Below are 72,089 nucleotides of genomic sequence, written 5' to 3'. Positions count from 1 at the left end.
CAGCGGTGCCATTGGACGAGATGCGTATCTCCCTGGGTTTCAGTTTCCTTATCTGTACAAGGGTGGTGGGCTGGAGGAAATCAGGAATCGTTGACTCAGTGCCTATAGGGGTCAGACGTAAGATCAGGGAGTGACGTGGGGGATGGGTCCAAGGGCGTGGTTGCCTCTCAGTCCCAGCTGCTCATGGTCTGGAAGGAATTGGGACAGTATTGCCAGATGTTTAAGAAGCCAGGAATCTGGAGTTTTATGAGACATGGTCCAAGCTGTAAAACAATGCAGGTCAAACAAAACAGGTCTGTGGACTGCATCTGGTTCTCAGACCTCGGTGATTCCAGAACTTCATGGGATTGTTAAGTTCAGGAATCCCTGGAGACCCTGCCTCTCTCACTGTTCCATGATGAGACCCAAGTTCTTGCCTGTATTCCTTACCTCTCTGCCTTCAAGACCCTCTCCAGTGCTACTTATTCAGAGACCTCTCTGTCCTTACCTCTCTGACTTCAAGACTCTCTCCAGTGCCACTGATTCAGAGACCTCATTCCTGTCCCCTGCCCTCTATAAGCCCAGGCAAAAATTCTTTCTTCTGTGCTCATACAGCACCACACATGCACTCACAGAGCTTAGGACAATTACCTATTAGCATGAATGTCTACAGATTGGAGCCTGTATCTTTGTCATCTCCAGCACAGTGCCTGGTACCTAATAGGTATAAAAGAATGTATGAACTATCCTGAAGGCTTAATTGGCCTTCTTGGTTTTAGTTTATTCTTAGTGGCAATAACTTTATTCTTTTCTAATTATATAATTCATGTTCATTGTAAAAACTTTCAAACAATCCAGAAAAAAGAACTCTGATAACTTTGTTTTCTGGACATGCTCAGTGTAAAAAACTTTATTAATACAGAAAAGTAAAGGAAAAATTAAGTCACTGAAACTTATCACCATGTGTTTCTGTCCTGTGTTTTTGTGTGTATGTATATATGTTTAAAATGATAAGACCGTATAATATGTAAAATTTCATATTGTATTTATTTTTATTTTTATTTTTGAGACAGAGTCTTGCTCTGTCACCCAGGCTGGAGTACACTGGTGCGATCTTGGCTCACTGCAACCTCTGCCTCCTGGGTCCAAGCAATGGTCCTGCCTCAGCCTCCGAAGTAGCTAGGATTACTGGCGCCTGCTACCACGCCCAGCTAATTTTTTGTATTTTTAGTAGAGATGGGGTTTCACCATGCTGCCCAGGCTGGTCTTGAACTCCTGACCTCAGGTGATCTGCCCGCCTTGGCCTCCCAAAGTGCTGGGTGCTGGTGGCTCACTCCCAAAGTGCATGAGCCACCACACCCAGCCTGTATTTATTTTTAACATTACATTTTAAGCATTTAAAAAAATTGTTTAAGGCCAGGTGTGGTGGCTCATGCCTGTAACCCCAGCACTTTGGGAGGCTGAGGCAGGTGGATTACTTGAGGTCAGGAGTTTGAGACCAGCCTGGCCAACATACTAAAACCACAGCTATACTGAAAATACAAAAATTAGACAGATGTGGTGGTGCACGCCTGTAATCCCAGTTACTCAGGAGGCTGAGGCAGGAGAATCACTTGGACCTGGGAGGCAGAGGTTGCTGTGAGCTGAGATCACTCCACTGCACTCCAGCCTGGGTGACAGAGTGAGACTCTGTCTCAAAAAAAAAAAAAAAAAAAAAAAAATTTATTTAATATTTTGTGAAAATTCATTTTATTGACTGGATAATAATCCATTATATAGGTATATTATAAGTTATCTAATCACTGAATTGGAAATCCCTCATACAGCCAAGCATATGGTAGGTATTCAATAACTATTTGCTGAATGAATTAATGAATGGTTGAATGGATGGACAGATATATTGATGGATGCTGTCTCCATCGTAAGTCAGTTGAACAGAGAAGGGCCATTCCCCTCCCTTTTTCTTTTTGCTAATATAAATAGCACTGCAATAAATTTCCTTGCACCTAGCCATTTGATTATCTCTCTGATTATTTCTTTAGAAAAACTTCCTAAAAGTAGGTTTAATGGGTCAAAGGGTATGGCTTGAGACTCTTGGTACAAATTGCCAAATTGCTATTGAGAAAGGTTATACCAATTAATACTCCCATGAACACTATATTGGGGTCTTCCTTTCTGAATATTTTGCAAATTAAGTGATTTTTTTAATTAAAAAAATTGTTTTGCTAACTTGGGATCTATTTATTTAAATTTGCATTTATTTGATTATTAGTGACTTTGAATCTTTTCCACAAGATTGGCCATTTGTATGACTCTTGAATATCTGCATTTCTGATGGTAGAAATTTTTTTACCTATTTGCAGGGAATAAGTTTGGGCTAAAGACATTTTCAGCAGAAGGCTATTTTGCCAGTATCCTTTAGATTACAACAGGTTTCACCCTTGTCCATGAAAACAGTCACCAGCGCCTCCCTGGTCAGGTGCTATGCTTGGTGCACACATCATCTTTCTTTTGACTACTCTACAAAGTAGATACTACTTTAATTTAATTTGGAGTCTCAGCTCTGTCTAACTCTAGCACACTCATCCCTACGCTACATTGTCTCTCAGTTCTGAAGCTCATCCTGAAATGCAGAAGGCTCATGATCAGTAAGACCATTCATCCATCCATCTCCCTACCCATGCATCCATCCATGCATGCATACATGCATCCATCCATTTATCTGTCCATCCATCTATCCATCCACTCTTCCATCCATGCACCCTCTCAGTCATCTACCCATCCACCCATTTACCTATTCAACCATCCATTCATCCATCCATCCCATCCATCCATCCATCCATTCATCCATCCACTCTTCCATCCATCTACCCATCCACCCATTTATCTATTCAACCATCCATCCATCCATTCATCTATCCACCTATCCTCCCACCCATCCACTTGTTTTCCTTTTCATTCATCCATCTACCCATCCACACATCTTTCCATCCATCCATCCATCCATCCATCTACCTACCTATCCATCCATCCACCCACCTATCCATTCATCCACCCCATCCACCTACCATCCATCCACCCACCTATCCATCCATCCACTCATCCACCTCTCCACCCCTCCAATCATTCACTCATTCATTCAGCAAACAACTACAGAGTACCTACCACATACTTGTACCTTGTCTTGTTTTATTGTGAGGCTAAGCCTAGAGCAGCTATGTGGTCTCTCTGCAGGGTGGTTCCTCCAGGGGCCAGTGGCATGTGGAGGGGAGAAAGTCTGGAGATGGGACTCAGAACGTGGGCTCAGGATTCCTGGACAACCACTGTTGGAACCTTTAGCAGGAATTGCAACATATTTGGCCAGGGTTAGGGGTACAGTTTGTGGCTGAAAAACAGAGTTTTTCTCTGAATAAGTCAAACTAGCCTGCCTGGGATCAAATCCATGAGGGCTAGACAATCTGGTCCCAGCAAATTAAAACAACATGGGCACCAGCCAGCTACATTTTTGAAAACAGTGTTTTTGTTGTTTTAATCAAGGACACCCTTCCCACCCTCCATAACAAACTCTGAATTGAAATGGGGGAGAATTTATAAGAAAATAAAACAGTTCTTAGGTTTTCCGGCACAAACTCATTTTCCTTCTCATCAGCTCCACAGTGTAAGTTCCTCTCTATGTCTTATTTTATTCTTCTGTCCGCAGGCTTATGAGGATTAATGAGCACATGCCAAGAGACCATCTTGAGTGGCACAAGAGAAATTCCATTTGTAGCTGCAGCCCACCTGTTGCATTTCCTCCACAGACGGAGGGTCCTTCTTAGGGTACTCCAGGGTCTAGGTCCCTGTGGCGACTGTGGACAGCCCAAGGGGCGGCTCAAGCCCCAGACTGGGTCTGTGTATCAACCATCTCTTTTGTTTTCTGTATTCTGATGCTTTGACATCTTGGGGCCTTGGTGACCATGGAAGGACTTCCCCTCCCAGAGCTGTCCAATTCCTGGAGAAAGTGAACAGGTCACCGGAGAGCGTGCCTTTCAAATGCAAGCCAACCCCTCCAGAGCCCCTACCCCAGCAGCCTATTTTATTAGACTTTCATACTCTTGGTCACTACCTACCTGCCATAGTCACCCCAGAGCCAGGAACCAGATAACTAAGGGACACCCCCTATACCCCCACTGAAATTATTCAAACGAGCCAATCCTAAACCCACTTACCCTGCCTTGCTTATTTCTTCCTGGGGAAACCACAATAAAGGCTATGGCCCGTGTTTCCCCACCTCCCCTGCCTCCTGCCCCACCCTAGTGCTGCCTCATGCAGCCCCGCATGGTGTGCCATGCTTCCTGTTTTAGGCATCTGTGGACATCATCAACTTCTTCCTTCATGACAGTTGTTTCCGTGTCTGTGTGTCTTACCAGCCTTGATTAAAACGCATGCTGGGTACCCTTAACGCAGTCTGCTCTTTCTGTCTGGGTCTGAGGCAGGTCACTGTGCTCTCCTAGCCACAGCCGTCTCTTCCGTGAAATGGGGACAGGGACATCCAGTGGTTGTGAAGATTGAGTAGGTAACAGAAGTGACTTCCCAACAAAAGAAGCCCCTCCCAAGTCCCTCCTCATCTGGCCTGCGTTGTTATTTTAAATGACATTTATTTGCATTTGAAACAACTTATTGGCCAGAGGCAGTGGCTCACACCTGTAATTCCAACACTTTGGGAGGCCAAGGCAAGCAGATCACAAGGTCAGGAGATCGAGACCATCCTGGCTAACACAGTGAAACCCCGTCTCTACTAAAAAGACAAAAAAATTAGCCGGGCTAATTTTGTGGTGGCGGGCACCTGTAGTCTCAGCTACTTGGGAGGCTGAAGCAGGAGAATGGCTTGAACCCAGGAGGTGGAGCTTGCAGTGAGCCAAGATCACGCCACTGCACTCCAGCCTGGGTGACAGTGCAAGACTCTGTCTCAAAAGAAAAACAAAAACAAAAAATGTATTTATTTATCTCTTTGCCCACCTATCTCCACTAGAAAGAAGGCTTTTGTTCATTGCTGGGCACTTAGGACCTAGAACAGTGTTTGGCACATAGTAGGTGCTCATTTAACAGTCAGTATGACATGCTCATGAATGCAGCTGGCATTTAGATGTGCATTTACTTTATTTTATTTTGAGACAGGATCTTGTCCTGTCCCCCAGGCTTGAGTGCAGTGGAACAATCATATCTCACTGCAGCCTCTACTTCCCAGACTCAAGTGATCCTCCCACCTCAGCCTCCCAAGTAACTAAGACTACATGGTTGCACCACCACACCTGGCTAAGTTTTGTTTTTTAAATTTTTTTAATTTTTACTTTTTTGAGACAGAATCTCACTCTGCCGCCCGGGCTGGAGTGCAGTAGCATGATCTCGGCTCACTGCAACCTCTGACTCCCGGATTCAAACGATTCTCCTGCCTCAGCCTCCCTAGTAGCTGGGACAACAGGTGCGTGCCACCATGCTGGCTAATTTTTGTATTTTTAGTAGAGACGGGGTTTCACCGTATTAGCCAGGATGGTCTTGATCTCATGACCCCGTGATCCACCTGCCTCAGCCTCCCCAAGTGCTGGGAATACGGGCATGAGCCACTGCACCTGGCCTGTTTTTTTAATTTTTAGTAGAGACGAGGTCTTGATATGCTGCCCAGGCTGGTCTCAAATTCCAGAGCTCAAGCAATCCTCCTACCTCACCCTCCCAAAGTGTTGCGATTACAAGCATGAACCACTGTGCCTGGCCCATTTATTTCTTTTTATCTTTAACACAGAATCTTGTTCTTTTGCCTAGGCTGGAGTGGTGCAATCATGGCTCACTGCAACCACTGCCTCTTGGGCTCAAGCTATCCTCCCACCTCAACCTCCTGAGTAGTTGGAACCATGCACAGGAGCCACCATGCATGGCTAATTTTAAAATTTTTTTGTAGAGACAGGGTCTTGCTATGTTGCCCAGGCTGGCCTTGAACTTCTGGACCCAAGCAATCCTCCTGCCTGGGCCTCTCAAAGTGCTGGGATTACAGGTGTGAGCCACTGGCCCCGGCCTAAATGTACATTTTTGTCGCTCTCTTTCCGCCTTAGTCTTTTGGGATCTCCTTGTGTTAACTGGTGTCCATTCGGGCCCTTTACAGATTAGAAGCCGTTCGGGCAGGTTCTCGTCACTTTTGCTGGCCTATAAAGTGTTCTATTTGTGGACAGGCCCTCAGAACACTTTGTAAACATTAACTTTGTAAATAGCATGCTTTGTGGATAGCAGCTGGGGCAGGATTTGCTGAAATAAGATGGTTCTGAATAAGGCCAAACCTGTTCTGGAAGGGAGTAGGAGGTTTAAGCACAGTCAGAGACCTCAGAGGCCACTGGGCCATTTGCCCAGGGATATCCAGCCAGCGGCTTAGGGTGGCAGGGATTCCTGGAAGACGGCCCCTCCCTGCACCCCAGGAGCGCCTCCCTTTGCCGGGCAGCCCCTGCCCTGGAGTGAGTATTGTTTTGCTCCTTTGGCAGAACTTCCTGGATCAAGTTAAGAAAGTTCTTCTGGCTGCCAGAAGGTTTCTTGTGTGGATTTATTGAGCCCCCACTGAGCAGAGGCGTTGAGGCTGTGAGTTGTAAGATACTAACACTCATTCATTCAGTGGATCCTTTTGAGCATCTCCTCTGATCCAGGTGCTGGAGACACAGGGGCAAGGAGACTGACGAGGGAACAGTGACTCTCACGGAGGAGGTGCTTGGCTCAGCACAGACAGCACAGGGTCTGCGGGAGCCAGAAAGGAGGGCTGAGTTCAGACAGGCTTCTTGGAGGAGTCATGCTTCTGTTTATACCCAGGGGTCTTTAAGTTGAAGTTTATAAAACCTCAACTCAAACAGGCTTAAGCCTTAAAGAGTATGCATTGGATCACAGAATGAGTAAAGCCAGGAGTAGGTGGCTTCAGGCACAACTGGATCAAGGGGCTTCAATGACAATTCCATCTCTTGGCTCTGTTTCTCTCAGTGGGTTGATCTCATTTCCTCCAACCACAGGTAGGATTCCCCCAACTTGGTTTAAAAGATAAGAACGGAAGCTCTCAGCTCACATTCTTCTCCTTCCTTTTTTTTTTTTCTTTTTTTTCTTCTTCTTCTTTTTTTTTTTTTTTGACTTGCTCTGTCTCTCAGGCTGGAGGATAGTGGCGTGATCTCGGCTCACTGCAACCTCCACCTCCCAGGTTCAAGTGATTCTCGTGCCTCAGTCTCCCAAGTAGCTGGGATTACAGGCATGTGCCACCATGCCTGCCTATTATTATTATTATTATTATTATTATTATTATTAGTAGTAGTAGTAGTAGTAGTAGTAGTAGTAGTAGAGATGAGGTTTCGCCATGGTGGCAAGTGGTCTCAAATTCTTGACCTCAAGTGATCCACTCGCCTCAGCCTCCCATAGTACTGAGATTACAGGCATGAGCCACCCCGCCCGGCCTTTCTCTTTCCATTTTTTTGCTTACTTAACACTTACTGAGTGATGAACAAGAAAATGTGCGACAGTTTATCCTACAGATAAACTTAGCTATGTGCCAAAGACACAAGTACAAGAATGTTCATTATAACATTGTTTATACTAACCAGCGACTGGAAACAGCTCAAATATCCACCAACAAGGGACTCGTTATATAAATAATGAACCGTGGTGTCCTCATACACCATAGGCTGGACAGCCCTTACAGAGAATGAGTTAGACCTACATCAATGATTTTCACCTGGGGATGACTTTACAGCCCCAGGGAACATTTGGCAATGTCCAGAGACATTTTTCATTGTCACAATTTAGCTGGGTGCTACTGGCATCTAGTGGGTAGAAACCAGGGATGCTCCTCAATATCTTACAGTGCACAGGACAGACCACAGCACAGACCTATCCAGACAAGGATGAGCACCAGATTGGTACCTAGAATACAGAAATCTCTAAGATATATTAATTTTTTAAGAAACACTGTAGAAAAATCATAAATATACTAGATGACCATTTGTGTAAAACAAGAAGTGTTTGGGGGAGGAAACGGGCGGATCACGAGGTCAGGAGATCAAGACCATCCTGGCTAACACGGTGAAACCCTGTCTCTACTAAAAAACACAAAAAAACTAGCCGGGTGAGGTGGCAGACACCTGTAGTCCCAGCTACTCGGGAGGCTGAGGCAGGAGAATGGCGTAAACCCGGAGGCGGAGCTTGCAGTGAGCTGAGATCCGGCCACTGCAGTCCAGCCTGGGCGACAGAGCGAGACTCCGTCTCAAAAAAAAAAAAAAAAAAAAAAAAAAAAAAAAAAAAAAAAACACAAAAAAACAAAAAACAAGAAGCGTATCTATATATGGGCGTATATATGTGTGGAACACTCTGGAAGAATAAATAAGAACATGGGAAGCTGTGTCTTGTGAAGGGCCTGGGGGAGAGGTGTGGGACAGGGATATATTTTTCCTATACAGATTTTTGTACTGTTTGGATATTTTTAAACCACATACTTTATGTGTATTCTTTAAAAAGTTAAAACAGCGGGGCACAGTGGCTCACGCCTATAATCCCAGCACTTTGGGAGTCCAAGGTGGGCAGATCACCTGAGGTCAGGAATTCGAGACCAGCCTGGCCCACATGGTGAAACCCCATCTCTACTAAAAATACAAAAATTAGCCGAGTGTGGTGGCACACGCCTGTAATTCCATCTACTTGGGAGGCTGAGGCAGGAGAATCACTTGAACCTGGGAGGCGGAGATTGCAGTGAGCGGAGATCGCACCACTGCACTCCAGCCTGGGTGACATAGTGAGACTCTGTCTCAGAAAAATAAAAATAAAAATAAATAAATAAACAAAAAGTTAAAATATAAAAAGCATAGATATTCGGCCAGATCTACCCACATTCATTGCTTGTCCGCTTCCTAACGCCCCACACAGTTGCAGTTGCAAAAGATCTTAGAGATCATCTAATCTTAAGAGTCATCAAAGAAGTTGTGGAAGTGCTGGATTAGACGCATTTAAATGGGTCTTTACGGGAGGACTTCTTAGAGCCTTTAATACAATAGTGTGCATGATGGATCTCGGAGGAATACAGTATGCAGAATTAGCAAGTGTCCCTGACTCCTGGATTAGTCTCCTAGGGCTGCTCTAACCAAGTACCACACACTGGAGGTGCACGAGCTCCAAACAACAGAAATTTATTGTTTCACAGTCCTGGAGGCTGGAAGTCAGAAGTCAAGGTGTTGATGGGACCATGCTCCTTCTGAAATCTGTAGAGAATCCTTCCTTGCCTCTTCCTGACTTCTGGTGGTGGCCAGCAATATTTGGTGTTCCTTGGATTGTAGCTGTATTGCTCCAATCTCTGTTTCTCTTTCTTTCTTTCTTTCTTTCTTTCTTTCTTTCTTTCTTTCTTTCTTTCTTTCTTTCTTTCTTTCTTTCTTTCTTTCTTTCTTTCTTTCTTTCTTTCTTTCTTTCTTTCTTTCTTTTTTACAGAGTCTTTCTCTGTCACCCAGGCTGGAGTGCAGTGGCACGATCATGGCTCACTGCAGCCTCAACCTCCCAGGCTCAGGCAGTCCCCCTGCTTCAGCCTCTCCAGTAGCTGGGACTACAGGCACCCGCCACCATGCCTGGCTCATTATTTTTATTTTTTGTAGATGTGGGGTCTCCCTGTGTTGCTCAGGCTGGTCTCAAACTACTGGGCTCAAGCGATCCTTTCTCCTCAGCCTCCTGAAGTGCTGGGATTACAGGTGTGAGCCACTGTGCCTGCCCCAAACCCTTTATTCATTGTCACATGCTGTTCTTTCTCTGTGTCTCCGTCTACATGTAGCTGTCTTCTTACAAGGACAATAATCCTGTTGGATTAGGGGCCCACTCTGCTTCAGTATGATCCATCTGAACTAACTACAATGATCTTATTTCTAAATGTCTCATTCTGAGGTACCGGCAGTACCTCAACATATCTCTTTTGACACAATTCAAAAGACACAATTCAACCTACAAATATAGTTTATTTCCCAGCGTATCCCAAAGGACTACTGTTCTCATTATGCTTCAGGAAATGTGATGCAATATAATTCATTCACTTTACAATTGATGTGTCTGAAGCCCAGAGAGGGAGAGCTGGTTAGAGACAGGGCTGAAACTAAAATTCAGGCCAATTATTGTCTGAATGAGAGAATCAGTGAACACTATCTCCCTTGATAGGAGTCGCTTTTTGTAGTTGAAGCTGTGACTGACTAGTGATTGAGATAGTATCCATCCATCCATCCATCCATCCATCCATCCATCCATCCATTGTATCTCCCAACATGCAAGCATCATTACCCGGCAAAACAGTTCCTGCTCCTGAGGACACAGGTCTCCTTTCCAAGTGTCCCCAAGTTTGTGAAGGAAGCCACCATAGACTAACTGAGACCAAAAGAGGGATTTTTCTGTTAATGTATCAGGCAAGGTCTCTATTGTGGCTTTCAGCGCAGCTGGATCCAGAAGCTCAGCCAATGCCTTCATCCCCCGTTCTCTTTCCTCTCAGCAATGCTTCCCTTTGAGCATCATTTTCAGACACCCTCCCTCTTCATGGTGCGAAGCATGGGTCTCAGCAGCTCCATGCTCATCAGCATTAGAAGGAGAGTCTGCTTTTTTCCCCAGGACAGCCAAGGTCCCCAGGATGGCTTCAATCGCTACCTACCAGAGCCTGTTCCAGTGGCCAGGTGTATTTGGTTTTCTCTTTAGCCAGGCCTGGAGCAGATGGGTGGGTTCAGCTGTCTCTGAACTACAATGACTGAGAAATGGAGAGCAGTGGTTCTCTCAAAAGGTGTTAGTCAAATAAAACTTGTCCACTGTGATGAGTTAGCTCTTCTCGCACTTCACTGACTCCCCATCAAGTATGCAGTTAAATACGGTAGCGATTGAGTGAGGACACTGCTCAGCTCTGGGCAACCCCAATCCCACTGTGGTGGGCCAACATAAACTATGGACGGTTTGGCCTCCTCTGTGTTCCTTCAGTACTTTCCTCACTCTACTGAATGTTTACATTTCTATCCACCACCTACAACCAAACTGTAAACTCTTTGAGGGACCCTGGCTTATTTTTCTTTGCATCCTCAGCACCTAGCAGAGCAGGTGCAGAGCAGTTACTACTTTGCCAGATACCATTTCTTGCATATTGGAAGATATGGTCGTGGAGTGGTGGGTGGATGGTTGGATGGGTGACTGGATGGATGGATGGACAGGGTGGATAAGTTCATGGATCCTGTCTTAACAAACATTCACTGAATTGGAAATCTCTCACAGGGCCAGGGATATGAAAGGTGCTCCATGACAGTTTGCTGAGTGAGTGGGTGAATGGTTGGTTGGATGGATGGATGGATGGATGGATGGATGAATGGATACAATGCATGGATGGGTAGGTAGATGGATGAAGGGATGATGAGTAGATGATGGATGGATGAATGGATGGAAGGATGGATGGGTGGGTGGATGGATGAATGGGTGGCTGGCTGACTGGATCAACAGATTGATGGATTGATGGATGGGTGCATGGATGAACGAGTGGTTGATTTGATGTATGGATGCATGGATGGAGGGACTAGTTAATGGATGCTGTCTTGATCATTGCTCAGTCACCACCTCTTTTCTCCTTTGTAGGTGTGAAGAACAGCTCTTATCAAGGCAAACATGGGTCATTGATGGCTCTTATCTCGCTACATGATTTCTGTGACACTGCCTGCTCACTTTCTTCCACAATTAACTCAGAGGAGTTAATGTTCATTTGCCTGGTGAATTCCCAGTCTGTTTCTGCTGTAAATCATCAAGGGTAGTCTAAAACCATCCTGTCAAGGACAAGGATCCAGGTGTCTGCTCGGAAACAGAAGGAAATGGTTAAGAAGTAGAAGCTGTGGGTCCCTGTCTCTTCCTGCAGACTGACTTTGTCCACATAGTGGTGATGATGGCTGGGCTAACCCTTGAGTCACATCCTTGTACAAACCAAGTGAAGAAACCAAGAGTCCTGCGTTCTCTGCTCTGCTGCTCCAGAGGCAGACACACCACGACTCCCCTAAATGTGTTGCCCATGGAGACTCAAGCTCTCAGCCTATCTCCACTTCAAATCAGAGTTGATCCTGCCAAGGAGAGAATTCCTCTGCTCCTCTATTAGCTCTGGCTCCCCTGCCCCCTTGCTGTCACCCTTATGCCTCCTGGGAAAGGGGTCAACACAGTAGTTAGTTTCAGAGGGACACCCTCTTGAGAAATCAGCACAGAGGGAGCCACCTACCCTGGCAGGCAGTGGAGTTCTTGGTAGGTGGGCTCACTGGACAGAAAGCGTTCACTGCCCAGTGCTGTAGATTCATCATCTCCCTTAGGTGTCAGTCCTTGCAAGGTTAAATAGTTTGAGAGATGCTGAGCAGAAATGCTCTTTCCTGCTGCCTCTGCCACAGTCTCAACAGGGTGCCATATAAGAGCAGCAGCAGTATGCATTCAGCTCCTCCTACGTGCCAGGCTATAAGACAACTATTAATATCCCCACTCTATGGAAGAGAAAACGAAGCTCAGAGAGGTCAACGGTCTTGCTCATTCTTCTGCAGCCAGTAAGTGGCAGAGCCAAGATTCCAACATGGGGCTCCATGCAAGTCTGCAGCTACCTCTGTGGGCTGGTGTGGCCAAGGCTTCATGAATGCTCACTGTTGGTCAGTTTTGGAGGGATTTTTCTTTTTTTTTTTTTTTTTTTTCAGATGGAGACTTGCTCTGTTACCCAGGCTGGAGTGCAGTGGCACAATCTCGGCTCACTGCAACCTCTGCCTCCCGGGTTCAAGCGATTCTCCTGCCTCAGCCTCCGGAGTAGCTGGGATTGCAGGCACCCACCACCACGCCCGGCTAATTTTGTGTGTGTGTGTGTGTGTAGAGACAGGGTTTCACCATGTTGGCCAAGCTGGTCTTGAACTCCTGACCTTGTGATCCACCCAGCTCAGCCTCCCAAAGTGCTGGGATTGCAGACATGAGCCACAATGCCCAGCCCAGTTTTGGAGTTTAATCAATGAAAACCTCACTTAGATTTTTATTTTTCCTATCAGCAGATCATGAACCATCATAGCCTAAGATGGGGGAAAATAGCCACTGGAAACAAAGATTGACGGAAAAAAAAAAAAAAACAAAACCTGGAAATAAGTCAGTGCTAGCACTTGTGTCCCCTTTTTGTCTTGGCTGCTGACATGCTAGGAGTTGAGTAAAAAGCACAGCTCCCTAGAGAGGTGATTTGAGGATGCCTGGAAGCTCCCATCACCTAACAGCTTCCCAGTTTACTGAGATTTTACCTGGAGACCTTCATTTCTTTGGACTTGAAATCCTTTTTTGATTTTCAAGAGACTTTAATTAAAATGACAATACCTCTGAGAGTGGTCATATTAAACTTGCTTCAGCTACAAGCTTAAGCAAAGGAGCAGAGGTGCTGCCTTAGGAAAGGTAAGCAGAAAGCAGGTATAGGGACCTTAATGAGAAAACCTACTTTGCCTCCACCGTAATTTCACCTATGGCCAGCAGGAAAGGGAGAAAACTATATCATTTATTGATTCATCACAAATTACTCTGACACTTAGTGGCTTAAGGCAACAATCAACACTACTTTATGAGGTCTCTGTGGGTGAAGAATCTGGAAAAGGCTTAGCTGGCTAGTCTCTCGTGAAGGTGCAGTTAAGACGTTGGCTGGGGCTGCAGTCTCATCTGAAGGCTCAATGGCGGCTGGAGGATCTGCTCCATGGTGACTCACTTATGTGGCTGTTGGCAAGGTGATCTGACCACTGGCAGGAGACCTCAGTTCCTCATCACACAGATCTACCTGCAGGGCTACTAGAGTGTCCTCACAACATGGTGGCTGGCCTCCCTCTCTTTCAGCAAATGAGCCAAAAGAGAGAGCAAAGAAGAGGCTGCAATGTCTTTCATAGCTTTACCTTAGAAGCCACAGTCTCCCATTTCTACAACATGCTACCCAGTACACTATTCAGTGTGGGAGGGTTCTATGCAAAGATGTGAACAACACCCATAGGAGACAGCAAGATGGCTGGGGCCATCTTGGACACTGACTTAAGGCTGACACAATTATTATCTTTATTTTACAAGTGATAAATAAAGGCATGGTGTGTTAGGCCATTCTTGCATTGCTATAAAGGAATACATGAGACAAGGTAGTTTATAAAGAAAAGAGGTTTAATTGATTCACAGTACTGCAGGCTGCAGGAAGCATGGTGTTGGCATCTGCTTGGCTTCTGGGAGGCCTCAGGGAGCTTTTACTCATGGTGGAAGGTGAAGCGGGAGCTGGCATGTCACAAGGGGGAAGTAGGAGCAAGTGGGGAGAGAGTGGGGGATGAGATGCCACACACTTAACCAGATCTTGTGAGAGCTCACTTGCTATTGTGAGGACAGCACCAAGCCATGAGGGATCCACCCCCCACCACCCAAACACCAGGTTCACCTCTAACACTGGGGATCACATGTTAACATGGGATTTGGCAAGGACATATGTTCAAACCATATCATATAGACAACTGTTATGTATCCATAATAGTCAAAAACAAAAAATTTAAGGTCAATGCTTCCATCTGGCCAGATGCAATGGCTCATGCCTGTAATCCCAATATTTTGGGAGGCCAAGGCAGGTGGATTGCTTGAGCCTGGGAGTTCAAGACCAGCCTGGGTAGCATGGTAGAAGCTTGTCTCTACCAAAAAATTATTTAAATTAGCCTGACGCGGTGGCACATGCCTGTAGTCCCAGCTACTCAGGGGGCTGAGGTGGGAGGATCACTTGAGCCTGGGAGGTCAAGGTTGCAGTAAACTGTGATTGCACCACTCCACTCTAGCCTGGGCCATGGGGCAAGACCTTGTCTCAAAAAAAAAAAAGAAAAAAGAAAAATTAAAATAATTAAATTAAACGAAGTGAATTAAAATAGAATCACATAGAGGCATGAAAAGGCTACCTGAATTTATATATCTTGCATTTTTTACAGAACCAAATCAGCAGCATTTTGTAAATGGTTATGAGATTTGACCAAGAGGGACAATATAATGTAGACAGTGATCACATCTGATTGCTCACTGCACTATTCCTTGAAGCACCTTGAACAGCGTCCAGCATTTAGTGGGTGTCCAGTAAACACGTGCTGAATGAAACATAGGAACAAATATATGCTCAAGAAGATAAAGGGGTCCTTGAAATTTAATCCATTTTATTTTCTGCTCTATCAGGTGTCTTTGGGGAACAGAGAGCAGGGAACAAGATTCTGCATCTACAGAGTTCTCATATCATGGACTTTCTGTGCACATGTTTGCTCTCATGGGATATTGTTACACAAGCCTTCTGTTTCTTTAAGACTGGAAGCTTCTGGTGTGTTGTTGAAGGGAAGGGGTGTGTGGAAGCTCCACGGGAAGGAGCACCCCCCTTCTCTGAGTGATAAAAGGGTCACTTTAATTGAAATAGAGTCATAACTTGTTGCCAGATTTAAGCATAAGGCCTCTCATATGTCAAAACCTTAGCGCAGAGAGATTATATATACGGGCAGCACATATATAAATGTATGGATAATTTATGCAATATTTCTCCTATTCACGCTCTCTACTTAAGCTATCCATTAAAGTCCATCACATTAATTTAATTGAAAAATTCTGGGGGAATTGTATTAGCTTTTTTCCCATTAAATTAACATTACAGCCTTTAAAGAGATGTCCTGGATGCCCATTGTTGCTAACAAAATTATTATGCAAATTGAAATCTGGCCTTTCTGGGTCTGGCCACCAGCTCCCCACCCTCCTCCTCCTTCTTTGACCCCTCTAATTTAATTCCCCCTGAGTTCCCAGGCCACGGAAGTGGAATGAGAACCCTCGGCCTAAGTCAGAGGCTGTGTAGGCTGCATGCGGGGCCTGGTCCACGCCCAGCACAGCAGCTTGGAGTTCTGCTCTCTGGTGCTCAAGGCCCTTTGGGAAAACACTCTTGTCTTATCTCAAGAAAGGAAAAAGCGTGGGTGGATTCCCTGCAGGCTAAGAGTGGCTAAGAGTGCGCTGGGACTAAAGAGCTTGATACAAAAATAAAATGGTCGTGTGCTGTGGCTCACGCCTGTCATCCCAGAGCTTTAGAAGGCTTAGGTGGGAGGATCGCTGCAGGTCAGGAGTTCGAGACTAGCCCGGGCGATGTAGCAAGACCCAGTCTCTACAAAACGTTTTAAAATAAACCAAGCATGGTGGGAGGATGACTTGAGCCCAGGAGTTCAGAAGGGCTGAGTTTGAAATGGGATTCTTGCCCTTAGTGATTTTGGAACGTCAAGCAAGTTTTCTAACCTCTGAAAAACCAGGAAACCATCCCTCCCTGGAGGCAAGACTGAAGGAGGCCAGGAAATCATGTACAGGCTGGATGCAGTGGCTCATGCCTGTCATCCCAGCACTTTGGGAGGCCGAAGTGGCTGGATCACTTGAGGTCAGGAGCTTGAAAGACCAGCCTGGCCAACATGACAAAACCCTGTCTCTACAAAAAATACAAAAATTAGCGGGGTGTGGTGGCTCACGCCTGTAATTCCAGCTACTTGGGAGGCCGAGGCACGAGAATTGCTTGAACCTGCGAGGTGAAGGTTGCAGTCAGCCGAGACTGCACCATTGCACTCCAACCTTGGTGACAGAGTGAGACTTCGTCTCAAAAAAAAAAAAAAAAATTATGTACAGTGCTTGCATCAGGCAGGCACTCATCAAGGATTGCTATTATCATGTATTTACTTCCTCATTCATTCATTTACCCATTCATTCAGGTAGTAATTTCAGAGCCCTGCCACTGGATTAGGTGCAGAGGAGATGGCAAGAGCCACAGGAACAAAGTCTCCCATCTCCTATAGCTGCTTTGGCAGGGTGGGGGTGGGGCAGGGAAGAAACAGGCAAACAAGTAAATCACGTGACTGTAGGTAGAGGTAGGTGTTCTTGTCATTATTAGCAGGTTAAGCATGTGTGTTAGGCCATTCTTCTACTGACGCAGAGTGGGCTCCTAATCCAATAAGACTAGTGTCCTTGTAAGAAGATGGCCGCGTCTAGACAGAGACACACAGAAAGAACACCATATGACAATGATGACACAGAGATTGGGCCAGACACGATGGCTCATGCCTGTCATCCCAGCACTTTGGGAAGCCAAGGCAAGTGGACCACTTGAGTCCAGGAGTTCTCAAGACCAGGCTGGGCAACATGGCAAAACCCCATCTCTATAAGAAAACCACAAAAATGAGCTGGGCATGGTGGTGTGCACCTGTAGTCTCAGCTACTTAAGAGGCTGAGGCAGCACGATCACCTGAGACTGGAAGTCGAAATTGCAGTGAACCGTGGTTGCAGCACTGCACTCCAACCTAGGCGTCAGACTGCTCCAAAACCAAACAAACAAACAAAAACAACAACAAAAGAAATACCTGAGACTGGGTAATTTCTGTTTGTTTGTTTGTTTTGTTTTGTTTCGTTTTTTTGAGACGGAGTCCCACTCTGTCGCCCAGGCTGGAGTGCAGTGGTGTGATCTCGACTCACTGCATCCTGAAAGGAGGTTTTATTGGCTTACCGTTCTGCAGGCTATATAGGAAGCATAGCAGCATTTGCTTCTGGGGAGGTCTTGGAAGGCTTCTAATCATGGGGGAAGGCAAAGGGGGAGCAAGCTTGTCAACAGCAAAAGCAGGAGCAAGAGAGAGAGTGAGGGGAAGGGGCCACATACTTTTAAACCATCAGGTCTCTCACTTCTCACCAAATGGATGGCCCAAGCCATTCATGAGAGATCCGTCCCCATGATCCCAACACCTCCCACCAGGCCCTACCTCCAGCATTGGGGATTACAATTCAACATGAGATTTGGGTGGGGACAAATATCCAAATTATATCAGCATGTATTTAAAAAGGGAGAAGTATAGCCCTATAAATGAAGCAACCACCTTGATTTCCCTGCTCTATTTCAGCCACCAGTAAATAGAATCAGCGTTTCCCTTGGGCTGTATCAGAGAGGCTTCTTGTAGGTCCTGGGCCCACTTGGAATGAACTTTCTCCACCCTGAGCTGCTGAATCTCCTTGGAGCCAAAGCTGAGAGGCAGGCGCTCCAGAGTCAGGAGACCTCCGTGAAATCTGCCTTATTTCCTCTTTTCCAGGAGTAAAGTGTCCCCCAAGCCCCTCATGGATCTTTCTGACTGATACTCCTCAAGTGTTCCTTGCTAATCTCTCTGGATGCGAGTCAAAACCTCACTACCCTTCAGGGGTTGCCAAGGGAGATTTCTTATCTTTCTTATCTCATTTTTCCCATCTCTTTAATTTCCAGGACTCTTTCTCTTTTCATGAATGTGCTCTGCTGCTTGCATAGGCACTAAGATGAAAATGAGGCTCTTGAAGAGAAAGTCAAGGCCTTCTTTGCCTTTGGGGGTTGAGAACACACCCTTGAAATAAGCAGCAGGGGTGGAGACCAAGCCTATCCCCCTCCAAATTAGTGCCAGGTTAGAGTGTGGAGAGATGGCTGGTCTTCTTGCCTCCTGTAGCAATCATCTATTGCCAGGTAACAAATAAGCCCAAACCATAGTGGCTTAAAACAATGTTCACTTGTTTGTTTGTCTGAGATGGATTCTTGCTCAGGCTGGAGTGCAGTGGTGCAATCTTGGTTCACTGCAACCTCCACCTCCCAGGTTCAAGCAATTCTCCTGCTTCAGCCTCCTGAGTAGCTGGGATTACAGGTACCCGCCACCACACCTGGCTGACTTTCATATTTTTATAGAAATGGGGTTTCACCATATCTGCCAGGCTGGTCTTGAACTCCTGACCTCAGGTGATCCTCCCGCCCCAGCCTCCCAAAGTGCTGGAATTACAGGCATGAGCCACCATACTGGGCTGGATTCATTTGTTATCCTTCATGGTTTCTGTAGAATAAAGATTCATAAGCAGCCTGACTGGACAATTCTAGCTCAGGATATCGCATGTGGCTACCGTTGGGGTCACCTAGAAGGCTTCTTCACACTCAAGTCTGGTGTGTGGATCAGGAAGACCTGTGGAACTGGTGGCCAGAACAGCTGGTTCCTTGGGCGTCTCTCTTTCTCCATCTCGAGGTCATTTCTCCATGTGATCTCTCCGTTGTGGTGGCTTCAGGGAACCAGATTTGTTTCTTTGTTTTTTTCTGCTTTTTGAGACAGAGCCTCACTCTATTGCCCAGGCTGGAGTGCAGTAGCACAATCTCAGCTCACTGCAACCTCTGCCTCCTGGGTTCACACGATTCTGTGCTTCAGCCTCTCGAGTAGCTGGGATCACAAGTGTGCTCCACCACGCCTGGCTAATTTTTGTATTTTTAGTAAAGACAGGGTTTTGCCATGTTGGCCAGGCTGGTGTTGAATTCCTGAGCTCAGGTGATCCATCTGCCTCAGCCTCCCACAGTGCCGGGATTAATTAAATGCCTGGCCTGGAACCACACTTTTTATGTGGTGATCACAGCACCCGAAGCATGTGTCCTGAGAGAATGAGAGAGGGCCAGGTAGGAGCCATAGTACCTTCTCTGAGCTATCTTTGGAAGGATAGATGTGCCTCTTCCGCTTCATTCTATTGGTTGAAACAGTCATAGAGGCCAACCCAGGTTGAAGGGAAGGGGAAATAGACTCCACCTCTCATGGGCAACAGAAAGTTCTGGAAGACCATGAGGGACTGAAAATATTGCAATGGGTTATGTCTACCCATTATACATTTCTGGTTATGATTACTTTGATGGTTGTAGACTGAAATGTGTAAACTAAAACAATAAATCTAGGATATAACATGGGAGGATATCCTTATGTCCTTAGGATGGCAAAGCATTTCTAAAACAGGACACGAAAATACTAACCATAGGCTGCACGCAGTGGCTCACGCCTATAATCCTAGCACTTTGGGAGGCTGAGGCAGGCAGATCACCTGAGGTCAGGAGTTTGAGGCCAGCCTGGCCAACATGGTGAAACACTATCTCTACTAAAAACACAAAAATTAGCTGGGCGTGGTGGTGCACGCCTGTAGTCTTGGCTACTCAGGAGCCTGAGGCACGAGAATCGCTTGAACCCAGGAAGCAGAGGTTGCAGTGAGCCAAGATTATGCCACTGCACTTCAACCTGGGAGACAGAGAGAGACTCTATCTCAAAAAAAAAAAAAAAATACTAACCATAAAGAAAACAGTTGGCTGAGTGCAGGGGCTCACGCCTGTAATCCCAGCAATCTGGGAGGCTGAGGTGGGCAGATTGCTTGAGGCCAGGAGTTTGAGATCAGTCTTGGCAACATGGAGAAACCCCATCTCCACAGAAAAAAAGACAAAAATGAGCGAAGTGTGGTGGCAGTGCACATGCCTGTGGTCCCGGCTACTTGGAAGACTGAGACAGGAGGATGGCTTGAGTCCAGGAGGCAGAGGTTGCAGTGAGCTGAGATCACACCACTGCACTCCAGCCTGGACGATGGAGCAAGAGCCTGTTGAAGGAAGGAAGGAAGGAAGGAAGGAAAGAAGGAAGGAAGGAAGGAAGGAAGGGAAAGAAGAGGAGGGGAGAGGGAGAAGAAAAGAAAGAGAGAAAGAGAAAGAGGGAGAAGAAAAGAAAGAGAGAAAGAGAAAGAGGAAAGAAGAAAGAAAGAAAGAAGAAAGAAAGGAAAGAAAGAAAGAGAAAGAAAGAAAGAAAGAAAGAAAGAAAGAAAAGGAGAGAGAGAAGAAAGAAAAGAAGGGCAAACAGTTGATCAACTGGACTTCATTAAAATTAAGAACTTCTGTTCATCAAAATATCCCATTAAGAGAACAAAAATGCAAACCATATAATGGGAGAAGATAGTTGAACTAAAGATATCAAGCAGAGGATTCATATTCAGAATATTTAAAAAGGATGCCTGCAAATTAATAAGAAAAAAATGCCATTAAAAAATAATTGGCAAAACACACAAGCTTTTTACAAAAGAGAAATCCAAACAGCCAATAAACCTGTCAAAAAGGAGTCAATATCATTAGTCAATTAAATGCAATTAAAACCACAGTGAGATTTTTATGTATGTAAATAAAAGTCAGCTAAGATTTCTGCACCTTACTATATATAAGTTTTACACTTACACACGTAAAAATGGCTAAGTTTACAGAAAAAAAAAAAGAAGAAAAGAAAACCTGTCAATACCAAGTGTTGTTAATGCTTAGAGAAGCTGAGACCCTTGTATACAGACGGTGGGAGTCCAAATTAGTACAACCACTTCAGAAAATTGTTTAGTAGCTTTTCCTAAAGCTGAACATAAGCATACATGCTCCAAGAATATGCCCAGTAGTGATGTGTAAATATGGGTACCAAAGATATGTTCAAGAATGTTCATAGTGGCATTATTGATAATAGCCCCAAACGAGAAACCACCCAAATATTATCATAGTGGAAAAGATAAGTAAAGTGTGGCATATTTGTTCAATGCTATAAATGCAGCACTACATGTGGTATATGCAATATAGCCTGAAGTTGGACCAACCCACACAGTCACAGGGATCGATCTCACTAACATGCCACTGAGGGGAAGAACAAGCTATATGATTTCATTTACATCAGATTAAAAACCAGTGAAAACAAATTTGGAGGCTGTAAGTCTAATCTGCGGTTAGCTTTGGCAGTGGTGATGGGGATGACTTGGAGGCGCACGAGGAACACTTTTGGGATTGGGTAACGCCGTATATCTTAATCTGGGTGGCACTTACAAAGGTGTGTTCCCTTCTTAAAAATTAATTGGATTATTTTATTGTATGCATATTACATATACCTCCATTTAAAAGTTTGTTTCTTCTTTGTTTGCTTGTTTTTGTTTTTGAGATGGAGTTTTGTTCTTGCCGCCCAGGCTGGAGTGCTATGTCAGGATCTTGGCTCACTGCAACCTCCGCTTCCCAGGTTCAAACGATTCTCCTGCTTCAGCCTCACCGAGTAACTGGGACTACAGGCACTCGCCACCATGCCCGGCTAATTTTTGTATTTTTAGTAGGGATGAGGTTTCACCACGTTGGTTAGTCTGGTCTCGAACTCCTGACCTCAGGTGATCCACCCACCTCAGCCTCCCAAAGTGCTGGGATTACAGACATGAGCCACCTCACTCGGCCTTAAAAGTCTGCTTCTAAAAGATCATTATGCCTGTGTTCTATACCAGTGGTCGGCAAAATATAGCCCCTGGGTCAAATCTGGCCAGCTACTTCTTTTGTAAATAAAATTGTATTGGAACACAGCCATCCTCATTCACTTACGCATTGTCTGGGGCTATTTTTGCACAATAACAACAGAGCTGAGTAGTTGTGGCGGAAACTGTATATATTACAGCCCACACACCATCATATATTTACTATCTGTTCTTTTACAGAAAACATCTGCTGACACCTGTTCTATAGTATATTATTTTGGTGTCTTATTCAAGCCTTTGGCACGTATTAGAGAAGAGTCAAGACTGTTTTTCAAGGAAAATCTTGACTCTATTGAAAAGCACTTCTTCAACTTAACCCCATGCCTAACTGGGATGCCTTCTATTAAGACACAACCCTCAACTGGGTCTCTTAAGACTGTTCCAGGAAGTCAGGTCCACCCTGCCTTTGAGTGATTGTCAAAGTAATATGATTTACTTTGAATTTTTACCCCTAATTCTGTTTTTAAAGATACTGATCATTTGAATTACAAAAGTCTTGTATATCTTTTGTAGCAATTCAAACAATAAAGAATTATCTAAAATAAAATTAATAGCTGCTCCACTAACTCTCCAGTGCAACTCCCTGAGTCATTTCACTGTTAAGAATTTGATATGTTTCCTTCCTGTTTTCTTCATTTACAAAAACATATAGAAACTCCCTTTCAGAGTTTGACTTTTATTTTCCTTCTTTCTTTTTTTTAATAAAAATTGTATAATATTTGCCTTTTTTTTTTGAGACTGAGTTTCACTCTTGTTGCCCAGGCTGGAGTGCAATGGCACCATCTCGGCTCACGGCAACCTCCGCCTCCCGGGTTCAAGCGATTCTCCTGCCTCAGCCTCCTAAGTACCTAGGACTACAGCCTCCTAAGTACCTAGGACTAAGCCCAGTTAATTTTTGTATTTTTAGTAGAGACAGGGTTTCTCCATGTTGGTCAGGCTGGTCTCGAACTCCTGACCTCAGGTGATCCGCCCGCCTGGACCTCCCAAAGTGTTGGGATTACAGGTGTGAACCACTGCACCCGCCAATATTTGCTTTTTAAATATTTAACAAGATGTTGCAGGACTATCTCCCAGCCACTATGTTCAGATGTATTGTATATAAATATATAGGCCTGGCGCAGTGGCTCACGCCTGTAATCCCAGCACTTTGGGAGGCTGAGGCGGGTGGATCACTTGAGGTCAGGAGTTCGAGACCAGCCTGGCCAACATAGCAAAACCCTGTCTCCACTAAAAATACAAAAATACTAAAAATTACTAAAATTTAAAAACTACAAAAATGGGTGTGTGTGTATACTTTTTTTTTTTTTTTTTTGAGACAGGGTCTTGCTCTGTTTCCCAGGCTAGAGCACAGTGGCACGATCACAGCTCACTGCAACCTCGACCTCCTGAACTTAAGCAATCCTCCTACCTCAGCCTCCCAAATAGCTGGGACCACAGGGGCACGCCAACACATCCAGCTAATTTTTTTTTATTTTTTGTAGAAGTGGAGTTTTTGCCATATTGCCCAGGTTGTTCTTGAATTCCTGGGCTCAAGAGATCTGCCCGCCTCAGCCTTCTTAGGTGGCGGATTGCAGGTGTGAGCCTCTGTGACAGCCTATTTTGTAATTTTTAATAGCTGCACTGTTTTTCTTAATATAAATATATCATGACTTGCTCAGCCATGTTTTTATTAATGTACATTCAGACTATTTCCACTTTTTTTTAAAACTATTACAAGCGACACTGCAATAAATTTCTTTATAGATGTATGTCTTTGTATACTGACATTTTCATTTCTGGTGGATATATTCTCAGAAATAGGAGTCCTGGGCCACAGCTTAAATTTTCAAAAATACCAACAGTTGATTTTCCACCACGTTATAATAATTTACAGACCTCCCCCAATGGTGTTGGAAGGAACTGGATTTCTTACACCCTCACGAGCTCTGGATGTTACACATATGTTCCATTTTTGCCAATCTGATGGGTAAAAAATAGTATCTCATTGTTCTCATTTGCATTTGCCTGACAAGTGAGGCTGAGCATCTTTTCATATGCTCGTTGGCCATTTGCATTTCTGCTTCTGTGAAAGCTGCAGCCTTGCCCCATGTTTTCCCTGGGCTATTGGTGTTTTTAATTTGTAGGACTGTCTTATAAATTAAGGATATCAGCTGGGGCGCAGTGGCTCATGCCAGAACTTTGGGCGACCAAGGCGAGTGGATCACTTGAAATCAGGAATTTGAGACCAGCCTGGCCAACATGGTGAAACCCCATCTCTACTAAAAACATAAAAATTAACCAGGTGTGGTGGTGCACACCTGTAATCCCAGCTACTTGGGAGGCTGAGACAGGAGAACTGCTTGAATCCAGGAGGCAGAGTTTGCAGTGAGCTGAGATCACGTCACTGCACTCTTGCCTGGGCGACAGAGTGACTCCGCCTCAAAAAAAAAAAAAAAAAAAAAAAAGAAAAGAAAAGAAAAAGAAAAAGGAGGATATCAATCCTTTATGAATTATATGGTTGCAAATCTTTTATTTGTTTATGCTATGTTTTGCCATGGTTCTGCTTTTAATCTAAAATAATTAAATTCCTGCCCCCAGGTTCTTGCTAAGAATATGACTAAGACTGTTTGCCTTATCAGAATCCCAGCTGTGAAAAATAATGTATATGAAGCTCTGTTTAAAGCAGTGGCTCTCAAATATTTTCTAATTTTAAGTAACAGAAACTTTTTTTTTCCAAACAGGTTTTTATGTAGAAAAAAAGAATTCAGCTGGGCATCGTGGCTCATGCCTGTAATGCCAGCACTATGAGAGGTCAAGGCAGGTGGATGACCTGAGGTCAGGATTTTGAGAATAGCCTGGACAACATGGTGAAATGCTGTCTCTACTAAAAATACAAAAATTAGCTGGGCGTGGTGGAACATGCTGCAGTCCCCGCTACTCAAGAGGCTGAGGCATGAAAATTGCTTAAACCCAGGAGGCAGAGGTTACAGTGAGCCAAGATCGTGCTACTGCACTCTAGCCTGGGAGACAGAGCCAGACTCCAGACTGTCTCAAAAAAAAAAAAAAAGAAAGAAAAAAAAAAATTTCGCCATAATTGAATTGAGGCTGAGGGCCCAGACCTCTGCCTGGCAAGGGCCTCTCCATCCCTCCCTAGCAGCCTCTGAGACTCTCTAAGAACCACTACCGTTCTGTGGAACTTAGTTTGAGAACCATTGACCTAAAGACTCTGCAGTCCTTCTATGTACTTAATCACAGATTTCCAGTGTGTTCCATAGAATATTAAGTGGACATTAACAAGTATTCTGTGAAGAAAAGACTGGGATTGTTCTATGGCATGTAGAACTGAGGCATGCCTTTCCTTTTTGGACTAGATACTCTTTGATTCTTTTGAGATGAAAATGTTAGTGTACCAGGAGGCAGGAACTGGATAAAGAGTAACAGATACCCTTGATTTCCTTTCACATGCAATACTAAAACAAATAGACAATGCCCGTGCTGCTTCTGGCCATTTATCTGCTGAAGGTACAACTCTTTGGTTTTCTGATTGGCCTGAGCAAGTGTCGATCATTTTGTGATCAGGATTATGGATGATCAAAGGGTCTTGCCTGATGTCTATAAAGAGCACCCTTTTTTATTTTCTTAGTGGCAAAAATTGTGAGCTCTTGGTAACATTCAATCACACCTTTCTTTTCCTTTATTTGCAATTTAAGAGGACAAGTTTCTGCCTAATCTTTTTTTTTTTTTTTTAATGGTCATAGCTGTAGAAAACAACAAACAAGAAGTATGTTGTTTTCTACAGCTATGACCATTAAAAAAACAAAACAACAACAACAAAAAAAACCAAAGGTGCTTTAAGCAGGAAATTTGCAGACATTACTTTGTTTCTCTCCCAGGTCTTTTTAGGACAAAGGAGAGAGAGTTCAGAATAACTTGCTTAAGAATAGCAGGCCGTTACTCCCATCTATTCTCACGAGAAGGAAAAATTCATTTCGTGGTAGGATCAGTGGATCTAGGTCCCATTTTGAGACTGCCCCAAGGTTCTTGCACAATAATAGTCAGAGAAACCTGGCAAATGCTGGGTTTCTTTATTGCAGGACTTCTCAGAGCCTTTAAAATGCTAGTGTTCTACTGTGCATTTCCAGGAGGAAGACATGAGTGGGTTTCCCCCCTTTCCTCAACCACAGAAGCCATTATGGGCAGAGCTTTTCCAAGATTGTTATTCCATAGTGTACCCTTCAGAAAAAGCTGGACTAGATGGTCTTAAATATTTTCTTAGATGAAATCAGACCCTTACAGAATTGCAGCTTTAAGCCCTTTGTTTTGGCCACTTGTAGATTTGCTCGTATTGAACCTCCCTTAACCTGTATTGAGGCACATTATAGATAATTCATTGTATAAACATGCTATCATTTTTATCATAAGGAGGTTGCAATAAAATTGCAACCAATAGAAAAACATTTCTTGTGTACCTTGTTACTCACACAAACTGTGTTTTCCCAAGTGATTAGTTGGCTTATACAGGTGCTTCTCGACTTATTAATACATCCTGGTAAACCCATTATAAGTTGAAAATGCATTTAATTCACCTAACCTGCCAAACATCATAGCTTAGCCTAGTGTATTAGTTTGTTTTCATGTGGCTGATAAAGACTTACCCAAGACTGGGTAATTTATAAAGAAAAGAGGTTTAATGGACTCACAGTTCCACGTGGCTGGGGAGGCCTCAAAATCATGGTGGAAGGCAAAAGGCACATCTTACATGGAGGCAGGCAAGACAGAGTGAGAACCAAGCGAAAGGGGGATCCCCTTATCAAACCATCAGATCTCGTGAGACTTATTCACTACCACGAGAACAGTATGGAGGAAACCGCCCCCATGATTCAATTATCTTCCACCGGGTCCCCCCGAACAACACATGGGAATGATGGGGGCTACAATTCAAGATGAGATTTGGGTGGGGACACAGCCCAACCATATCACCTAGCCTACTTTAAACAAGCTCAGAACACTTATATTAGCCTACAGTTGGACAAAATCATCTAATACAAAGCCTATTTTATAATAAAGTGTTGAAGATCTCATTCTGTACTAATAGCAAAAGCAGAATGGTTGTTTGGGTACCTGAAGTACAGTTTCTACTGAATGCATATTACTTTTGCACCATCATAAAGTTGAAAAATTTTAAGTTGAGCCATTGTAAACTGAGGATCATCTGTATGCAACCCTGTGAAGTTTAGTAACTGAGTTTATTTCCCTCTTTGCCCTTTCTTCTGGGCCACTGCCAATAATGATATACAACTTTGTGAGTATACATTTTGGGTAGTGATGTTTTATTTTATTTTACTTTACTTTATTTTATTTTATTTTGTTTTTGAGATGGAGTCTTGCTCTGTCACCCAGGCTGGAGTGCAGTGGCACGATCTTGGCTCACTGCAACCTCTGCCTCCTGGGTTCAACCAATTCTCCTGCCTCAAGTAGCTGGCACTACAGGTGCACGCCACCATGCCCAGCTAATTTTTGTATTTTTAGTAGAGACGGGGTTTCACCATGTTGGCCAGGATGGTCTCGATCTCTTGACCTCGTGATCCGCCCACCTCGGCCTCCCAGAGTGCTGGGATTACAGGAGCGTGCCACCGCACCTGGCCTGTTATCTTTTATTTTAACATATTTTCCTACCTTTATTTTCATTTCATCCCCATTCCTTTGATTTGCATTTTTGTTGTATGGAGGTATATATATAAGCTCCGTTCTAATTCTTTGTTGAAATGTAGTGGGGCATCATAATAAAATAAACACATACCTACATGCATATTCCAAATAGCATATATTAAATACATAGTTACGTGCAAGGTAGATGCTAGGTTCCTGAGGAAATAGAGATGAACAAGTTATAGTCCTTGTCCTTGAAGGATTTACAGTTTTGCCAATGAAACCCACATAAGTACACTGCCACAATCCACAGGCATAGATAACTACTACAATGTTGTGTGTTAAGTAGTAAGAAAGGTATGTTTAAAGTGCTCTGGATAAGCCAGAGAGAATGCATAGAAAGACCACATAGAGACAGGAGAAGATGCCTGAGGACCCCAAGCTATTTTAGCTCCCCACTCTTTAGGTCTCTTTGGCATCAATCTCTGGACAGCCTCTGGACAGGTGAGTGAGTAATTGCCTTAGTCTGTGTTCTGCTACTATAACAGAATATCATAGACTTGGTAATTTCTAGAGAAAAGAAATTTATAAAGAAAATAAATTTATTTCTTACAGTTCTAGAGGCTGGGCAGTCCAATATCAAGGTGCCAGTGTCTGGTAAGGGCTTCCTGCTGCATCATAACATGGTGGAGAGCATCACGTGGTGAAAGGGCAAGAATATGTGTGTCAGCTCAGGTCTCTCTTCCTCTGCTCGTGAAGCCACCAGTCCCATCATGGGGGCTGCATCCTGATGACTTTATCTAATCCTAATTACCTCCTAAAGGCCCCACGTCCAAATACCATCAACATACGAACTTGGAGATCTAAGTTTCCAGTACATGAAATCTGGGGGACACATTCAAACCATGCAGTAATCTTTCAGGTGATTCCAGCCCCAGCCTGAAGTGGAACAGAGAGAGGGTATCCCCCAAGCTCTGCACAAATTACAGATCTGTGAATAAAATAAATGTTTTAAGCTAAAAAATGAAAAGATGTTTAAAAGTGCTATGAGGACCCAGTGAAGGAGCAAATAAGTCTATGGGGCAGAGAGACAGGAAGAAGAGTGGAAAAGTTCCAGAGATTGTTAGGCTGTGGCCACATGTGAGGTTCAGGGCACTCGCTCACTTGAAAAGATATGCCAAATGTGCATAAGTGTCTGTGCATTTTTTTGAGAAAAAGGCCCGTCACTCTCAGCAGATTCTCAGAGATGTTCATAATCCACACAAGGGTCGGATCTATTGCCTTGAAAGGATCAGAAACAATTGCCAGGACGACAAAGAATGGAAAAAGAGGTGCAAAGTTATCAAGGCATTGGAGTCTGGTTTGGCAAAAACATAGTTTAGGCCTGCCTAGAGATTCACATTCACTCAATCATTCTTTTGTTCAACAAATAATTTACTGAACACCTACTGCGGATCAGGCATTGTGCCGGGCAACTAAAATACAATAGGGAACGTGATCATTTGTCCTTTTCTTTTTTTTTTTTTTTTTTGAGACGGAGTTTCACTCTTGTTGCCCAGGCTGGAGTGCAATGGCACGATCTCGGTTCACTGAAACCTCCACCTCCCAGGTTCAAGCGATTCTCCTGCCTCAGCCTCCCAAATAGCTGGGATTATAGGCATGTGCCACCATGCCTGGCCAATTTTGTATCTTTAGTAAAGACAGGGTTTCTCCATGCTAGTCAGGCTGGTCTCAAACTCCTGACCTCAGGTGATCCACCCGCCTCGGCCTCCCAAAGTGCTGGGATTACAGGCATGAGCCACCGCGCCCAGCCAATCATTTGTCATTTCAAGACCTCGCAGGCTCCAGACACTTCCCCAGAAGGTTTTCCTAATCCTCAAATCCCTTCCCACTGTCCTATAAAATGAGTCTGTCATTCCTCCTGTAAGTGTTTTGGGTTCCATTTTCTTCTCTCCTGGCAGCCTTTATATACAAGAGGTTTAATGGACTTACAGTTAGTTCCACATGGATGTGGAGGCCTCATAATCATGGTGGAAGGTAAGGAGGAGCAAGTCATGTCTTACATGGATGGAGGCAGGCAAAGGGAGAGAATGAGAAACAAAGCGAAAGGGATTTCACCTTATCAAACCATCAGATCTCATTCACACATCTTATTCACTACCACGAGAACAGTATGGGGGAGCCGCCTCCATGATTCAATTATCTCCCTTTGGGTCCCTCCTGCAATGTGCAGGAATTATGGGAGTACATTTCAAGATGGGATTTGGGTAGGGACACAGAGTCAAACCATATCACAGGGGAACTAAGAAACAGTCTCTTCAAGAAATAGATAACTGGACAAATTAGCTCCATGCCCATGGAGTCCTTCAAGACTCAAATTTCTGGGAGAAGATATCTGGCCGAGTCACAGTCATGGGCTTACCTCTTGGTCAGAGGAGGGCATATATATGTGTGTGTGTATATATATAAAGCAATCCTATATATATATATAAAATATATGGTATATATTGTATATAGGGTATATATGGTATATATATATTATATATTATATATGGTATATATATATTATATATATATAATAAAGGCTGCCAGGAGAGAAGAAAATGGAACCAAAACCTATGTATATATACACACACACACACATTTTTTTTTTTAGACAGAGTCTCGCTCTGTCGCTCAGGCTGGAGTGCAGTGGCACAATCTCGGCTCACTGCAAACTCCACCTCCCAGGTTCAAGCAATCCTCCTGCCTCAACCTTCTGAGTAGCTGGGATTACAGGCATGTGCCACCACACCCGGCTAATTTTTGTATTTTCAGTAGAGACCTGGTGTCATCATGTTGGCCAGGCTGGTCGCGAATTCCTGACCTCAAGTGATCCACCTACCTCGGCCTCCCAAAGTGCTGGGGCTACAGGCATGAGCCACCGTGCCTGGCCAAAAAAAAAAAAAAAAAAAAAAGATTTATAAAGCAGTCAACAAGATATAAGTCACTAAAACCCTCCCAGGAATTAATTTTATAACCTCATTTTGGTCTTTTCTCAATCAGCATGAAATTACCATGATTTCTTTCTTGAGAAAAAAAGAAATCCCCTCAAGGAATGAAAAGACATCTTTCTAAGTTGAAAACCTGAGAGTGGACATAGCTAAAATATAAAGCTGGAGAAAGGAGTTAGCCATGGGATGTGATGTGCTTTTACTTGCCTATAATTTCCATTTGGATCTTAGTGGTGTGCAAACAGCATCTCTCAGCACTCTAAATCTCAAAAAACCCAGGCACCTTTGAAGATATGAATTATCCAAAGAGCTAACTTGCTTTCCTTACCTCCTTTCTCCTTTCCCCTCCTTCTCCTTTCTCTCCCTTTCCGTTTCTCTTGCTTTCAAAATTATTCTCAAGGCATACAGAAAAGTTTAATCCTGCAGTTTTGAACTCAATTCTTTTTTTTTTTTTTGAGACAGAGTCTCACTCTGTGGCCCAGGATGGAGTGCAGTGGCACGATCTTGGCTCACTGCAACCTCCACCTCCTGGATTCAAGTGATTCTCCTGCCTCAGTCTCCCGAGTACACTACAGGTGCCCACCACCACACTCGGCACATTTGTATTTTTAGTAGAGACAGGGTTTCACCATTTTGGTCAGGCTGGTCTCGAACTCCTGACCTCAGGTGATCCGCCCAACTCGGTCTCCTAACGTGCTGGGATTACAGGCATGAGCGATCACACCTGGCCTCAATTCTTGTTTGTTTGTTTTTTGTTGTTGTTGTTTGTTTTATCACTGTCTCACAGCTCCATGTACTGTATCTCGGATTTTTCATCTCTGAAATGGGTATGATCATACAAGAAAACAACATTTGTGGAAATTTTAAGGATTTGGGGTGTTTTGTTTTGTAGAGGTTACACACACACACACACACACACACACACACACAATCTGATTAGCCTCTAGGCAGAGTGGGGACACAGAAACTTCCTCACAACAATCTAAGCAGAGAACATCTTCTTCCCTTACCTGCTGGTGCGTTTGTCAATGTATTTGGTTGAATTAATCTGCTTAATAATCTAGCCTGCAGCTACCTCAGACTCACTCTTGAAACACAAAACACAACCTTCGCTTTCAGGCAAGGTGCTTCCAACTCCTGGTAGTTATGAGTAGTGGGAAAAGAAGAAATGCATTTTGCTGCATGTTTTGTTCCCAGGACACAGGTTCAAGCTTGCCCTTCACCCCCAAGCAAGTTTTATTCTCTGGAAGTCTTCCTTGAACATTGGCAGGCTCAGAGAAGCTCTGTTCTCGATGAGCTATAAACTGGCATTTCTGGCCTGATGAGAAGTTTGTTATTGTCTATATGTTGTTCATAAAATGGATTTGTTGTGGAGAAAGTCTATCTGTGTGGGAGGGGAAGGCAGAGATGTCAGGGGAAAGAACGAATCCATGCAGCCTTGTGGTGAAATAGCAAAAAGAAACCCCAAGGCTCTGAGTTCAAAAGCCAACCCTACTTAAAAGATTTTGCGCTTTCGTAAATACTGCTTTCATAAGTATTTTGTAATGTGTCTCTGTTGTTTTTGCCTGCCAAGGGGCCAATCTCCTTGCTTCTGGAAGGAGCAACCCAGTTTTGCTTTGGAATCTGTCCTCCCACCATCGTATATCATCTTGGTAGAATCATTAACCAAAGTGTCTTGCCCTCCTCTGGCCAAGAGGTAAGCCCATGACTGTGACTAGGCCAGATATCTTCTCCTAGAAATTTGAGTCTTGAAGGACTCCATGGGCATGGAGCTAATTTGTCCAGTCATCTATTTCCTGAAGAGACTGTTTCTTAGTTACCCTGTGATATGGTTTGGCTCTCTGTCCCCACCCAAATCCCATCTTGCATTGTACTCCCATAATTCCCGCACATTGCAGGAGGGACTCAGAGGGAGATAATTGAATCATGGGGGCCGTTCTCCCATACTGTTCTCGTGGTAGTGAATAAGATGTGTGAATGAGATCTGATGGTTTGATAAGGTGAAATCCATTTTGCTTCGTTTCTCATTCTCTCTCTTTGCCTGCCTCCATCCATGTAAGACATGACTTGCTCTGCCTTGCCTTCCACCATGATTGTGAGGCCTCTACATCCACGTGGAACTCTAAGTCCATTAAACCTCTTTCTTTTGTAAACTGCCCAGTCTCGAGTATGTCTTTATCAGCAATGTGAAAACAGACTAAGACACCCTGGATCTCCAGAGTTTCCGTAGTCTCTGTCCCTTTTGAGGACTATTCTTTGGCTATTACTTCTTTTTGGTGAATTCCCCTAGGCCCTTCCAATGTGTTCCTATTTTACATCTTTCTTTCTTAAGTTATCAGGGTGAACTTCTTCTGATTCTGGCCATGATGAAGGAATTGGTAACAAAGTTGTTTTCCAGCTGTATACAACTGGAAAGCCAGACAAAAGATATAAAACAACTGTTTTCAGAGATTGGGCCACAGGTAGTGTAGAACTATGAGGCCTGAAAGAAAGGATGCAAATCAAGTGAGCCCTGTGATCACCCTGGCTTTCTGCCTGGCAGTGTTTTTTAGACTCAGCACAGGGAGGAGGATCCCATGCAGAGCACAGTGGCCTCTCTGAGTTGAAGAGAGAGATTATAATATGTGGATTATAATATGGTTGAAATTTGTGAGGTAAAGTCCCAGGGAAGATGGTGTTATATGGACACATAGTGCCAGAAATCTGCATAGAGGACCACTTGAGTCACTGGCTAAATACTAAGTTGCTCAGATATTGGGCAAAATGATACAAGGCTGTCAAGGAACTGCTATTGGAGAGGTATAAGCTGAATAATTCCAAGAGCTCTCATGGGACTGGGGGACATTCAAATCTCAGCAAGCCAGAATGGGAATAATTTGTTGAACATCCAAGGCATTCATTAGAGACCACTGTGAGGCTACACTTTTCTTGTAGGCCTAAACCAGTCTTAAATAAGAAGCTTTTCTAGAGCCACTGCAATAAAGTTTAAAAACAAGCCTTAAAAAAAAAAAAAAAAATCAAGCTGGTCAATGAGTAACTCAATTGCCTCCCAAAACAAACATCAAAGGAAAATAATGAAACCCAGGCATTCAGCAGCACAGCATCTACATTGTCTAGCATCCAATAAAAGGTTACTAGACATCTAGAGAAGCAGGAAAATGTGACCCATTACATGAAAAATATCAGTTAATATAAACAGACCCCAAATGACAAAGATGATGTAATTAACTGTCAAAGATTTTAAAACAGCGATTATAAATATGTTCATAGATCTAAAGAATATAAACATGGCAAAAAGTGGAAGATATAAAAAAAAATCAAATGTATCTTCTAGAGATAAAAAATACAATATCTAAAATAAAAATTTGCTGGGCGTGGTGGCATGCACCTTTAGTCCCAGCTACTTTGGAGGCTGAGGTGGGAGAATTGCTTGAGCCCAGGAGTTTGGGGCCAGTCTGGGCAACATAGCAAGATCCCATTTCTTAAAAAATAAAATAATAATTTACTAGATGAGTTTAACAGCATATTAAAGACTGTAGAAGAAAAAAAAATCAGCAAATCCAATGACATAATAATAGAAGTTATTCACATTAAAGAGCAAGGAGAAACAAGAGCCAAAAAAATAAATAATTAGAGTGTCAGGGACCTATGCAAAAATAACAGAAGATCTATCCTACGAATAATTGCAGTCCCAGGAGGAGAGGATGAAAATAAAACCCTGAAATAATAATGGCTAAAAATGTTCCAAATTTGATAAAAACTATGAAGTTACAGATCCAAGAAGCTCAACAAAGCCCAGGCAAGATAAACACAAAGAAAAGAACATAAAGGCCTATCTTAATCAAATTGTTTAAAACCAGCAATAAAGACAAAAATCTTAAAAGCAGCCAAGGTAAAAAGACATATTACATACAAAGAACGAAGATAAGAATTATCACTGATTTCTCCTTAGAAACAGTGCAACACAGAAGACAATGGAATAACACCCTTAATGCATTACATTTGAAAATAAAAATAAAACTGTCAACCAAAAGTCTTGCGTCCAGTGAAAATATATTTTTTAAATGAAGATGAAAGAATGTTTTACTGACAAACAAAAAGTGGTGGAATTTATTACCAGTAGACCTATACCATATGAAATATTAAAAAGAAGTTCTTTACCAGGTGTGGTGGCTCACGCCTATAATCCCAGCACTTTGGGAGGCTGAGGCAGGTGGATCACCTGAGGTTAGGAGTTTGAGACCAGTCTGACCAACATAGAGAAACCCCGCTTCCACTAAAAAAATACAAAATTAGCTGGGCGTGGTGGTGCAGGCCTGTAATCCCAGCTACTCGGGAGGCTGAGGCAGAAGAATCGCTTGAACCTGGGAGGCAGAGGTTGCAGTGAGCCGAGATCGCGCCATTGCACTCTAGCCTGGGCAACAAGAGCGAAACTCTATCTCAAAAAAAAAAAAAAAAAAAAAGTTCTTTTTTGGGCTGAACAAAAATAATACAAGGTGAAAACTCAGATCTATTTAAGAAATGAAGAATGCCAGAAATCATCAATAAGTGAGTAGATATAAAATGCTTCTGTATCTTTGAAATTTTTTCAAGTTTTGCCAAGTCAGACTTTCCAGGTGTTTTAGAATCCAGAATCAAGACACAGAAACAAGGAGCTATATAGTATTTCAGACACCAGCTCATCTCTGAAACAACTGTGACAAAACGCCAACATTTGTCAGTTACGGAGAGCAAATACATGGTTAATTGTCATGGTTACTTCTATAATCGGCTATACATTTAAAAGTTTAAAACTATACCAACTCTTATGGTACAGATTGACCACTCAAAGCCTTGAGATTTATGTGACTGTCCCAAGGCATGCACCAAACACATCATTGTTCTGCCTTCCCAGGGCTACATGGATCAGATGACAGCCCTGGACTTACTAGTGATTTCATACAAGTGATTAAGTTCCTCTGAGCCTCAGTTTCTTCTCATAAAATAGGGATAAGAGGTCTACCTCCTGCTCAGATTATCACATAAGACATCGAATGAGTCAGGATGCCTTTGTTTACAAGGGATCAACTCAAACTATCTTAAACATAAAGAAGATTTATTGTTTCACAGAACTTGCGAGTTTAGAGCTACGGATGGTTTCAGTCAAAGCTGGATCCAGGGATACAAATATTGTTGTCAGGACTCTCCCACTATCCCTTATCTCTGCTTTCTGGGGTTTTGGTGTCACTCTCAGGCAGCCTCTCCCTAGGTAGCAGCAGAGATGCTCCACGCTCATATCCCACCACATAGTGGCACCAAGAGAAAGTGAATTTCTTTTCCCTACAAGTTTTGGCAACTATTCACTCCGACGGACCCACTTTGGATCACATCCCCATTCCTGAACTGAGCTCTGAGTCTGTTTGGTCAGGTCTGGGAGATAGATATACACTGTCCTGGAATGAGGAGGTGGAAGAGAGATGGTTTCCCGAAGGCAACCAGGATGCTGACAGCAAAAGATAGTGTCATAGATACTGACAGGGAAAAACAACAGCTTTTCTATGCTTGCATAAAGCACTGGACAGTAAGAACCACAGAGTCCAGCCTCGTTCAAGAACAGCTTTGCACGTACTCGCTTCATCCTTACAACTGTGTAAGGGAAGTTTTCTAATTATCCCCATTGGACAGATGAGGAGACAGAGGCCCAGGGAGGGTAAATACCTTACCCCAGTCCACACAGCTAGGAAGGGGCAGAACAAGGATCCAGCTGCCTCAGTGAATGGTGGCTGGTTAATGAGGTCACACTCCTGGCCTGTGGCCGAGACTTATCTACAACCAGGGAGCCTCGACTCCTCCCTTAGTCTCAGGAGTCCTCAAGGCCCCATCCTGCTTCCTGATCATTACGAAGTCTGGAGAAAGGGAAACTCAGTGTCCATGCCAACAAGAAGCTGTGAATGTTTTCAGTCCAGACAAGGGGAAGGAGACGGCCAGGGGAGGACCTGGTAAACAGAAGCCCAGGACGGCTCTGCTAGTTTCTTATGGGTGCCCTAACACCCTTGGTCTGTAGCTGCAAAATTCCAATCCTTGCTTCCAAGTTCCCCTTGGCGTTCCTCTCTGTGTGTCTAATCTATCCCCCTACCTCTGCCACACTCTTTTTATTTTGAGACAGGGTCTCACTTGGTCACCCAGGCTGGAGTACAGTGGTGCCATCATAGCTCACTGCAGCCTCGAACTTCTGGGCTCAAGAGATCCTCCTGTCTCAGCCTCACAAGTAGCTGGGACCACAGGCACACACCACTCTCCCCCACAGCATTTTTTTTTTTTTCCGAGATGGAGTCATGCTCTGTTGCCCAAGCTGGAGTGCAGTGGCATGATCTCAGCTCACTGCAACCTCTGCTTCCCGGGTTCGAGTGATTCTTGTGTCTCAGCCTCCCAAGTAGCGGGGATTACAGGCATGCGCTACCATGCCCAGCTCATTTTTGTATTTTTAGTAGAGATGGGGTTAAGCCACACTGGGCAGGTTGGTCTTGAACTCCTGACCTCAAGTGATCTGCCCACGTGGGACTCCCAAGATGCTGGGATTAGAGGTGTGAGCCACTATGCCCAGCCCTTTTTTTTTTTTTTTTAACTTTTTGTAGAAACAGGGTCTCACTATGTTGCCCAAGCTGGATCTGCCTTGCTTTTATAAGGATACCTGTAATTGGATTTGAGATCCACCCAGGTAGTCTAGGATGATTTAATCTTGAGATCCTAAAATTAATTTACACCTGCAAAGATCCTTTCTTCATTAAGGTCACATTCACAGGTGCTGGAGCACATTAGACTGTGGACATAGCTTTTCTTTTTTTGGTGGAGGTGTGACTGGGGAGACACGATTAAATCCACTACAGTATAAAAGTAGGCCAGGTGTGACGGCTCACACCTGTAATCCCAAGACTTCAGGAGGCCGAGGTGGGTGGATTCCTTGAGGTCAGGAGTTCGAGACCAGCCTGGCCAAAATGGCGAAACCTCGACTCTACTAAAAATACAAAAATTAGCTGGGCGTGGTAGCGCACTTGTAATCCCAGCTACTCAGAAGGCTGAGGCAGGAGAATCACTTGAAGCTGGGAGGCAGAGGTTGCAGCGAGCCGAGATCACACTACTGTATTCCAGCCTGGGAGACACAGTAAGACTCTATCAAAAAAAAAAAAAAAAAAAAATACACACACACACACACACACACACACACATATATGTGTGTGTAAATAAAAGCGGCCAAACTTAGCTTTATTTCAGAGTGGTTGCTTGGCCTGGGAGTGGAGAGATCAGGAGAGCGCCACCAGCTTGGATCGGTCAGTGAGCTGCGGTGGTTTTTTTTTTCTTGACAGTGTCTCTTATTGTTTTGTGTTTCTCTTTTGTTTTGAGGTTTTCTGCCATCTTTTCTGGAAGGTGCATGATGCTGAGCTCTGTGGTTATTTTCGCCCAACAGCTGTGTTTCCGGTGAGCGGCTGTGGGATTCTTCTGACTCAGCAAAACTGGAGCTGTAACCGTCAAGAAGCCATTCAAGCAAAGCTAGAAATAAAGAAGCTGTTTCTTCCCCGTCCCCTCCTCCTCCTCTCACTTCCCTCCCCATGGGTACCTTTTGAAAGTCTCACAAAGCACTTTGAAAAAACTACTAGGACCAGTGTGCTGGAGGGCTGGCTGAAGGTGGCCCCTCCGCTGGGCTTTAAGCAAACAGATAAATTCTGGAAAGGACTCTGCCCTGCCAGCCTGGCTTCGGCCTTCGGAAGGCCCCTCCCAACATGCCCCCACCCGCCGATCACACGGACTGTGTCTTACAAGTTTCCCACAGGTCTGACGAGTGAAAGCAGAGGCTGTGGGGACTTTTGTGGTTTTCTAGGGTGTGGCCCCACTTTGCCTTCACCAGGCCTGAGTATCTATGCCGTGCAGCTTGCCTGCTTCTCAAAGGTCATGATTTCCACCCTGGGGCTGGGAGGCAGCTACAGATTCCTACCCGCTGGCACAGGATCTCGCTCTGTACTCCCTAGAGGTGGCTGGGAGCCTTGCGGAGGCAGAGAGCGAACAAAATGGAAAGGAATCTTCCTCCCGGAGAGCCATCTTCTGTGCATGCCGGTGCCTGCAAAAGACAGGCGAGGCGAGACAGCTGCACCTCGGGCCTCGTCGCTGTTGCTGAGAAAGAAAGGAACAAATAAATTTAGCTCCATCCTACGCATCCTTTGCAGCTGCTGATTGACCAAACAGAAAGAGGCCTCTATTTCAACCCTGGTTTCTCAGCTTTTTGTCTGATGGGGTCTGCTACCGCCCTTTACTAGGGACTTTTGAAGGAGGAAACGGGCCGTGGCCCTATTTAGCGCCCGGCCGGCTGGAGCCTGCACAAAAAGGAGTTCAAGTTCAGGGTGTGTGTTTCTTTTTGCCCATCCCAAAGCAAAATGGTGGCTCGGAAACGTGTCCAAGTGGGTTTCGGCTCCTGGAATTTCCCATGCATTTCTTTGGAAGCCAGAACATGAGGGGTGGAGGGATGTGTAACTGTGCCGAGGCCAGTCTATAGTTCCCGAAGCCATTAGTTTAATGGCACCATTTGTGGAAATAAAGAACTCGCTGACTGGGCTTGAAGTTAAAAGACTGGAACAAAGCACTGAGGAGGTTTCATGGGGCTCACTAGCCTGGAGGGGTCCCTGCGGGATGGGGGACAAGCTGTGGACTTTGAGTCGGATTGACTTGGGTTCCAGTCCTAGCTCTATCACCGAAAGGCACGTTGTCTCTGGACAAAGAGAGCCTTCCCTCAGGTGTAAGTGAAATGCTAGCTGAGACATGGAACCTCTCCTTATCTGTAAAACAGCAATGATGACAGGAGGTTGTCACAAGAATTAAATGACAAAGTGTACTGAACCTACATAGCCCAGCTCTTGCTGTGCCATGATGGTGTAGAGTGGCCCCTGTTTTACCTGCCCAGGCCCATTCTCCAAAGAAGCTGTACAGGTGAGGTGGCTCACCCCTGTAATCCCAGTACTTTGGGAGGCCGAGGAGGGAGGATCACTTGAGCCCAGGAGTTTGAGGCCAGCCTGGGCAACATAGAGAGACCCTATCTCTACAAAAAATAAAAAATAAAAAAAAGTTAGCTGGGTGTGGCGGTGCATGCCTGTGGTCCCAGCTACACAGGAGGCTAAGGTGGGAGGATCCCTTGAGCCCAAGAGGTCCAGGCTGCAGCCTGGGTGATAGAGCAATATGCTGTCTCTAAAAAAAAAAAAAAAAAGAAAAAGAAAAAAAAAAGAAAAAAAAAAATAGAAGGTGTTTCTTCCCCAGTCCTCTCCTTCTTTCACTTCCCTCCCTGTGAGTAGCATTTGGAAGTCTCACACAGCACTTTTTAAAAATCACTTTAAGTCCAGGTTCTGTAGCTCATGCCTGTAATCCCAGCACTTTGGGAGGCCGGGGTGGGCGGATCACTTGAGGTCAGGAGTTCAAAACCAGCCTGGCCAACATGGTGAAGCCCCCATCTCTACCAAAAATACAAAAATTAGCCAGGCATGGTGGCATATGCCTGTAATCCCAGCTACTCGGGAAGCTGAGGCAGGAGAATCGCTTGAACCCGGGAGGTGGAGGTTGCAGTGAGCCAAGATTGTACCACTGCACTCTAATTTGGGTGATAGAGTGAGACCCTGTCTCAAACAACAACAACAACAACAACACTTTCACCAGTATGAGGGAGGGCTGGCTGAAGGTGGCCTCTGCTGGGCTTTACACAAGCAGATGGATTCTGGAAATGACTCCACCAAGCCAGCCTGGCTTTGCCTTTGCAAGGCCCCTCCCGAGATGCCTCCACTCGCCACTCACACGGACTGGGACTCTGTCTTACAAGTTTCCCACAGGCCTGAGCAGTCGGTGGGAGGAATTTCTGTGGTTTTCTAGGTTGGCCACAGAATACTACTCTTCCTCCTCCCACTCTTTTTTCCGTAAGATTTGGGGCTCAACTTACTCTCAAACTCTGGAAGTGAGGAGGTGGCCCAGGCCTGATCATGGGATCTCATATGCCCCTGGCCATAGTGATTCATTTTTGGAAACATCCATGGGACTCAAGCTGGGACAATCGAGTGAATTTCAGGAATGTTGGATGAATCTCTTAGGAGGGCGGAAATCTTTCTGCTGGATTTCTAAAAGGTCAAGTTTTACACTCAGTGCTGCCATTGGCTGTCTTTGGATAAGGGAAGGAAGAGTTGTTCAGAGAATGAAGCTAACAGAGATGAAACCAAAAATGGAGAGATCATGTCCTGATGGCCATTTGAACCCCTTGACCTCACCACGCCTGAAGCCATCACCCCTTCAACTTGCTAGTTATGTGAGTCAATATGGTTCCTTTTTGGTTTGAGCTAATCTGAATTAGGTTTTTGTCTCTTGCAGCTAGAAAAGTCCTAAGTAATACCAGCTTCATAAACCTTTGGAATCTGAATTTACCTGTGGCCTCATCCAGAACTGTGGGGCAGGCCGCTAACTCTCAGTGCCACCTGCAGTAGTGGAGAGTCTGATGAGACTCTACCTTCTGGCATGCTGATTTCCCTTTGACCCCTCTTGTGGATAGGAAGGCAAAACAATGAGAGAAGGGGAAGAAAAAAAGGGGCGGCGGTGGGGGGGCAGGGGGGGAGGGAGCCGGTTTCTTAATAAAATAGATCGGGCTTGAATCTCTTCTTTGTCATTCATGAGCTCTGAGACCTTGGGCAAATGACTTACTTCCTGGGGCCCCCATTTTCCCACCTGTGGGACTTGAGTTGCAGCGAGTGTATATGGGTACTACATTCTAAAGTCAAGGTGAAGGAAAACATTTCCGTGAAAATCCCTTAACTCTGCCTCCTTCCACAAGGAATGGCACAGCCACAAGTGTCAGCAAATTGTCATAATACCAGAGGCGTATGAACCAGAGCAACTCCATCTTGAATAGGAGCTGGGTAAAATGGGCTGCATTCCCTGTGATTAAGACATTCTATGTCACAGGATGAGATAGGAGGTCAGCACAAGATGCAGGTCATAAAGACCTTGCTGATAAAACAAATTGCAGTAAAGATGCTGGCTAAAACCCACCAAAACTAAGATAGTGATGAGAGTGACCTCTGGTCGTCCTCATTGCTACACTCCCACCAGCGCCATGACAGTTTACAAATGCCGTGGCAACATCAGGAGATTCCCCTATATGGTCTAAAAAGGGGAGGCATGAATAATCCACCCCTTGTTTAGCATATCATCAAGAAATAACCATAAAAATGGGCAACCAGCAGGCCTCAGGGCTGCTCTGTCTATGGAGTAGCCATTGTTTTATTCCTTTACTTTCTTAATAAACTTGCTTTCATTTTACTCTATGGACTTGCCCTGAATTATTTCTTGTGCAAGATCCAAGAATCCTCTCTTGGGGTCTGGACTGGGACCCCTTTCCTGTAACAATCATACAATCATCATAATGCAGCCATTTACCCACCTCCCATCCTCCCCACCCCCCACCTCCAATCCTGCTCCTTAGTTGAGCACCAATAAATACACATTTTAAACTCTCAGCCAGGGCGATTTTGCCCCTCAGGGGATGTTTGGCAGTTCCTGGAAACATTTTTGGTTGTCATAACTAGGGGTAGGAATAAATGCGCCTGGCATCTAGTGGATAGAGGCCAGGGATGCCTCTAAACATCCTCCAACACACTAGACAGTCCCCACAACTAATAATTATCCAACCCAGAATGTCAGTAGTGCCAAGGCTGAGAAATCCTCAGCTAGAATCCCGCTCAGCACAGAGAACTGCTCATTCTAGGAAAGGCTGTCAGGATTGGAGACAATGAGAACAGATCCATATATTCCATCTCCATGCTTCCTGTGTGGCAAGTTCACACGGGGACACAACAGGTCTACCCCCTTTCAATGAGGATTTTTCTCCTTTCCTTTTGGCCAACTGCAGTTAGGTGAATCTGTGTAAGTTAAATGCATGCATTATGTAAGTTAAAGGCATGCATGGTATAAAAGTTAAATGCATGCACGCAATCCATGTGGCAACGCTGTTTCCACTTCACAGCATTACCCCGAGCATCAGAGGAGGTCTCAACAGAATGTGCATTGCACAGGGTGAACCCTTAAGCCTTTGCACTTATTACTTTTATTAATTTCACGTGGTGCCTGCCACATGCACAGTACATACTCAATCCAGCCTTGCTGAATGGGCTTCAATTGAGAGAGAGTTTTCTGGGCCTTGTGTGAGAGGAGGTAACAACACCAAGGAGATCTGGATGCACAGTTCTTTTTTTTATAGAGATGGAGTCTCAACTCTGCCACCCAGGCTGAAGTGCAGTGGCACGATCTCGGCTCACTGAAACCTCCGCTTCCTGGGTTCAAGTGATTCTCCTGCCTCAGCCTCCCAAGTAGCTGGGACTACAGGCATGAGTCACCACACCCAGTTAATTTTTTTTTTAATATAGTTTTGGTAGAGATGGAGTTTCACCACGTTTGCAAGGATGGTCTTGAACTCCTGACCTCAAGTGATCCGCTCACCTCAGCCTCCCAAAGTGCTGGGATTACAGGCATGAGCCACCGCACCTGGCTTCGATGCACAGTTCTTGTCTGAACTTCCAGGCATCCTCCTTCTGCCACCTGCTTTAATAGCTGCCACCTTTCTAATGTTTTCCACAGCCCTTGGCCCCAACTGCAGGGAGCGCAGGATCAATTGTGCTGGGAGACCACCCTCTGGGGCTCAGCCCCAGCTCCTGTGCTTGACTCTGATCCCATCACTTTACCTCTTTGGAGTCTCAGTTTCCCTGCCAGTAAAACAGAGTTCCTAATCCTGCAGCTCTGTACAAGATTACGGGGCTCCTGCTGACTGTAAGCCCCGTATCAAACTTAGAAACTGGCACCCCAGGGGTTCAGATGCAGCCTGCGGCCTGAATCCATTTGGCTCACATGTTTTTCCTTAAATATTTGAATTACATTTTCCAGTTTTTTAAAAATTGAGGTGAAATCGACATAATATAAAATTAAGCATTTTATTTATTACCTTTTGTTTTTGTCCCAGTAGAGACAGGCTCTTGCTGCTTCCCAGGCTGGTCTTGAACTGGCCTCAAGTGATCCTCCTGACTCAGTCTCCCAAAGTTCTGGGATTACAGGCATAAGCCACTGCACCTGGCAAAAATTAAGCATTGTTTGTTTGTTTTTGTCTTGTTTTTCTTTTCTTTTTTTTTTTTTTTTTTGAGACCAAGTCTCACTCTGTCACCCAGACTGGAGTGTAGTGACACGATCTCGGTTCACTGCAACCTCTGCCTCCTGGGTTCAAGAGATTTTCCTGCTTCGGCCTCCTGAGTAGCCAGGCATGTACCACCATGCCTGGCTAACTTTTGTATTTGTAGTAGAGATGGGATTTCACCATGTTGGCCGGGCTGGTCTCAAACTCCTGACCTCAAGTGATCCTCCTGCTTCAGCCTCCCAAAGTTCTGGGATAACAAGTGTGAGACACTGTGCCTGGCAAAAATTAAGCATTTTAGAGTGAACAGTTCAGTGGCATTTAGTATATCCATGATCTTACGTAACTATCGCCTCTATCTAGTTCCAAAACTCTTTCATTACTCCAGAAGGAAACCTGGTACACAGCACTCATTCACTCCCATACCCTCCTCCCTCCAACCCCTGGCAACCCTGTCGTCAGCTGTCCGTCTCTATGGATTTGCCTATTCCGGACATTGCATATAAATGGAATCATACAATGTATGACTTTTAGTGTCTGGCTTCATTCACTTGGCATAACGTTTTCAAGATTCAGTTACATTGCATCTTACATGATGACAGACATTTGGGTTGTTTCCACCTCCTGGTGATCATGAACAGTGCTGCTAGGAACATGCATGTAGATGTACTTGTCTTCATGTAGAGTACCTGCTTTCAATTCTTTTGGGCATATACCTAGGAGTGGAATTGCTGGGTTATATGATAACGCTATGTCTAACTTCTTGAGGAACCTCCAAACTTTTCCACAGTGAGTGGGTCACCTTACTTTCCCACCAGCAACGTACAAAGGTTCCAACTGCTCCACTTCCTCGTCAAAATTTCGTATTTTCCATTCTATTTTATTATAGCCATCCTAATCGGTGTGATGTGGTACCTCATTGTGGTTCAGTTAGATTTTACTATGTCAAATAAAAAGATTTCACATAAAAACCCAGTTTCACAGTTTCTCTTGGAAAAAGAAGTATCTGTCAACACTGGGACCACATTTGGGCGGAGGTATCCTCTGAAGCTACCTGGTAGCAGCCCTCCCGTTGAGCTGGGACATCCCCTTCCTGTCCTCCCCAAGCCCCACCCCTCTAATGTCTCCCTCATGGCTGAGTTGGCTACCACTTCTCATCATGTGCCGCTATTGTTTTTCTTAAAGAAGAAGCCAGTCCCAGTGTCTCCATCAAAAGGGAGGAAAAGAAATACAGACTTGGGGGACTCTGGGTTTCTTAAATATAGAAAGGTCCATCATTATTTGTGGAAGTGTTTAGTATGCGCCTGGGTCATTCGCTCATTTCCGCCACCTGGTCCCTGTGGGCGTCTGAGTGGGTGACACACACACAGCCAGCCCTGGCCCCACTCCTTCCCTAGCGGGGCCATGCGGACCATCCCTTCTCCTTCTCCCCAGGCGGATGCACTTGGTCCAGCCTGGGTTCTCCCGGAGGCTTTTTAACCATCCGCTCCTTCTGCTCGGCCCTGTCTGCTTAATTCTTGACTTGCGCAGCTCCAATTCCCCTCCAGGTCTGGGCTTAGGGCGGTTTTCTCCGCACTCTTCCTTGAAACTCAGCGTGGATCAAGGGGCCCTGCTGCGCATGCTCACAGGACGTGGACTCCACCCAGCCCGGGGTGCCACCGTCACTCATTAATCCGTTTCCTGATTCCTCCCCTCTTTGCAAAATTTGGACCCCGGGTGGGCGCCTTCGTAGAATCACACTTCTCAGTTTATGCCACACATTCACTATTTGTCTGTTCAAGGCCCCCCGTGTGCCTTCTTGTATTATTTTTCGCCTGCGTCTGCTGTTAGCATTTCTCACTGCCTCCCACAAGCAGTGACTCCAGTATCTTCAAAATAAATCCTTCCAACCCACTTTCCAATGCTTATGAAACATATATAGTCTTGCTCTGTGAGTGTATATTTTAAATTTATGTCCATGGTATTGTGTCATCAATCTCAGTCTAGTTCCCACTTTTTTCATTTCACACTGTATTTTTAAGATCTATCCATGATGATGTATGCAAATTCAGGGTATTGTGTATTATTTCATCATCTGCATGTATCAAATCTGGCTGACTCATTTCCTCCAGTCATAGACATGTAGGTCACCTTGGGCTCCTTGCTGGGACAAACGTGGTCACCACCAACATTGTCACACACGTCCTCTTATGATCCTGTTCAGGAGTTTCCCCAGGACACACACCCGGGAGAGGAGCTGCTGGGTCACACATTGTTGTGGGTTGAATAACAGGTTGACACAAGTCCCCTGCCAAAGATATGTTGATGTCTGAATTCCCAGCACCTCAGAATGTGACTTTGTTGGGAAACAAGGTCATTGCAGATATAATTAGTTAAGAGGAGATCATACTGGAGTAGGGTGGGCCCTTGATCCAATATGACTGGTGTCTTTCTAAGAAGAGGGAAGACCGTGTGCAGACAGAGGCACACAGGGAGAAAGGCCATGCCGTGATGAAGACAGAGAGTGGAGGGATTCAGCTACAAGCCAAGGAACACCAAGAATTTATGGCCAACATTGGAAGCTAGGAAGAGGCAAGGAAGGATTCTACCTAGGGACTTAGAGAGAGCATGGCCCTTCTGGTCTGTATCTTAGGTCTGCATCTCTCAATTTCTCTGAACATCTGAAACTTAGAACTTTCTCTCAGTGATAAATAATGGTAATGTGATTCATGTTCACATACAAACTATATTCACCCATTCATCTATCCATTCATCCATCCTTCTGTTCATCCATCCAGCCATCCTTCCATTATCATCCATCCATCTGTCATTCATCCTTCTGTGCATCCCTCCATCCATTCATCTGTCCATCTAGCCACCCATCCATCTGTTCATCCATCCATCCATTCATCCAATCAGGCATCCCTCTATCATATCCATCTGTCTATCATCCACCCACTTATCCACCCATCATCCATCCATCTATGCCTCTATCTATCCATCCATCTAATAATCTGTCAGTCCATCCATTCATCTGTTCATCTATCCATCCATCCACTAATTCTACAAGTTCTTACTGAGTACCTGCTCGGTGCTGGAGCAGAACAAGGTAAACAGGTCTTTGCCTTCATGAAACTCATCACTACGGTAGGGAAGACAGACATTAAACTTAGTTAGGAGTTATGAGTAAGAATTAGTTCTAGCCCATCACTGTGGCTCACTTTGAGGCCAGCCTCCATCAGTTTGCTAAGAAAGGGGCATACCAACACCCACTCCATAGAAGAGATGAACGATTACACAATAGAATAATGTATAGAATGCCTAGAATGCCTCGAGCCTCCCCCCAGAGGGAAAACAAAACAAAACAAAAACAAAAACAAAAGTAATTGCACAAACCCATCCATTTTTGCCATTATTCACGTTAGTAACTCAGGCAGCAAAAACAAAGGAAATGGCTCCACTTTGCATTTACCTGGTTCCAGTCTTTCTGGGAGACTAAAAGATGTAGAGGCTTCTCTCATTTATCCTAGAACATGGCTATGAAGTAGTAAAGGTGGATCATGACAGATGAGGCAGCAAAGAAGACAAGAGATCAGGTCACCTTCCAAGGTCATGCAGCAAGATAGAGAAAGAGGCGAGGGCAGAAGACGGGCTTCATGTCTCTTGGTCCACTGCAAAACACATGAGAGCCAGACCAGTGAGGAATCGCTTTTATCCATAATTGGAAATACCACCGAGAGCTAATTTCTCCCCAATAGATCCACAGGGCAGAGAAGAGCACTTGACCTAGAGTCTTGTTAGGAGGGTGGTCTGTCATGCAGACCGTGAAATAATCAACTAACCATCATATTTCCATTTCTCTTGGGCCGTTTCTGTCTGGAGAGAGAGTCCCATTCAAAGCTGGGAGAGCCGGTGTGCAACGCATCCACTCAGGGCTGTTAATAATTGGGTTTTACGGATGCCCAGATTCACAGGCTGTAGCTTAGTGCCTCTCCATCGATTTAACTATCATTTCAGGTCCATAGCTCACAGCTAGAAACCAGCCTACATAAAACCCCACATTAGGATGCTTCCCTTCTTGTTTAGGACACTGCTTTCCATTAGGAAAACCAAACTACTTAGCGGAGAGCTTGATGGATGAGGCTGACGTTATAATCTCACTGAACAATTACAGGGCTGTCCTATTAGCGGGAGACACCCCAGTACACACATAAGATTTGGTAGACGAGATCTGTTGAACGTTGAGGGGAGCCGGGAAGACAGAGTGCAGGTGGGCAAGCTGTGAATGAGCCAACTTTATCCTCAGAAGTCCCTAGAGGATTGTGTGTCAGAGACCTCTTCCTGATCTAATTTCGGAGTCCAAACAATGAAAATTAGTGACTGAACAAGTATTTACTGAGTGCTTACTACATCCGTCTAGATCCTGGGTTAGCCAGTGGAGAAATTTACCAGGGGTGTAAATGATAATCCCTGCCCTCATGGAACTTTCAATTTACTTAGGAAGGTAAATAAATAGCTACGGATGATAGATGATACGTAGAGGATAGATAGGTAGGCAGGCAGGTAAGTAGGTAGGTAGGTAGATTAGATGATTAGAGAGAGAGAGAGATAACCAATTGTCATAGCAGGTGGTGCTCATTTCCCACTAAATGATACCAAAATTAAACACGATAGGGCAGATTTAGCAAATAGGTGGCCCTTTTCCTTCCCTCCACCAATGCTGGATATCCCTAATTATTTATGGCATCCATTATGGGTCAAATTTTGTCTTCCCCACTGCCCCCACCCCACTGAAAGATAAGTTAAAATCCTAACCCGATACCAATGAATGTGGTTTCTCCATTGTAATCAAGTGAAGACGAGGTCATGAGGAGGACCTTAATCCAATGACTGGTGTCCTTATAAGGAGAGGGAGATGTTTTAAATTTTATTATTATTATTATTATATTACTGAGACAGAGTTTTGTGGCCTAGGTTGGAGTGCAGTGGTGCAATCCTGGCTCACTGCAACCTCTGCCCCATGGGTTCAAGCGATTCTCCTGCCTCAGCCTCCCAAGTAGCTGGGATTACAGGTGCTCGCCACCCCACTTGGCTAATTTTTTGTATTTTTAGTACAGACGGGGTTTCACCATGTTGGCCAGGCTGGTCTCGAACTCCTGATCTCAAGTGATCCACCTGCCTCCCCCTCCCAAAATGCTGGGATGACAGGCATGAGCCACCACGACCAGCTGGAGAGGGATATTTGAATACAGACACACACACACACACACACACAGATTTGAATACAGACACACACACAGAGGGTAAGGCTACATGAGGACACAGACACAGAGGGAAGACAGCTGTGTAAAGATGGAACCAGAGGCTGGAGTGATGCAGACACAAACCAAGGAACTTGAGATAAAACCTATTTTCTAGCCTTGGTCTAGGAGTTCAGAGGGCGGTCAAGTGAGGCTTCATGGTAAGATGGGCTGAGCTAGACACTGAAAGGTAGACTGGATTCCGACGGGGGAGCATGGGTGCCCAGTAAGGCAGTATTTTGAGACAGGTCAATTGTTACCCATTTCTGTCTTCTGTCCAGGGAACTCTTAGGTGATCTAGCAGCACCAATTCATGGACATTGGTGAGGTCACCTAAGGGCAGGTGTGTAGACATCTGCTTTGTAGACACGCAACAGAGCACACACATGGAGCGCACGCACACACACATGCATACACACAGAGTATATCTATTCTAGGCATGCTCATTAGCAACTAACTTTAATCATCCTTAGCGCTTGCATCTCAAATACCAAATACTTTGGTGTGTGCTGTCTATGAACACACACCAAAAATAGTTCTGGGTAGATGAATGCCTGAGCCAAGAGGCTGGCTGATTGCAATTTGAGTCGAGTGAAGTCACTGCCTCCCGGATCCCTTCAGTGCCGCCAAGGCAGGAATCTTAACACAGGATATCAATAACTAACTAACCTGAACCGCCCCCCAAGCAGCCACATGCAGCTGACCGCTCCGGGATGGGGGAGAACGGATGCTCTGTCTCCAGTCCTTGGACAGGATGTGTCTGCCTGAGAGTCAGACCCTGTGGCTGAAATCCGCCACTTAGCTCAGAGACATGGTCACACCACCTGGGATGAGGCAGTTCTTGCAGTTAGGTATTCTGTGGTTGCAAATGAAAGAGTGGTGTGAGTGTCAGTGAAAAGGAGAAGTTGACAGGCCCCTCTGCCATCTGCCTGTCTTTCCTTCCTCATTCCCAGGTACCTGATGCTGGCTGCTGACTTGATATATTCAGCATGATAAGGAGAAAAGGAAAAAAAAAAAAAAAGAATTACAGGAGTGTGCAACCCTCTCCCCGCCCACCATCCACAAGGAGAAGGACCCAGTGTCATTTTGTAGTGGGATAAATGCACTCCCACAAATATATCCATGTCTACCCACCCTTCTCCAGAATCTGTGAAAAAGAACTTATTTGGAAAAAGGGTCTTTGCAGATGTAATTAAGTTAAGGTTCTCAAAATGAGATCATCCTGGATTATCTGTGTGGGCCTTAACTCCAGCAACAAGTGTCTTTGGAAGAGACACAGACAAGAGAGGCCAGGGGAAGGCCACGTGGAGACAGAGGCTGGGATTGGAGCGACGCAGCCACGACCCAAGGAATGCTAAAAGCCACGAGAAGTTGGAGGATGCAAGGAACTGAATCTCCAGGAGAGCCTCTGGAGGGGGTGTGGCCCCGCCGCTAGCTTCATTCTGGACTTCTGGTCTCCAGAACTGTGGGGTAATCGATTTCTGTGGTTTTAAGCCCCCAAGGTTGTGATAATTTCTTACCCCTGGGAAATGAATACATTTTCCTTGTTGCATGGATGGAAAAGTGGGCTGAAGGAAAAAAACATATTGGAGAAACCAACAGAATTTGAAGAATACTAATAACAGTAACATCAATGGATTACATTTATTGAGTGCTTACCATGTGCCAAGTACCTGCCCAAGTTAGACAGTGACAAGACTAAATTTAAACTCAGCAAGATGTGCCCCGTAGCCCATGTGCTTAACCAGCCTCCCTGCACTCCCAGGAAAGAGTGGAAGTTATATTTGGAAGGGGAAAAAGGAAGGGGATGAGAGAAGTGAGATCTGAAGGAGAGTTTAAAGGAATTTAATAGAGATTTTGGAGCCAACTGCCATGGAGGTGAGATCTAAACATTCAAAAGTTTTGCTTTACTTTATATAAATTGGATTTTTTTTTTTTTTTTGGTATTCCCAGAGAAATGTAAAGATTTCAATTGCTCTCCAGATATATATACATATATATACACACACATATATATATACACACATATATATATATATATTTTTTTTGGAGATGGAGTCTTGCTCTCAGGCTAGAGTGCTGGAGTGCAGTGGCACCATCTTGGCTCACTGCAACCTCTGCTTCCCAGGTTCAAGCAATTCTCCTGCCTCAGCCTCCCTAGTAGCTTGGATTACAGGCGCACACCACCACGCCTGGCTAAATTTTATATTTTTAGTAGAGATGAGATTTCACCTTGTTGACCAGGCTAGTGCTTGAACCCCTGACCTCAAATGATCTGCCCACCTTGGCCTCCCAAAGTGCTGGGATTGCAGGCATGAGCCACCCCACCTGGCCAAAAATTATTTTATTTTATTTTACTTTTGACATAATGCAGTGCTGAGACTGGAGCATGTGGTACCTGAGTTTCATGCGGGTTCCTTTTTCACTCATTTGACATTCATCCACTGAGCTCTGGCTTATCTGCCAAAATCTGTGCTCAGGGCTGGGCACAATGGTAGATAAATGAGAACCAGACCCTGCCTTAGGGTGGGGGGTGGTCTCAGCTCATGAGGGCTGGAGTCACATACAAAGGGCCTGGAGTTTGGGCATCTTCCGTGGGCAGTGGGAACTGTTATGGAGGAGGACAAAGTTGGAGAGATGGAGTACAGGCTCCATATCCCCCCGACTGCTTTCCAAATCCCCTCTGGTCTTTGGTAGCCTGTTAGCTACGTGGATAAACCTATCCTTGCTAGACTGTTGAGTAATAATGAGTCACCCCGTTCCCATAACACAGTCAGATCAACTTTGTTTTTCTCTAGGCTATCTTGTGTATGTATGGGGGAGTCTGGGAATGGCGCATAGAGTGAGCTTAGTTGATTTTCCTCACATCTTATCACCTCGATGGCCCCTACAATATCCAATTGTAGGGTTAATCCTGGCTTTCAGAAAATACTTGCCTTGACCATATGGACAAAACTAGATTCAATTCAGTTTTGAGACTACAGGGGAGCCTCAATGGCATGGTCATGTGATTCGATAAACTCCTGGGGTGGCCAGTGCAGTGGCTCATGCCTGTAATCCTAGCACTTTGGGAGGTCTAGGGGGGCTGATCACTTGAGGCCAGGAGTTGGAGAGCAGCCTGGGCAACGTGGCAAAACCCTGTCTCTAGCAAAAATACAAAAATTAGTTGGGCATGGTGGCACATGCCTGTAGTCTCAGCTACTCGGGAGGCTGAGGCGAGAGGATGGCTTGAACCTGGGAGGCGGAGACAGCAGTGAGCAGAGATAGTCAGTGCACTCCAGTGGGAGGCGGAGATTGCAGTGAGCAGAGACGGAGTCACTGCACTCCAGTGAGAGGCGGAGACTGCAGTAAGCGGAGATCGAGTCACTGCACTCCAGTGGGAGGCGGAGATTGCAGTGAGCAGAGATCAAGTCACTGCACTCCAGTGGTGTGATTTCTGTCTCAAAAAAAAAGCTTCTAGAGAGAACACAGACAATGGTCAGAAATTATCCTTGGAAATCCTTAGAAAGACACTAAGTTGGGAGCTGGTCAATTTCAGTCTGGGGCGGCCTGGTTTTCTCCAGCACTGGAAAAGGTTGCCAATTGTCCAGCTGAGGACCAGCTGAAGTCAGCCGGCTTTTAGAGGTCGTAGGATATGAAAACAACAGATATTTAAATACCAGCCTCATGCTCGAGGCTGAGAGGCCCTTGGGAGCAGGGATTACTGGATGGATCCCAGATCTACGCCAGGAGAAGAAGGCGAGGCTTTGCTTGTCACTTGGATTTGTTAATTCTATCTTTTCTCTTACTATTATATTATTATTGCTATTATTATCATTCTGCTGAGTCCCTATCATTGAATTCGCATAACAGAATTGCATAACTTATAGGAACACACTATCAAGCAAATTTTTCCTGAAAGCACTTGCCTTTAAATATGATAGTTACTTCCTCCTGACTACGGAAGCTGGGTTTAGGAAAATCAGAGCAATTTCAGTCTCTAATCCTTTCTCAGAATAAACTTCGGCCAGCCTCACTGTCCACGTGGCTCTACTGAGGGATTGAAATCTCCCAGCCAAGTTGGGTCCTGTCCACAGTGATCTCGGAGCCAGTTTTCTGAATAAATCACAAAACTGTTCCACAGTTGCTGTGTTTACTCAAAAACTCATCTTATATTGCTATGCAAACGTAATAGTTGTGGATATACTTTATATTTGGCAGTACTTTTTATTGTGTGGTGTTTCACAAAGTGTGCTCTGGGGAACACTAGGGAGGTAGGATGTTCTGTGGAAAAATAGTGTCCTGGGCTGAAGAAGTTTGGAAACCACCTGTTCTTGGATAGACATTCACACATCAACTGACCCTAAAGTGGAGACATCTGGGTAACTTGGCTTAATGCAGCATTGGCCAAATTTGTTTGCCCATGAAATCCTCCTCCTTGGTGTACTTTGGGAGCTAGAAACATGGGGAGAAGGAAGCAAAAGGTGGCCAGGTCCTCTCCAGTTTCCTCAGGCTGTGCGTCAAACCTGAGTTAGGAGATGGGGACTAGGTGGCTGTTTTAAAGTGAACTGGCAGCCGGACACGGTGGCTCACGCCTGTAATCCCAGCACTTTGGGGGCCTGAGGTGGGCAGATCACTTGAGGCCAGGAGTTCAAGACCAGCCTAGCCAACATGGCAAAACCCTGGCTTTACTAAAAATACAAAAATTAGCCAGGCATGGTGGCACTCGCCTGTAGTCCCAGCCACTCAGGTGGCTGAGGCAGGAGAACCATTTGAACCCAGGAGACAGAGGCTGCAGTGAGCCGAGATCGTGCCACAGCACTCCAGCCTGGGTGACAGAGCCAGACTCTGTCTCTAAATAAATAAATAAATAAAGTGAACTGGCTTGGCCTTTTCAATATTGGGAAGTGGCCAGAAAGTTATAGGATCTGTTCACGATACCACAAAGGACTGGGAAAAGGAGATTGGCAAGAATGTGGTTGACAATTGTCTTGAGAGAAGAACCCTTTTATGTGTGTGCCCAGGGTATTGAAATATACAATAAGCCAGTTACAAAGAATACCAGGCACCTCTTCTATGTGAAGAGGGTTGAAGAGTGTCCCCTAAAATTCATATCCACTCAGAACCTCAGAATGTCATCTTACTAGGAAATAGGGTTTTTGCAGACGTAATTAGGCCAGGTTCAAGATGAGATCATCCTGAATGAGGACAGTCCTTAAATCCAGTGGCAAGTGTCCTTACCAGGGACAGAAAAGGACACACAAAAATGCATGAGGCAAGTCATTGAAGACAGAGCGAGATTGGAGGGATGCAGCCACCAACAAAAGAATTCTAGGAGCCGGCCGGGTGCGGTGGCTCATGCCTGTAATCCCAGCACTTTGGGAGGCCGAGACGGGCAGGTCACTTGAGGTTGGGATTTCGAGACCAGCCTGGCCAACATGGTGAGATCCTGTCTCGCCTAAAAATACAAAAATTAGCTGGGTGTAGTGGCACACGCCTGTAGTCCCAGCTACTCGAGAGGCTGAGGCAGGAGAATCAATTGAATCTGGGAGGCAGAAGTCGCAGTGAGCTGAGATTGCGCCACTGCACTCCAGCCTTGACGACAGAGCGAGACTCTGTCTCAAAAAAATAAATAAAATAAATAATAATAGAATTCTAGGAGCCACTAGAAGCTGGGAAAGGCAAGGAGGGAACCTCCCCTAGAGCCTTCAGAGGGAACCTGGCCCTGCCTGCACCTTGATTTTAGACTTCCAGCCTCCAGAAACATGGGAAAATAAATTTCTGTTGTTTTAACCCCCAAAGTTTGTGTGATTATTTACAACAGCCCTAGAAGACTAATACAACCCCTGTGCTAGTGTTGCCAATGGGTGAGATAGGATTCCCCACACAGACTAAAACTGTGAACTATGCATACTGCATCCCTATTGGTGAAGCTATAATGGATACATGTGAACGTGAGACGTGCTAATTTTTTGCATCGGGGTGGATAATTAGTAAGAGGCTTTGTGGCAGTCTCGAGGGCTCAGATGCAGCGTGGAACTAGTGAGAGATTGCAGAGCACAGGTGAGGTTTTAGGGACACTGGATTTGTCTTTGGGTGATGGAATACAGGAAGGGCAGGTGAAGCCATTAACTACTAGAGGGATATCAACTAGAAAAGATGTGAAGGCTGAGAGCGGTCTCTCAGGGAGCCTAGTCTTGGCACACCCGAGAAAGAGCGACTTGATAAAGAGATACTGCTGGAAGGAATCCAAGAAGGACAGAGCCCCTGGGCCAGGACTGCCACACGCACGCACGCTGCGGCTGCCCAGGCTGGATCTCAGGGGCTCAGGAATCCATTTTGCAATGAATCATCCCTGTCCCGGGGGCCACCTTCCATTGGAGGTGATTCTTAGTTACTTCTCGTACTGTCATTTAACTTTCCTGGAGTTCAAGTCCTGCACTGTATAAACTTTTATGAACTTTTTTTTTTTTTTAAAGGTGCGGTCTTGCTCTGTCGCCCAGGTGGAGTGCAGTGGTATGATCTCAGCTCACTGCAACCTCTAGCTCCTGGGTTCAAGGAATTCTCCTGCGTTGGCCTCCCGAGTAGCTGGGACTATACACCACCACACCTGGCTAATTTTTGCATTTTTAGTAGGGACAGGGTCTCACTATGTTGGCCAGACTAGTCTCGAATTCCTGGCCTCAGGTGATTGACCCACCTCGGCCTCCCAAAGTGCTGGGATTACAGATGTGAGCCACCGTGCCCGGCCTGAACTTTTATGAACTTTTGACTACTGGCTCCACCTCTCTTTGCCTCCCTTCTCCAGTCTATGAAATGGGGATAATAATATTTGCCTCTTCGAACCCTGAGAAGATGACATAACACCCAGAAAGTGCTTCACCCAGTTTCTGGCACACAGCAAATATTTACTTTGTTAGCTGCTAGTATATTGACCTCTAGTGGGTGTATGACCTGTGTTTTTACCTACCAGCTTTTGTGTGTCGAAGGGCTTGCTATGAGCCTGGCATGGTTCTAACACTTTACTCATGGTTTTATTTATTTATTTATTTAAAAAATATATATATTTTTGAGATGGGGTCTAGACCTATTAAGCCCAGACTGGAGTGAAGTGGCACGACCATAGCTCACTGCAGCCTCAAATTCCTGGGTTCAAGTGATCCTCTCACTTTAGCCTCCTGAGTAGCTGGGACCACAGGTGTGTGCCACCATGCCCAGTTAATTTTTTAAACTTTTTGTAGAGATGGGGTCTTGCTATGCTGCCCAGGCTGGTCTTGAATTCCTGGCCTCAAGCCATCCTCCCGCCTTGGCCTCCCAAAGTGCTGGGATCACAGGTGGCAGCCACTCTGCCAGGTCACTCATGATCTTAATTCCCATAACCACTATAGGAGGAAGGAATATTAAGTCTTATCATTTTACAAATGGAGAAACTGAGGTTCAGGAGGACAGGACACTTGCCCAGAGTTACACAGATGGCAAAGTCAGGATTTGAACTCAAGTCCGACCACTCCCTGAGCCCAGCCTTTTTATGATTGCATCTGATAGTTCACAAGATGATTTTTATGACCTACAAAGGTGAAATTTTCCTTCTAATAGTTGTGTATGTATTTTATTGTGTATTATAAAAATGTTGGCTTCCCAGTTACTGTAGTGATGTAGAATTTCCTTTTAAAATAAACTTATTTGGGCCAGGCACAGTGGCTCATGCCTGTAATCCCTGTACTTTGGGAGGCCAAGGCAGGTGGATCACTTGAGGTCAGGAGTTTGAGACCAGCCTGGCCAACATGGAGGAACCCCATCTCTACTGAAAATACAAAAATTAGTCAGGCGTGGTGGCAGACACTTGTAATCCCAGCTACTTGAGGCTGAGATAGGAGGATTGCTTGAACCCAGGAGGTGGAGTTTGTAGCGAGCCAAAATCATGCCACTACCCTCCAGCCTGGAAGACAGAGCAAGACTCCATCTCAAAAACTAAAACTAAACTAAAATAAAATAAATGTACTTAACAGCACTAATCACAATAGCCAAAAGATGGAAATGCTTGAATGTCCATCAGTGAATGGGTGCGTGGGTAGACAAGTTGTGTCTATCCATACAATGGAATATCATTCAGTCATGAAAAGGAATGAAGAAGCACGGATTCATGCTACAACACGGATGGACCTTAAAGACATTATGCTAAGTAAAATAATCCAGAAACACAAGGATACTGTAGGATTCCACTTACATGAAACATCCGGAATAGATAAATCATAGAAACAGAAAGCAGGCTGATGACAACCAGGGGTTGTCGGGAAGGAGGGAATGGGGTGTGACTGCTTAAAGGTTATGGAGTTTCATAATGACGTAATGAACATGTCTTAGAGTTAGATAAAGGTGATGGTCACCCAACACTATAAAGTACTAAACGCCACTGAATTCACTTTATTTTTACTTTGTTCTTCAGATGAACATCATGATCTAAGAATTCACTTTAAAATGGTTAATTTTATGGCACGTCAACTTCACCTCAATAATTTAAAAAATTAAGTTTGAAAAAGGAAGTGAATTTGTTTAAAGAAAAATATGAAGTAAATAATAGCACAGAGGGAGCGCAGGTATGGCAAAAGCCACGAAGGTGATACTTAGAAAATACGGCACCGTATTATCCACTCAGCGCGCAAGACAAATCTTTAAGGGCCAAGTCAGCGTCTTGCTCTCCTTTGTTGGTTTTTTTTTTCCCCCCTGCAGCCAGCTCAGTGCTTAAGAAAAACTTGTTGAGTTCAGCTCAGCCCGGCTCAGCCTGGCTTAGTTAATTGAGTTAAGGCGAGCTGAGTCGAACTGAATGCACCAGCTGGCTGGCCTGGAGGAGATCCAAGTTGAAGATGTTAAGAATCACACTAATTCAATAAACGGCTGCGAGGTAGTCTAAGTAATGAGACTGTGTGCTTTTCCTTACCCGACTTACCTGTGTTCAGTTGGCATCTTAGAAGCCATGTCCACTTGGTAATATGATAGTTTTCTCCCCGTAATCCCCTGTGTGCGTTTGCTGAAAATGCCAGGCAAGAGGGGGAAGTCAAAGAAAAATGCAGGCTCAGCTGGAAGCCCCGGGGAAGTGGAAGGAAGGACCTGAAGGAAGCAGAGGACTTTCTGTCTGTCTGTGCATAGGTGCTGGCAACAACCTACATCTTCCTTGTCCAGAGCTTTCCTGGTGCATCTAAGCGTAGCAACGTACTGTAGCACCTAGCTCATGCTCTTGACTCTGACTGCCTGGGTTTGAACCTGGCTGATGGACCTCAGACAAATTCATCCACCTTTTCTGCGCCTTCATTTTTTTGCAGCTATAAAATGAAAACAATACTGCTACCTATGGTATTGGGTTGTTGGGAAGATTCAATAAAACGATACAGTTCCAGGAATGCTGGAAGTGCTCAGAAATGTTAGCTATGAGGATTAGCACTGATCAGTGCAGCAGAAAGCTATGTTTGAAATGCATGGCAGGGCCTGGTACACAGACACCAGCTTTCCAGACACTCAGAGGACAGAACAGTGGTTTGTAAACATCCTCCTAAACGGAAGCACATGGCTTGCTCATGTAAGTTCTCCTGGAACAGTGATGTAAGTTCCCAGGACCAGGAGGGAGTAACAGGAATCGGGCTGTTTTTCTCCATTCTGGCAGGATCCTACCTACAGGGAGTCCCCAGAGGCTGCCTGCCCTGGGGGTAGAGAACCCGGAGACTAGAAAAAAACTGTGCAAAGGTATCCTCTTCCTTCTCTTCTATGGGAAGCTGCTCCACTTACATGTTAAGGTCTGCATCCTTGGCCAATAAATCAGAAGCCCACAAATCTCGACCCCATGTGCAAGGCTGCGAGTGCAAAGGGCAAGAGATGGGAATTGGGAGGTGTGGTTTCTCAGATGCTCTTGGCACTCATTTGACGCATTGTCAGTTTCCTGCCTCTTTCTGAGCTATTGTTCCTTCATTTAGGGTAAGTAGACATAGATTCCAGAAAAACTGCTGATTTGCAAGTTTAAAAAATCTAGGGTGTCCTTTGTTTAAATAAAAGTGTACAAGGAAACTGAATCTACAGAGAGACACAAGAATTGCTGGGTGGTTGAAATAGAGGAGAGGAATCCCATAGCCACAGGTCACCCAGCCACCTGCTCTCTTCCACTGATTTCCTCCCTCCCGCACATTTTGAAAATGACCGACAAGACTGAATCCCTGCAGCAGGGGCAGGGCTGGAGGCACAGGGCAGGGTAAAGCACGGAGGAGGGAGGTGGTCCCGGTGGTGGTCTCCAGCAGCACGAAGATGCAGAGGAGAGCTGCTGTACAGGTCTGCCTGCCCATTAGTGACAGTGTGACACGGGAGTTTAGGACATCGGGTCTTTTTGTCGATTCCTCCTTCTTCCGGTAAGAGCACCCCAGTTTTCTTTGGGGGAACCACTTACTCTTACTCTGTCCAGGTGGTCTGGCCGGGCTTCAGCAGTGACTGGAACCTGAGCACTTAGGTAAGTCCATCCCTGTTGCCAGAGTCGCTGGTTCAGCAATGGGCAGCTGAACCTATCAGAGTACACTAAACCTAACCCGAGGATTTTTACAGAGGCAACCAGGAAAAAGGCTGGATTGGACTCTGGAAAGACGTAAAACAGGTGAAGCAAGCCAATCTAAACATGAAACCAATACAGGGAAAAGCAAAACCAAAAAGCTAGAGAGAGGGAAATTCCTAAAGACTTAATTGAGGGCCTGGATCCAGCCATGCCTGAAGCTTATCCAGCCCTGGCTTCTCAAATAATACAACATACATTTTCCATCTGGCTTAAGTTCATCTAAGTCAGGATTTTGTCACCTTGCAACCAAAACCTCATGACCAATACACACGGGCAGTTTATTTAACCTCTTTCAGTTTCCATTTTCTCATTTACCAAGTGTCTCTAAAAATCTATATAAACCTTACCTTTAAGCAGATCTGTACAGCTACGCACATATATCACAGCAGCAATAAGATATTATCAATAGTGGAAAGTATTTTGCATATGTGTTAGTATTAAAGAAGGCAAAACAAGGATTGGTTAATATCAGTTCACTTTCTTTTCTAAATGAGAGTGGAGGGGGAGTAAAAGTTAAATAAATATCCATTACCAATGGGAATGGAGAAAACAGGAGGAGGCCACATGCTGACCAGAAAATGGGGAGGGGTCTGATGGAGGCTGAGGTTCCCACAGTTCCGCATATGGAGGCTGAGCCCGAGGGAAACCCCTCAGCCCCTATCAGCCCCCAGGTTCTCGAGGCCAGGGGAAACCAGAGGGACAATTGAGATAGATCTGTCTTAGAAGCAGAAGGTTCAGAGGCCCAGATCCTATAAATGTGAGTCATGCCCCAAACAAGCCATTGCAGCTCATGGCCAACTTGATGCATGCAGCCAGATCTTCTCTGGACAGACAAACTGGCCTTTTGTGGCCGAGAGAGCTGTTCCCAGGGATTGCTGTCTTGGAAGGCCATTGTGGTCTGCTCAGGAACCCTTGAAATCGAAAGCCCTGCGCTCTCCTTGTCACAGCCGTCGCACATAAATACCACCGGGGGGATTTCCCATGGAATTTTTTGCAACCACTCAAATGTTTCGTTTCCCATTGTTTGCCAGTCCCTCTCGGAGCCTCAACTGTCAAAGCAGCAGCAAACACAGGCTGCTTTTCCCCCAGGATCCCATGGCGCTCGCTCTTGCGTCCCCTCCATGTTGGGAAGCTGGCGTTGGCAGGATATCATCAGCTCAGGCCCGGGAATAAGGTCTGTTAGTCAACTAGTGAAGCAAGTCAGCGAAGGGAATACCCGGCCCTGCCCAGCCCATGCTTGCTGGGGAGGCATAGCTCTGTGCTGTCACCCTCGTTATTATCATCATGGTGACGAATAATTACACATATACAAAGAAATCCCTTCCACATATCTGAAGCAATTGACCAAAAATACACAATGCAGCATTAATGTTTCACTTTTAGAATATGAACTTGGCTGGGTGCAGTGGCTCACCTGGGTGCAGTTATCAAATGCCTGTAATCTCAGCACTTTGGGAGGCTGAAGTGGGTGGATCACTTGAGGCCAGGAGTTTGAGACCAGCCTGGCCAACATGGCGAAACCCCGTCCCTACTAAAAATACAAAAATTAGCCCGGGTGTGCTGGCACTCGCCCAGCTACTCGGGACGCTGAGACATGAGTGAGAATTGCTTGAACCCCAGAGGCAGAGGTTGCAGTGAGCTGAGATCACACCACTGCACTCCAGCCTGGGTGACAGAGTGAAACTCTGTCTCAAAACAGATATGTAAACTTGAATCACTTTTTTTATTGACCCCAGGTGCTTTAATGGAATTCTAAGTTGTAGTCCATACATCAGTGCTGAGAAAAGATGATCTATGTCAACTGATTGACTGATTAAAAAGCACTTGTTTTGAGGCTGGTACTGCGCTGTGCATTTTGGGGACCCAAATATGAAAAAGGCAAAGCTGCCTGTGCATAGGAGCCGATGGTCTAGAGAGAGGCAGAGATTACAAACCAACATGGGATGCCAGAGTGACTGGGAGTTTATTTGGGGGATGTTGATCTGAGGGATGAATAGGAGTCTCCAGGCAGGCACATGGGTGGCCCATCACCAGTTCACGCGATCTGAGTACATGTAGGATGAATGACCCCAGGCAAGGTTGGGTGCATGTGGCACAGCCTGACTCTGGGGGATGAGGAATAGTAAGATATCCTTTAAATATCCATTCACTAGGGCCTACCCACTGCACCACAGAGATTGCCCTAGTACGGAGTTTGACCATGTAGTCATTCATTCATTCATCCATTAAAGCCACAAATATTTACTGAGCACTTACGATGTGCCAAGGAAGGCTAGGTGCTGGGGAGGCAGAGGTGATCAAGATCAGTCTGGTATCTTTCCTTTTGGAGCTTCCATACTGGCGGAGCAGAGGACCATTAAACAAATATGCATGTCAAACAATAAAGAAATATATAGTACAGGCTGGGCACGGTGGTTCAAGTCTGTAATTCCAGTACTTTGGGAGGCCGAGGCGGGTGGATCAGTTGAAGTCAGGAGTTCGAGATCAGCCTGGCCAACACGGTGAAACCCTGTCTCTACTAAAAATACAAAAATTAGCCAGGCATGGTGGTGTGCACCTGTAATCCCAGCTACTTGAGAGGCCAAGGTAGGAGAATTGCTTGAACTCAGGAGGTGGAGGTTGCAGTGAGCCAAGATCATGCCACTGCACTCCAGCCTGGGCAATAGAGCAAGACTCCATCTCAAAAAAAAAAAAAAAAAAAAAAAAAAGTCACTATACAATACAATAAAAGACAACCTAATACACACAAAAGCATCTGCCTGCCCCTCAGTTTCTGAGCTCCCACTTGACACCAAGTGTTGTGGGGGTACAAATTTGGGTCAACATTTTGTGTAGCAGAACTCTGGGTGAAAACAGGATGCCACTCAGCAGTGACAGCCTCACTTTCCCGTTTACTTGGCTTTTTTTTTTTTTTTTTTTTTTTTCCTTCATCTCTGGACACCTTGGATCCTGCCGGCAAGCCTAGGGAGGCAGTTTAGGGGTTATTTTCTTTACTTCTCAGGGGAAGAATCCAAGGCTTGGAGAGGAGGAGGGATTGACCAGCCTGAGGTCACACAGCTAGAAAGGCCAAGATTGCTATGCCATTTTTTACAAAGAAAGAACAGTGGAGCAAGGTGGCCATTTTATTTTTTCAAAGCCACACTGCCTGCTGGTACAGAGTACATAGAAGTACAAAATTCCACCAGGAAGGGAAACAAAACAGTTTTGAGACAGCCATGTCTCAGAGGTGAAGATTGGGGGAGATTTTAATATACAGTGTGAATTCCAATTCACATCTCTTTCAACGGGACCTCTTTCCGAAGTCCCGGGAACCAACATTCATCAACGCGTCTGACATCCCAGAGATCACAACACTCCTGCCAAGGGCTGTTAAAACTCCCATTTCCCAGATGAAGAGGTTGAGTCCCTGCTGCACGCAATTAGACAGTAGTAGAACCAAAATTGGAACTCTGATCCACCTCGATTCTGGGACCTGTGGAGCTCCTGGTACCTAGAGCTGGCTCCCGGCAGGGGCCTTGGAGTCTGGGTAGCTGGATGCTGGGAGAGGCTACGGAGGTTAAGGGCCCAAGGGCTGAGGTTGTAGCGGCTGGCCCGGGAATACGGCCCTTGCACGCCCACTTTTTAACACGGTGCCATCCCTGACAGACACCCTTGTCCTTTTCCTGTGCTGCCCTTCGTAACACAATAAATAAAGCCTTAGAGTAACGTGACCTGAGCCAGGCAGTAAATGATAGCACTGTCAGTTGTACACGACTGTTGGAACAAACACAGACTGTAATCATCGTGCTGTACGGGGAGAAAGACATTTGGCAAATGAGATTCCATTTTCACATTGGTTTGTGCTGAGCATATAAATTTCCTGCGGGCCGGCCAGCGTTGGGGATGTGTAATTGATTGCCTGCATTATAATAAACAAGCTGTGACAGGTGATCATTCATCATATTCCGCTGAACGTTCCAGCACACCAGAAAACGGAGGAAGAGAGGGAACGCGCGAACGAGGGGAGAGGAGAGGAGGAACCTGGGGGAGGGGAGGGGGTCGGAAAGACCGAGTATTCCCGACAGACAGAAAAACCAGGGGAGGGGCGGGGAAGAGAATCCGCTGAGTGGCCTGGGGAAAGTGAAAGCAATTACTATAATTCTTTTGATTATCTAATTTGTTCTTTCTGGCCTTCGTTATATGACCCTCCCCCCCTCACCCCACTCCAACATAGAAGGTCCCCCACGGGGACTTGGGAAGGCACAGAGAATGCTCCCTCCACGATCGAGGGGAGGAAGGGGGGAGGCAGGTGGGGGAGGGGCCGCGTCCAGTTGTAACCGGAGTAGATACATTCGGGAAAACCTGGGGGGAGGAGGAGGAGGACGAGGAGGGGAGGTGTGTGTGCAGGACTTAGCTTTGCTCTTGCACTGAGATGCCTCCAGTCGGATGGATAGGAACCAGCCTCTTTAAATACATTTTTTAAAAGGGTGTCTGAAAAACAAGTGAAAAGTTCCTTTTATTGGAGAAAAAGGACAGCATCCAACTTGGCATCAGATGTGGTTCCACAAGCCTGTCATATGGTGCTCTCATTCCTCCCCCGCGCTCCCCCCGCCCCGCCCCAGCTCCCACCTCCCCACCCCCACCGCAGCCCCAGCCTCTCTGTCTCTCTCTGTGCCCTTGGCCCGGGGCTGGGGGTCGAACAGGAGCTGCTGGGAAGCACCCTCCTTTCCAGGAGCTCCCACCTAGACAGACACAAGGCGGAGGTACACTGGCATATGAAGGACAGAAAGACAAATGCAGAGCTCTCGAGCCAGCACACGCATTAAATAAGTACTTACATTATGCAAAAGCCAAGGGCCTCAACAAGGGGGTGAATGAAGAAGGGGGACAAGGAGGGCTGCATCTCAGACTAGTTTCCCAGTTCTCACCCTGCCAATTTCCAGCCCCCGCCTCCCTACCCCGCAAGCGTCCTCCCATTCCCTCCCTGGTACCAAGCGCTTAGCGCAGGTGGGAGCCTCGGACCCAGAAGCTGGGCGATGAGGGGGCGTGGCCTGCGCTAACATCGGGGGCGGGAACTGGGTGGAGCTTAGTTGGGGCGGGGCCCACGCGGGAGTGGGCGGGGCGAGCACAGAAGAAAGAGCCTTAGGGGCTACTTTGCTACTCGTCGCACGCTGCTTCCCAGAGTCTTCTGCTATTTCATCGCAGCCTTAACAACTGGAATCTGTCGCCTTCGAGATGCTCCTAAAGTCACTGCTTTGGGAGAATCTGTTCAAGGGATTTAAGGGACCTGCTTTCCAAAAGCAATGACATCAGCCCAGTAACGTGATTTGTGTTGTCCTTGAAGAATTGACAGCTCGCTTGGGTCTCCCAAGAACCCTAGGAGGTAGCCAGGGCAGGTGCTGTTGTCCCGTCTCACAACGACCTATGACGTGCATGTTGGGGCCTTGATTTTACAGGGGAAGGAACTGAGGTACAAAGAAACGAAGTTACTCTCTCGGGATCTGGCAATGAAAAAGTCAAAATTTGAAGCCAGGGGTCTTCTGATCTGTCCTTCAACATCCCTATGAGAACATATACTTTCTCCCTCCAACACTCCCCTCCCATCCATAAGTGCATACAGGTGCTGAATAGGAGGGGCAGAGTTGAGTCTATATTGAGTAATTGTGCATCCAGATCCTCACTAAGCCCTCTTGGTTTTGCCTGACACACGTGGCTTACTTTGTGCCCCCTGGTCCAGGCCACCTGCCTCTCCCTCCTGGACCACTGTGCCCGCCTCATCACTGGCCTTCCTCTTAATGCCGTTCCCACTCCCGTCCACTCCCCACCAGCAAACATGATGACCAGTGATGGTCACCATCCATATCCTGCATCAACTGTCTCTCTAGTGCCTTTTTTTTTTTTTTTTTTTAAGACGTGGTCTCCCTCTGTTGCCCAGGCTGGAGTGCAGTGGTGTGATCATAGCTCACTGCAGCCTTGAATTCCTGGACACAAGCAATCCTCCTGCCTCAGCTTCTTGAGTAGCTGGTACCACAGGTGCTTGCCCCCATGCCCAGCTACTTTTTATTTTTATTTTTATTTTTGTAGACATCAAATCTCATCATGTTGCCCAGGGTAGTCTTGAACTCCGGTGATCCACCCACCTTGGCCTCCCAGAGTGCTGGGATTACAGGGGTGAGCCACCGTGCCTGGCGAGGTCCAGAAGTTTTCCATCACCCCAAACAGAATCTCAGTACCCATTAGCAGTCACTTCCCATTCTGCTGTCCCACTGGCCTCTGGCAGCTGCCAATCTTCTCTCTGTCTCTATGGATTGCCCATTCTGGATATTTCATGTAAGTGGAATCCCACAATGTGTGACCTTTATGTCTGCTTCTCCCACCCAGCATCACGTGTTCAAGGCTCATCCATGCTGTAGCTCGTGCCAGTGCTTCCTTTCTTCTTATTGCCTGGAGGCACCACATTTTGTTGGTCCATTCACTAGCTAGTGGTCATTTGGCTTGTTTCCACCTTTTGGCTATCATGAATAATAGTGCTCTATGAACATTTGTGGATACGTTTTCATTGAGTGTAAAAATGAATGTGTGTATGTATTTCACTGAATGTATGTATGTATGTATTTATTTATCTATTTTTTGGAGGCAGAATCTCTCTCTGTTCCCCAGGCTGGAATTCAGTGGCACAATCTCAGCTCACTGCAAACTCCATCTCCTGAGTTCAAGCGTTTCTCCTGCCTCAGCCTCCTGAGTAGCCGGGATTACAGGAGTGCGCCATCACGCCTGGCTAATTTTTGTATTTTCTGAGAGATGGGGTTTTGCCATGTTGGCCAGGCTGGTCTCGAACTCCTGACCTCGATCAGGACCTCAACTCCTGATTCCCCTGCCTTGGCCTCTCAAAGTGCTGGGACTACAGGTGTGAGCCACTGCGCCTGGCCTGAACCTTTGTTTTCAATTGCTTGGGGTACATACTTAGGAGTGGAACTGCTAGGTCCTGCAGTAACTCTGTGTTTAGCTTGTCAAGGAACTGCCACACTGTTTTCTACAGTGACTGTCCCATTTTACATTCTCACCAGCAGTGCACCAGGGCTCCAATTTTCCACATACTTGCCAACCAACACTTGTTATTTTCCTTTAAAAAAAAAATGTTTGCACCAGACATGCATGATTATAGACTCATGCCTATAATCCCAGCACTCTGGGCCGAGGGGGGTGGATCGCCTGAGGTCAGGAGTTTGAGACCAGCCTGACCAATATGGTGAAACCCTGTGTTTACTAAACTACAAAAATTAGCCAGGTGTGGTGGTGTGCGCCTGTAGTCCCAGCTACTTGGGAGGCTGAGGCAGGAGAATTTGCTTGATCCTGGGAGATGGAGGTTGCAGTGAGCCGAAATCGTGCCACTGCACTCCAGCCTGGGTGACAGAGCAAAAACTCTGTCTCAAAAACAAAAAAAACCTGCTTCAGCCATAAGCAGTTTGGAAATGGATGGCATTCTAGTTGCAGAATTAATACTCACTAATGTCTCCCTCTGGAACCAGGGTGAATCTGGCACCGGATTCTGAGTCTTGCCTGGGAATGGTGTTGATTCTGCCTTGCAGTGCTGCTGAAGCTCCAGGAACCTTGAAATATATTTGCTTGGTGTAAACATGACCTCAGCGTGACAGGATGATCCTTGTGTTTGCCAAGCCATTAATTTTTATGTAATAACGACGACCACAACAAACTGCGTTTCACCCACATTTTGAGTCGTTCTTAAGGTCAGGTCTGTGGGATTGTGAGACAAAAACCTTATAAACTAGAATGTAGCGGTGAGTTCTCTGTGTTTACAGCCCTGCTCCTACACATGGCTCCAAAGAGCTGAAAATAGAGGATTAAAAATTCATGTAGCTACTTTCTTCCAAGGAACTCCAAATGCTTCTGACAATCTTTATCCTGCAAAGTCATGAGCGGTCAGATGCCCATCCCAAAGACAGGGAAACAGAGGCCCAGAGACATGACGGGACTTTGCCAGGCTCCCCTTCCCCTGCTAAGGGAGCAACAGGCTCAGACGAAGAGCCCCTCCCACCTATCTTTCTAGCCCATGCACTCTCCATTAGCCTGATTAAGACAATTGATTTATTCATTCTTAGTGGTTGAGAAGAAAAAAAAAAAAAAAAAAAAGAAAGAAAGGAACCAACATGCCATTTGTGTGATATAAATATCTCTGGAAAAAGCTAAAAAACATTGTGTCATACATATTTTCTTAATACCACAGTCAATCACACGTGTCTGTCCGAGTGCCATAGTCCATCAACCCAGGAGTGGGGGATGGGGGGGTTTGGGGGTGGGGATAATGGAGGGAACAGACAAAGCAGAGACTCAGCTCCAGAATCCTCAGCCACTGCGCGGCAAATGTTGCCATCGACTAAAGCTATGCTGGCTGTTTCTTTTCCATTACCTATTGCCTTTGAAGAACCTTCTAGAAGTCTTAGAAACTTGATGTTGGGCAGGAAAATGATAGGCAGAGATGCAAAGGTGCTGGGACACCCACTCAACCAGCCGGTTTCCAAAGAAAAAGACGGAGGTTGTCACTTTCTCACTTTGTGTGCCCCATGGACTGACAGAAGGATTTAGATCACGGCATGGTTCCTCTTCCTCCAACCCTACACCCCCATCATCAAAGAGCCTTTAATCCTGATGATTCACCTGTTAGGAATTTAGCTCAAGGAAATAATTAAAGACATATAAAAAGATTTAGTTACAGGATGTTCGTCACGACATGCAGATTATGGTGAAAGATTAGAAGCAACCTCCATGTCCAGCCAACCAAAGGTGATGGCTGTGTAAGTTGTGGAGTTCATCCTTTAAAATTCTGCTCAGATCTCCAAAGAAAAAAGACTGGAAGGAAATTAATCAAGAGGGCCACAGAGTTTGTTTTGAGTCTGGAAATATGAGTAATTTTTTTTTTTTTTTCCTAGAGTAAGTCCTTGTTTGGGACGTTCTATTCAAAACCAAATTAAATTTGGCTCCAATTGGAAACTTTATGACATCAGGAAGATTGAGATATCATAAATGGAACAGGAAGGGGCACTTCATGAGGGAACTACACGTAAAGGTCTGAAGGGAAGTCAGAGCAGAGAGGAAACAGCCTCACTGGAGTGGAGGATTTCCACTGCTGTGTGCTGGGATGCATGTCAGGGAGATTTGTGCGCTGTGCACAGACTGTGTATTTTTTGAAAGCCAAGGAAAGGAAGGCACATTAGATGTGACAGGCAATTGGGAGCCACTATAGATTCTTGAACAAGAAAAGACAAATCCAGTTCCAAGGGAAAGCAAGAAGAGACAGTCCAAGAAGAGAAAGAGCAGGGAACAAATCTGGTGGTGTCATAATTCTTTTATGGAAGGATCTGATTTTATTGGTTTTGGGGGTAAATGTTTCTGGAGAATCCTAGAACTCTAAATCTGCAAGAAATCTTGAGGTTGCCCTCATTTTAGGGATAAAACAACCACAGTCCAAAGAGTTACATAATTCCAGTCATAAGGCAAGACGGCAGCCAAGTTGGTACTGATCACCATCAGTCCTTATTCCTACCCGAGACCAGCTTGTCTCTCTGTTGCCTTCCATCCCAATTCTAAGACTTTTAAAATTTTTCCAGAGACAGGGTCTTGCTTTGTCACCCAGGCTGGAGTACAGTGGCACAATCATAGCTCACTGCATCCTTGAACTCCTGGGTTCGTGGCATCCTCCCACCTCAGCCTCCCAAGTAGCTGGGACTACAGGAACACATGACCATGCCTGGCTAATTTATTTTATTTTATTTTTATAATTTTGTAGAGACAAAGTCTCACTCTGTTGCCCAGGCTGGTCTGAAACTCCCTGCCTCAAGCAGTCCTTCCGCCTCAACCTCCCAAAGCACTGGGATTACTGTCCTGAGCCACTGCACCTGGCCCCAATTCTAAGATGTTAACCACATGTAAGCCTTCCAGGAGAACCTCAGACCCTGGTCCACTTCCTGGAGGCCCACCTAAAACTCCATTTTTCCATTCATTTATTTATTCATGTAACACTGAACCCCGAACATTCAAAGTCAGACGTGCTAAGAGTTAGGGTGGAGTGGAAGGGAGATAATGATGGCACACAGTAGGTGTTCAATAAATATTTGTGGAAAGAAAGAGTCAAGGAGGGAAGAAGAGTCCCTGCCCTCAAATAGCTCAAGATGTAATCTGAGAACAGACACAGGTATTTATACAGGATGCAAGCCATGCTTTCTGAGGAATATGAGCCCAGGTTCTGCAGGCCCAGGTAAGACACTTCACAGAACCAAACAAAAAAAGTTGACTTTCAACTTTTTTTATTCATTTATTATTATTATTATTATTAGAGACAGAGTCTTGCTCTGTTACCCAGGCTGGAGTACAGTGCCATGATCTTGGCTCACTGCAACCTCTGCCTCCTGGGTTCAAACGATCCTCCCACCTCAGCCTCCATGTAGCTGGGATTACCGGTGTGCACCATCACGCCCGGCTAATTTTTGTATTTTTAGTAGTGGCAGGGGTTTCACCATGTTGGTCAGGCTGGTCTCGAACTCCTGACCTCAAGTGATCTGCCTGCTTCAGCCTCCCAAAGTGCTGGGATTACAGGCATGAGCCACCATGTCTGGCCCCAACTTCTTTTATAAAAAATTGTTTAATTCAACTAACGTTTATTGGGCCCCTACCATGGGCCAGATTGGGGATTAAAATTTCTGCTTTCTCCCCATGGGTTATGCATTAAATCCAAAATGGGTAGGGTGATCCCGAGAGAAAAGACAGAGAAGGAGAAAGGAAGAAGGAGAAAAAAATACAAAGTCATCAGGCTCCCAGAAAAAACAGATGATGCTAGTTTCTCTGAACAATTTTGGACTTCTTTTTCCAACTCCAGCCACCTCATTTGCTTTTGCTTTTGCCCATGGGCTCCAAGGTCCGTGGCTCTGGTCTATGGGGGAAGGGCCAGGCATGCACTACATGGAATCAGACACCCAGAGGCCTCCTCTCCATCTCCCTTTTCCAGTTATTCAGCGCTCTCAGGCCATTTCAATTTTACGTTGCCAAGTGAACATAAATCAAGGGGCCGCCCAGTCTCCTAAAGAAACACTGTGGGACTTCGCAGAGCCTTTCCCAGGGTGTGCACCGGGAAGGAAGGAGAAAGAGGACTAAGCAGAAAGTTACATGTGGCTCCTTTAATCACGGGGTGGAAGGAGAGAAGAGAAAGTTCAAACAGAGCCCCTGCAAGCCACGCGGGGAAGCCAGCTCTGAGCTCCACTGTTCAAGCAACTGCTGTTGGCATCACAGGGGTTTGTCTTGGCCCAAACCCGTCCTGGGAAACACAGAGAGGCTCATGCACTTGGAATTCGCTCCCTCAATGATTCACTCGGCAACTCGGCAACTCGACACAATTACACAAAGAAGGTGAAAGAAAGGAAGGAAGGAAGAAGAAAAGAAAAAGAGAGAAGGAAGGAAAGAAGGAGGGGGGAGGGAGGGAGGAAAGGGAGAGGAGGGAGGGAGGGAAAGAAAGAGGAAGGAGAGAAGGATGAGAGGAGAAAGAAAAAGAGAAAGAAAAAAGAAAGAAAAGGAAGAAAGAGAGAGAAAGAAAAGGAGGAAGGAAAGAGGGAGGGAGGAAGGAAGGAAGGGAAGAGAGAAAAAGAATGAAAGAGAAGGAAGAAAGAAAAGAGAGAAAGAGAAAGAAAGGAAAAATCACCACACCACTGGCTAAAGGTGACTTCTCCCAAATTCCTGGGGCATGACTCAAGTTGGGGCCAGGGGTGGGGAGCAAGAGACAAATTTTCTGAGAGCTCCCATGAGGGGACGCTACCAGCTGTGAGCTAATTCCAAGTGAGAACAAAGCAGCAGTGTCTGGAAAGGTCTAACTCAAATGCTGTCTGTTGCGCTCCCCGAGCTTTGGAGACCAGTACTAGAAAAAAACAATGAAGTAAGGGGTGGTGCCAAATAGTCGCTTTACACTGAGTGCTCATCATATGCCAATGTTGTATCTGCTTGTTCCATCTCTTACCTCGTAGAGTCCTCACAGCAAACCCAGGAGCAGGGTCTACAGCCCCATTGCACAGGTGACACAGCTGAGACCTGACCCGTTCCTAACTTGCCCAAGGACGCACAGCTAAATATCAGGGGGTTCTGAATGTGAAGTTGGGTCTCCTGTGACTCTGTGGATATGCCCTTGACCACTCTGCCCTCCAGCCTCCATTTACGGCTTGATCCCCAAATGCCAGCACCAGGAATTTGACATGTACCCATAACCTCCCCAATGACATGGAAAAACTGAGCAGCCATTCACTCAGTCATGGAAGAAGTTAAGCCCCAAGGCACGTCCTTCCCAGCTCGGTTAC

Source organism: Chlorocebus sabaeus, chromosome 11 (assembly GCF_047675955.1).
Source record: "Chlorocebus sabaeus isolate Y175 chromosome 11, mChlSab1.0.hap1, whole genome shotgun sequence".
In the NCBI taxonomy this organism is placed as follows: domain Eukaryota; kingdom Metazoa; phylum Chordata; class Mammalia; order Primates; family Cercopithecidae; genus Chlorocebus; species Chlorocebus sabaeus.
Note: the sequence above shows the minus strand (reverse complement) of the source record.